Consider the following 72,089-nt stretch of genomic DNA (forward strand, 5'->3'; position numbering starts at 1 on the left):
TACCACTCACGCAGCAGTATCATTACTTATACTCTCTAATTTTGTTAAATTAAGATAATGCAGGTAGTGAAATAAAATGTTTCTGCCAGAAATTTCTGCAGGAAAAAAAATCTGCCAGAAATTTCTGTAGAAATAAAAATTTCCGCCAGAAATTTCTGCAGAAATGCATTTTCAGAGCCATTTTGTGAACTTATTAACACGTGGACACACTGGCACATCAACTTTTTGTGTTCATCTCCTCGAGACCTTTCCAATGATATAAAATATGTCTTTGTAGCTTGCTCCCTTCTGTGTGTCAAGTTGGGACTTGATGACCATTCCTAAGTTGTCCCGCCCGGCCTTCAAAGTATCTCTGAGACACTAGATATAACATCACCATTACACAACGTTTTCCTCATATTGTGCTCTATTGACGTTGATGGTACAGGAAATCTGGATGATTCGTGATTTGGATGTGTCCATGCGGTAATACGAAGGTTAATCTCACAGCCAGCTTAATGTCTATTTTCAGCAGATTAAACGGAGGAACATGATTCATGATTCAGCATTGAAAACATATAAAACGGTAAAAGGTTTTGGGGATACGTTTGAGAAATGCAACATGTCAGTCATCATCTGTTATGCATCACGTGAATGCTGGACCGCGAATCATAAGTAAGATAGCAAACGAAACACGAAAAGACAAGAATGGAAACTATTGACGACGCGACCGTGACCTCGAGGTTGCAGTCACTCCAACATTACAGTGATGGAACTAGACGTTAATCTGCCTTCCAGAATGGATAAACATTATGTGCCAACTGCTCCCGCTATATGGGAGTGCAGTCAACCTGTGGGAGTGCCAGAACCGTCGAGCCTTTGCTGGCATACGGATGGTCGCGGTCGGTCATGACACATGAGTTGTTTGAACGGTACTGGCCTTGTTTAATGTTATCCTGGTAGTTGATGACGTATACTGACCTCGCAGAATAAACACGATTCGAATCATGCATCTTGCTGTTTTTTCCCGTATGTATTTTGTTATGGTCAAAAGTTTTACCATGACAAAAGGTGTAAGAAAACCCTGTGAACCAGCAAAACAGAACAAAGACAAGTCTAAAACATTCAAACACAAACAGAGAGACAGTTATGCAGAATGTAACAGCGAGAATCTGAGTTACGACCATAGCTAACATGTACACCGTAGAATGCTCTAGCATTCTCCCGGAGAGTAACAAATAAACAAACCAAACTCAAGAGGAGGTAACACTAAAACACTTCCGGAAAGCCTGCTGCCAAAATCTTTAAAATGCTGACCACCTGTTATACGGAATGTGACTCATCATAATTATTATTCAAAACACTAAACGTTGTGACCCAATAATAACACTCGTAACACTCTCCCCCTTGAGGAAAAGAAAGTTTCATAGAAACTTTCTGTTACAATCGTAGCAATAATAACACAATAACATGACATGTAATAATGTGAGAAATATGAGAAAATTCTTGCAGAATTACTATGACAAAATGAAGATACATACATACAGCATCATCAAGTCATCATACATTTACACCCTGGAGCGTGCATCAGCACAAACCTTGTCTATGCCTTTCATGTGTTTGATCACAAGATTGAACCCTTGCAAGGTCCAACTCCATCTCATAAGTCTCTGGTTCTTGTTCTTCATTTTGTGTCAATGGATTGTGATCTGTAAAAAACCAAGGTACACTTCAAAATGCTGTAAAGCTAACAAAAGACCTAATGTCTCTTTCTCAAAGATTGAATAATCTCTTTGATGCTTGTCAAATGTCTGAAAAATAACAAACAGGATGTTCAATTCCTGAATCATCCTCTTGAATCAGGACAGCACCTGCACCAACATCACTTGCATCAATTTGCAACTTAAATGCTTTCTCAAACTTTGGTGCCTGTGATACTGGAGAATTCATGAGTATGGCTTTGACTTTTTCAAATGCAGTCTAACAACTGCTATCCCACTGAACTTTTACCCCAAACGGTTGGTAAGTAGAGATACAACATCTGAGAAGTTTGGGCAAAACTTTGTGTATAGCCAGCCATACCCAAGAATCTCATGAGTTCTCTCTTAGCTTGAGGTACTGGAAAATGTACAATTGCTTTAACGTTATCATGAACTGGTTGTACCTGGCCGTACCCTACAACATGCCCTAAAAATTCAACTTGTGCCTTGCCGAATTCACACCTGGCGAGGTGCACAGTCAACTTCGCCTCAGACAGTCTTTCGAAGAAAGCACAAGTCCTTTTCAGATGGTCATCCCACTGGATGTCGTGACCGATGACATCATCCAAATAAGCTTCGACACGATCAAGGCCTGATGTGACATTGTTGACGAGTCTCTGGAACGTGACTGGAGCGTTCTTCAGACCAAACAGCATCACCTTGTCTTGATACAGACCATCTGGCGTAGCGAATGCCGATATTTTCTTTGCTGAGTCTGTAAGTGGAATCTGCCAGGAGGCTTTCAGTAAGTCAAACTTACTTATATACTTAGCTTGACCAAAGCGATCAATGCAATCGTCCGCTCTCGGAATAGGATATGAATCAGTTCGTGAGAGCGCATTGACAGCTTTCATGTCAGCTCAGCAGGGCAACCACCTCCACTCTTTGGCACAAGAACACACGGTGAACTCCACAGACTGTCACTGGGTTCAATAATGTCATTGTCCAGCATGTATTTCACCTCTTTCCACAGAATTTCACGTTTCACTGGATTCATCCGATATGGGTATTGTGTTACAGGCACAGCATCACCTACATCTATATCATGGCTAACAACATCACTTCCACCTGGCACATCAGGAAATAATTAAGTGAGAGAACTCATAAATCGAATCTGACATTTGAACTTTCTGCTCAGGGGATAAATGTGATAGTTTCTCATCAAGGTGAGCTAACACATCAGAATTTCTCAACTTTCGTGAAACATTATCACTAAGATCATCAAACTTCACATTTTGTACTAACACAATCATCAATGTTGTCAACATTTTCACAATTGTCTTTAGTAAAATCAGTAACCGGGAGAGTGTGGCAATACAATTGACATGTTTGGTTTCTAACGTGTCATGATATTTCTTAATCATGTTGACATGTCACAATCTCTTTTGTTTACGACGACCTGGCATCAGGACGACAGTGTCACTAACCTTTTTGTCAACAACACATGAACCTTGATATCTTGCTCTCAGTGCAGGCCAGGAATGGGAAGCAAAACTAACACTTTCTCACCACAAGTAAAATTTCTCTCTTTTGACGTTCTGTCATAGTTTAGCTTCAGTTTTCAAACTTTCAAGTATTTTTTCTGGCCAACTCTGGCCAGCTTTTGATAGTCAGTCCCTAAATGTAGACATATAGTGTGAGAGATTGATCTCAGGTCTGTCATTGAGCCATTGTTCTTTTAAGTGTTCTAGTGGGCCACGCACACTGTGACCAAATACAAGTTCAAATTGGCTAAACCCTAAACTTTCCTGAACTGACTCTCTGACAGCAAACAGCAACAAATGCACACCCTCATCCCAATCTTTCTCCGTCTCGAAACAATAATGTTTTAATGTTAACACAGCGATATATTCAGTCATAGTTTCAAGAAGTAACAAGTAATGAAACCAAACTCAAGAGGAGGTAACTGTAAAGCACTTCTGGAAAGCCTGCTGCCAAAATCTTAAAATTGCTGACCATCTATTATGCGAAATGTGACCCATCATAATTATTGAAAACGCTAAACGTTGTGACCCAATAATAAGTATTACTTAATTAATAACAAAATATACACTCGTAACAATTGTCCCAGTTAAGTCGCCGCGAGAGTCAAGGGTTTTAGTAGCCATCGCTCGATTTTGCGGATGACACAAGAAAAACGTATTTAGAGTTTTCTCCCTTCCACTGAATTCCACTCGCTAAACATCGTTAATTTCCGTGCATCATGCGTCATGTTAGTAAAGCATGTATGTACAATGCAAGTAAGGTACACAATGATGCATGTCCAATAGCTTCGTTGTTATGTCATCTTATATTGAAAATATTTATAATATGAAATTTGTACATTCAGTTTACTCCTTTGTTTGTGGTGTTATAAGAATTCGAAACAATATCCATTTATACATAATTACTCAATCGCATATTTTTAGTAAATAACCATTGAGCAACGAAAGTGAATTCTCTTCATTTGACTTTTCAACAAAACGTCCCCCTGGTACTCTTCCTTTTTTGTATTTGTTAAGGAGGCAAACCCTCGCAAATGTCTGCTTCAGTATACCAGATTGCCTTCTGCGGAGCCATCAGTGCATTCGATATTTAACAGGGTCATCGAAACTTTAATTCAGGGTATTGAATGTTCAACACAATGCTTAGATATTACAACTTTGGGAAAAGATGTTCCCCAGCATATCAATAACATCATAATCTCTGGGTGGAAGTATGCAAAGACTTCCGGATACAAGTTCGAACTGAAAGATGAGAAATGTGTGTTTTGTAACAAAGTAAGCCAACCTTGAGCAGTGGTAAGGCGGGTGGTGTGTCTGCCGGTGGTCAGGTCCAGGAGGAAATCAACAACTTCCTATCGGTGTTAATTATCACCAGTCATCGACAGTGATGGACAGGATGAAACTAGTTGATATGCAACTGCAAATAACAACTTGTTATCGCATGTTGGCTACCACCTTTCGTCGACAGTGATGTGCAGAATGACGTTAGCTGATATACAACGCCAGTTAACAACTGTTATCACATGTTGCTTACCATCAATCGTCAACGGTGATGGACAGAATGACACTAGTCCTTCTAATGACCACTGGCTGATACGTGATCCGGATGCTGGGGAATGGGTATAAAAGCACCCCAGCCGATGGACAGAGCAGAGAGGGTCTTCGCGGCAGCCGGACCAGCACATGTCCTCGATGTACTGGAAGAACTTGACTTAACGATGTTGTGTGTAGTGTTACAGTTTATAGCTGCAGAAGGTGATTACCTTGTTCACAAGTTAAATAAGAATGGAGTACATCCAGTGCTCAGACGATACTTCAGAACGAATAACATTTGTGCACGTTTTGAGATTTTAAAGAATTGTTAACGATTCATCCCTGATTTGCCTGGTACCACTGCCGCATGATACATCTGAGGAAATCTAAAGCCTTTCTGCAATCAGAGTTGTTTTGACGCTTTGAAACCAATCACACTAGAGTGTGACGCATCGTCATATAGTGTTATGATGGTACTGGTGTGCAAACTTTCTGGTGGAACAGAGTGAATCATTGGGTATGTGCACCGCCAAATCGTACCTGTAAAGGGAAACTACTCGCAACTGGAAGTCCTCAGTGGCATTTATGGCTAAAGGTAATTAAACAAATACCAGTGACGGCGAGGTTTAGGGGAGGTTATTCATGGTAGCGGGCCACTATGCGCGGCTATATGAAGGGCTTGTAAACTCGGGTAGTGCAATGTCAACTCATGTGTCGTCGAAATAGCTTAATTTGATTTTCTTTCCTTGTATGTCAGTATGGATTATGGGCACAATAATTTTCTGTTTCCAAGTATGGCACTTGTGCTGTCAGACGAAACTTTGTTTTAATGACAAGCAAGCATGAATGGATTAGGGTACATACATCTTGTAGTAAGGTGTGTATTTTCATTTTGTGGTGTGGTTCCGAACCATGAAACTTGACCTGATCGACATAAATGAAAAGGTAAATTTGTTGGAGAATAAATGCCTCGGCGTGTGAGTAAAGAGAAATCACGATTTGTCTATGCTGTATACCTGGATTGCGGACGTTTGGTAGAGAACTGTATTTATGGCTTTTGTCGTAGGTTTGACGTCTAGGCATGATGCCACGTATGTTACACTTATGGTAACGTTCATTCTTGTCAAAAACAGGAGTCAATAACGTGATTGTACCACAATCTAGAACAAGGCTGTTAGGTGATTGGAAAACATCATCGTTTACCTTGTCTGGCTCTTCCTCTGTTCTCCGACAGTGGACATGTCTTACCGTGTTTCTAGACGTATAAGTATTCCACTCATTCCGACTCCTTACTAGTCTTGTTGCACATTTGGACGTATAAGTATTCGGCTTATGCCGACAGTGGATACGCCATATTGCACATTTCGACGAGTAAGTATTCGGCTTATTCCGCTGGGGACACGTCATATTGTACACGTGGGCGTTCACATATTTTGTTTATAAAGAATGTAGACACATCATTTTGTACACCTAGGGGTTTTTGTGATTCATGTATAATAAAAGTTGGCTTGTTCCACCCGTGGACACATATGTTTGTGTTTGTGCAACTCAATAACACAGATCGTATTTAGGGACCTTGACTCGTTGCACTGCATTTAATATTGCATTAAAAGTAAATTAGTTTTAAGATCTAAAATTACCATTGATTACGTCCGATTGATTGCGATATTCAATGTCGATGATGTGGTCAAATATACATGAAAAACAAAATATAACAAAACAAATCAAATCCCTAGCGAGGAATTAAGATCAGTCAGTGATAAAAACAAAAAGCTGAGTTTGAGCCTCAGATTCACACACAGCGTAGTATCCTGTTGTGGATGGATCTCGGGGCTGCGCTGGAAGCAACACCTTTCTGACATTACCATCTATGTTGTGTACCATATATTGAGTGAATATCATATAACGCCGCTTGTTAAAAATTTTACGACCCAAAAATATTGCTTACCATTGACTTTTAGGCAACATATGCATCGTTTTCGTTCTTAACCGATGTGAGGTCATTGACAAACCAACCTCACCTCGATCCTACACAAAACGGAACACATAACTTGTGGAAGATAATTGGAACACTCTCACGACTCACACGACAGAAAAGTCGGTAATCTTTTGCAGTCAGAATTTCATCAGCATAATATTTTGTGACGTTAAACCTAAATCAACAGCAACATTTGTTCGTGTTAAGCAGGCAAGGCACGAACATCCACAGGTGTCCACTGGTTTACGTATAGTATGCCAGCCTGGACATCCATCGGTGTACATATAGTGTACCTGCCTTGACATCGATTGGTTCACACATAGTATACCAACCTGGACATCCATCGGTGTACATATAGTGTACCTGCTTTGACATCGATTGGTTCACACATAGTATACCAACCTGGACATCCATCAGTACACGTACAGTATGCTTGTTTAGGCACAAATTGGTTCACACAAAGTGCTAATGTGGACTCCAACCGGGTCACATACGGTATGACAGCCTGGGCATCGATTGGTTCACATATAGTATGCCAGCCTGGGCATCGATTGGTTCACATGTTGTGTACCAGCCTGGACATCGATTGGTTCACATGTTGTGTACCAGGCTGGATATCGATTGGTTCACATGTGACACGCCAATATTAACTGGTTTTCATGTAGTACAAAAACCTGGGGCATCAACTGCTTAACATGTTGTATGTCGGTATGGACATCTATTGGCTTACAGAGTGACAGAATGAGTGAGAATGGAGAGAAATCAATGCTAAACTACTCCTTCGTTAAAATAAATTGATTCGAGCATTATTATTCAAACATAACCTCAAATCCGCAAGTACATTAATTTTGTTGAGAAGGGTTCCCTTTATTTGTATAGTCAATGCTGTCTGAAACAATATCTCTGCATATGTGCTTGACAGTATTATCAATACCAGTGCATATTTAAGAAAGATATATATGGTTCTATAAGTAGAACCATATACATGATATATATTTATCGACCATTCGCAATTTTCTGTTCCCCATAAATATGATCTGCTTTTAATGTAACGACGTCAAAATTATGTATGCAGGATATTGGGATATCTGTCGTTCATCGGAAGACAGGTTAGCGTTCGTATTGTTTTTTCCGAACTGAAATCAAAATGTAGATGATATTAATTCACAAATATTCTCATATTCACATCCGATCAATAGTGCATACATACAAACATCACGATACTCTGCGATAAGAAAAGTTAATACACAATTAATAATTGGTGTAAACTGACGATGAAAGCACCAGATAAAATGCAAATTGCTCTCTTTCATACTATGTATTTAAACCTAGGGTATATTGAATTAAATATGTCTCAAGTATTGACCTGTTATACCTTTCCTGTCGAAGAGTGTAGCATCAATTCTCCCCAATTCACAAGACAATCCCGAATTCGACGAACCATACTTGGTTCATACAATCCCATTCTTACTACAGAGCAGTGCCAAGTTATTTGTGAGTATTTGGTGTTTGTTGACGGCCAAGCCTTGACAGAGTACTGGCCATCTTAAGGTATTTTGCTGCCGAAGGTTTTGTACACAGTAACACTACGGCCCTGCATTGTCATACTGACACACAAAACGACTAGAATGTAGGATGCTGTCTCAGTATTACTGCCCAGTGACATGTCTCGGAGTGAAATTGAAGGTTTTCTGTCAGCCACACTAACCCCAGAGCTCACAGTTGCTGATCCAACCACTCGTTCTATCTAACGCTCCCGGCATGACAACGCGCATTTCGTTACACTTTGGTAATGGAACATTGTCAATCATTTTCTCACATGGATACAACATTTTCACATATATATCCAAATAACTTGGATCCCGGATAATATCAATAAAATGGTATATCTCCTAGTTTGTGTAGTATTATTGAAAGTTTTAAATATCTCGGGTTTCAGAAAGTGATATGTAAACGTTTCGGCTTACATGTATTTCATCACAATAACATTTTTCCTTACATTTTCTAACATATTTCGTCTACGGACAACATTTATAACCTCCGACATACTACAAGTTGGATTAGTCCAACTGATAAGGCCTGGCACCATATACTGTCATGTTGTGAAACAAACCAATACATCTGTCCATGTCAGATCGCCGTAAATACAAGCGGCAAAACCCTTCCTTTATCGCATCCAAACTTTGTACAAACCTGACTGTATGATACGTACGTGTTAGTGAGCGCATCTGTGAGTGATAGTGACACATGAGGAAACTCGTCACAAAAACATGCAAGGTCATGCTTGTTCATAAGTAAACAAAACTAACACCCACGTCAGGTCATATAACTTAAGTTGTTATTGTGCCCAGTTGAAAAAGATAAAACACTACTTAAAATTGCAAAATTACTCTTAACAAGATATTCAGAATTCTCAAGGACAAGAGAGCATTGACAATAAACACTGCATCCTCTACATAATCCACGGTGTTTGTCTTCCAAACTTAAACCGAACATAATTCGGTATTCGTATGATTGTCGATACTCGTGTCATGAGAGCAGCTCATAGTTTTCTTTCACTACAATATGCATATCTTTGATACCGTGCATCGGATCAGAGATCTGAATACAAAAGAAATCAATTATTGCAAGATGCGTCTTAACCCTTGAGCCACTCTGGTCTTGTTTCAAACCCGACAATTATATTTCCTATTTTAGGTCAATCAAGTTAACCTCCCTTGCAACTGCACCTTGAGGCATCTCTTAGTATTACTTAACTTTCACTTCAAATACATAAACATTCTCAGATTATCCTGTCTATTTCTACCTGAGGGCATGTTGAGCGTGTCTTTTGTTGACAAGCGTTATTCGCAAATACGCCGTGTGATACAATACGGCTGCGTTCTGTTCATACAACATATACATTCACTCTTCACATCTCAGGTAGATGGTCTACCTTTGTGATTTTCTTCTGAAGGGATGACGTAAATCCAGGGAAGGCCATTGCAGGAAGCAAATGTACTGTTAGTCCCCATGGTCCCCTTTGCCTCCAGTATGGTGATCTACCTACTGTTGTTGTCTAGTTATAGCCTGTTTATATTGTCATTTATAGTTAAAATAGTTTAATTAAATTACAAGTCTTAAATTTATTCCTTTGACAATCCAGTTTCTTTTTACCGATCTTCGTCGATCGGTGTTGTATAATTTAATTGTTAATTTACAACTTTTTAAGTCACAATGTGGCTAAAATATTACCTGTGTGACTATAAGGTTTAACTCACTCTGGTTTCCTTCGAATGAGACATGTCTGTGAACATATATAGAGGCATACGAAGCAGAAGCAGCGTGTGCCAGACAGTCCCCATCATGTATGAGTAATTGGTATTCTTGCAGCTTATCATAACCTGGAACCAATGACTCCTATATGAAGGGTCATGTAAGGCTGACAGCATATCCACTCACATTATATTGAGTTAGCATATCGCTACGCAGTATGCATTGTAATCATACGCATAAAAGAAACACGCGAACAATATGGGGCGAAATCCTTCATTTCCTACACCAAATAGAGCATATCGTGCGTAAAAATGAAACGTTGCTCACATGTCTGGATATCTCAGCACTAATGACATACTAACGAAAAGCAGGATGTTGAACATTTAATCCTCGATATTAACAGAATTTGACTATGTAATCCAGGGCTGCTTTCACGAAGCAACCTTCACTGACGTTAACCATAATTCAATTTCTTTAGCACTGCATTAAAGTTACTTTAGTGACTTATGAAATGAGGCCCTGGCATATCACGAATATCAGCAGCAGTGTCTGGTGTACACGTGATATCACCTTACTATTATGTTTCATCACTCTGGTGATGGTCACATGATACATATCTGAATATCCTCCTTGTCACAAACTTTGATAATCACAATTTAAGTTCAGTATGTGCCACCCAAGCCGTGAGCGTCCCCTTTAATTAATCAGCACTGGGAGTCCTTCTTAATGAAAACAGCCAGCCTTAAGCTGTTTATTTCCTGATACAATCACAGTCTTATTACACTATCTTTACACTTGTATTATCTAGACTGGTAAACTCTGCCTTGCAGCAGCAACAACACAGCTCCTAAAACTGCTCCACAACCGTTTCGTTCAAGAAAGATTTAATTCACTTATTTGTAGATACCTAAATATTGGAAGATTTGTTCAGCGGGACTGGCCAGAATCCGATATAGTTGTATAGCTGGATGTGCGCATGTGTTGGGCGATGCAACCTATAGGAGGGCGCGTGGTCGTATTGATCGTTCGCTATGATCAGTGAATGACGATATACAGGAGGAAAGCAGTCACTGCCACTTCAGCTAGCCACAACTACCTGATAACGTCGGTGAAGGAGCTAGATAACTTTTGTTTGCGATTCAAGTGCTTCAGAAGAGTTCAGCGGATATGTAGTGTGGGAATGGGCAAGCTCTGAGGAAACCCATGCCGCTATTTCCTTACATGATGGGAGAAAATGTTACATTTGATAAACTTCTCAGAGCATACGGCATGAACGGCACAGATGCGGCAACTGTGGTTAACGATTCCGTCAACGTCGTTCCCTGTACGAACGCCACGGGAAACGTGTCCCAGTTGAAATGTATATCAGTGGATCCGACGTCAGGAACGTTACCTCGAGAAATTACATTCCACGACGACAACTTGGTGTCTGTGATCGCTTACTCATGTCTGTTCCTTGTGGCGGCCTGTGGGAATCTTACTGTTTTTATTACGTTATTTCGTAACAGGAATATTAAATCCCGTGTCAATCTCTTCATCATGCACCTGTCCATAGCGGATTTAATAGTAACTTTCGTCATGCTGCCGTTGGAGACAGCGTGGAACATCACAGTTGCATGGAAGGCGGGTGAAGTTGCCTGCCGCATCCTAATGTTCTTTCGTGCCTTCGGTTTGTACCTTTCCTCCTTCACGCTTGTCACCATCAGCCTGGACCGGTATTTTGCAATCATGCGACCTCTGAGTTTAAACGACGCGGACAAACGAGGGAAGATAATGTTGGTCCTGGCATGGATCTTCAGCTTTGTAGCTAGCATCCCACAGGTAAGACCAAACCTGCATTTCCCAATATTAACACAAGTCACATACACCTTACGTCTCTCACCCGTACAGCACACACACACACAGAAACAATTCAAGTTACTTGTACTGAGTTTTTAACCAAAACTGTGTAATCAGTCTTCAGGATTAGGTGTTTACAGCTTTATCCAACCACGGTTTTGTCCATCGCAATGCAAAAATACGAATTATGAATCAATCATAAAAGTTAACTTATTGTGCTTTGTTCCAAGCGAATCTCTGACCGATTATTGCCGATTACGTCAGGGCCCTTAAGTTTTCACTGATACAAAATAGCAGACGTTGGCACCTTTCGGTGTCGATGTTATGACACAGAATACAAGGTGCCTCCTGTGGGGTGTCGGTGCACTGACACAGAATACATGGTACCTCCTGCGGGGTGTTGATGCACTGACACAGAATACAAGGTGCCTCCTGCGGGTATCGATGTTCTGACACAGAATACAAGGTGCCTCATTTCGTTGTCGATGTACGAACAAGATACAAATATGCGCCCTGAACATTTTGATGTACTAACACAAAATACCATTGCCCTCTTTCGGTACTCACGTACAAACACAGAATACAAGTAAGCCCCTTTCGGTGTTGACATACCCATGCAAAATGCAAGTTTTCTCTAACGATGTCCATGTACAGACAAGATACATTTTTCTTCCTTGAAGGTGTTGATGTACTGACACAAAATACACATTTATGTACAAGAAGTTTGTTCAGTGGTGCGGTGCTATAATTACACAAGATATAAGTTTGTTTCCATGTCAGTGTGAGTGCTGACAAAGAATTCAACCCTGTCGTCTGCCATTCTTGTTTCTGTATTAAATCTAATGAAAGGCATTGCGCCAGCTGACAGAATCGTCAATCTTTCGATTTTGCTAACAATAAACCTCTCTTCTAATAAAGTCTTCAATAAGTTCTTCCACGTAGTTGAGTGGACTTCCACATTGCCTCAGTCAGTGGTAGCAGCTAATGCAGGGGAACTCAGTCACGGTTGTATATTTGAGTCCTACACTCTGTTTGATTAGGAAAGTAACTTCGTCTTCACCATCTATTCCTAATTCGAACACAAACAACCCCAATCCAGTCTCCGGGCACCGGTAACAACCTCAGGAAACAAACATATTAATCACTCTTGTCGCTGTACTCCCTATTTCATTCCATTTCATATCTAAATGCATTTCCCCTATATTCTAAATCAGCTTTATGTTAGACCTATGAACCAGTTTACAGACGGGGTTGCATTTTCGTCTCAATCTTTTTTTCCGTTATTCCACAGTTACGTAGGGTCCGAATCACTCGAAAAATTGGGTTATATTTTTGCTTCATCGGTAGATACCGTAATTCAAGTGGAGCAGCCACCGTCTTTAGGTGACCATATGGTGCTGTCACAAAGTAATGTTGCATTATTCCTTAACCATTATTAAAATGTTTTCTCCCATTTGGATCGAATTCTTGGATCTCTGGTATTGCGGTGAAAGTAAGATCACCCATCAAGAGAATAGTTATCATATATAGTATCATTAAAGAACATATCTGGATACCTTCATACGATATAAACCTTGAACACAACATCATCACCCTCGCCATGACGTCATAGCACAGACGGACTTCATGATGCCAGCAACTTTGGTCGTTGCGTAGGCGATCTCGATTTGTTTCGACAATGGTTCTGACATGTAGATGAATTGAATTCAAAGGTTTTAAATATATAATTTATATTTTTCGATGTGTACGTAGGCGCACAGTCGATATAGACCAAGGGCGTCCTTTAGAGAGGTTCACCGTGAAGACGTTATCTGTAGCATCTCTTGGTACGAACGTCATGGAATCAATTTCTATCGTTTAGTATGATGCCATTCGCATGGAAACTCACTATTTGTAATTGTTTTGTTACAGGCGCATGGTTCACATAGGGACACTTGGGTATTGCCACAAGTATGAAATTAAAGTATAAATGCCTGACAAAAATGATTAAATGATTGGGTAAATCACGACTATTCAGTCATTGACGTACAGCAGAAAACGCAATGGTCGTTATCCCGATATTCTTTAACACTGACGTACAACAACAGCAGCGCAATGGTCATAAGCCCAATATTCTTCAATACTGACGTACAACATCAGTGAGTGAGTGCGTTTAGTTTTACACCGCACTCAGCAATATTCCAACTATATGGCAGCGGTCTATAAATAGTGGAGTCCGGACCAGACAGTCCAGTCCTCAACAACAGGAGCATCGATCTGCGCAATTGGGAAGCGATGACATGTCTCAACCAAGTAAGCGAATCTGGCCACCCGTCCCTGTTAGTCGCCTCTTACGACAAGCATTGTCGCCTATTATGGCAAGCATGAGTTGTCCCGGGCCTTCACGAGTGAGTAACGCAATGGTCTTAACGCCAGCGTTTCTTAACAATAACGTACAACACCGGAAACGCATTGGTCGTAACCCAAGTATTCTTTAATACTGACCTACAATATCAGTAACGCAACGGCCGTCACCCTGATGTTCTTTAACACTGACGTACGGTAGTAGTAGAACAGTAGTCCTAACTCCGATATACCTTAGGAAAGACGTGGAGCAGTACTAGTCCGATGGCCTCGGCCTCCTATACACTTCAACACTGACCAGCAGAAGCAGTAACGCGATTATCGTAACTACTATATACTGCAACACTGACGCACAGCAGCAGTGGCGCAAAGATCTTAACTCCCATTTCGTTGACACTGTCGTACAACAGACAACAGTAACACAGTGGTCGTAAATCCGATATTCGTTGACACTGGCGTACAGCAGCAGTAACACTATGGTCGTAATTCCGATATTTGTTAACACTGACGTACAACATGCCCAACGCAATGGCCGTAATCCCAATATTGTTTAACATTGACCTACAATATAGTAATGCAATGGTCGTCACCCTGATGTTCCTTAACGCTGACGTACGGTAGTAGTAGTAGTGCAATGGCCCTAACTCCGCTATACCTTAGGAAAGACGTGGAGCAGCACCAGCATGATGGCCTCGGCCTCCTATTAGAAGATAAACATCATGGGTTGGCCAATTTCTGGGTGTTATTGAGTATTTGAAGGATGGGAATATATTTGGAACGTCATGTGTTGGCCAATTTCCGGGTGTTATTGAGTATTTGAAGCACGGGAATACATTTGGAACCGACTTAATAACACCCGGAAATTGGCCAACACATGATGTTTATCGGCATTGCAAACAAAAAAATAAACCAAATGGTTTTACTCTCTGCACTCATTTACATCGAGTACGGGTACAGCCGTGAAGTGTTATCAGCTGGCCGTTTCAGCTGGTTCTCGTGGTAGCATCTGGAGCTGCTCATTTGAAACGTCATTCTGACTATACGTCACAATATGATTTGAATGACGTCACCACTCTTGATGACACAAAAAATAAAATAATTGTTTGCGCTGTTTCTACGTGTCAATACGCAGCGAACAGTCTTGCAGTTTCAGGGAATCTAATAACATTTGATCATGTTTTTCAACCAATCCGATTACAGAACACAGTAACTTTTGGTTTACAATACACTTTAACACTGACGCACAGCAGCTGTATTGAGATGGTCGTAACTCCAATATACTTTAACACTGACGTACAGCAGCAGTAGTGAGATTGTCGTAACTCCAATATACTTTAACACTGACGCACAGCAGCTGTATTGAGATGGTCGTAACTCCAATACACTTTAACACTGACGTACAACAGCTGTAGTGAGATGGTCGTAACTCCAATATACTTTAACACTGACGTACAGCAGCAGTAGTGAGATTGTCGTAACTCCAATATACTTTAACACTGACGTACATTGAAGTGTCGTTACTCCCTTACTTTAAGCATTCCATGATCTCTTGAAATCCAGAAACAAAAGCAATTTCGTAGTTACTACGCTTTAGGAAGTCACACCATCAAAATGTGTCCCAAAAATCTTCCCTTAAAGCAACTTCGCCTATCCCTTATACTTGTACCGAATACAGGCCTTTTCGCTGATTTCGGTAGAGACGGAGCAAAAATGAATGTTTTGGTTTAGTTTTACACTTTGAATGAGATTCCATTGTAAGAATTTGATGATAGAGGATGCACCTTATCATATTACCTTTATGGCGTCTACCATTCTGAATGATGAGAGGCCTGAAAACTTCAAGCTCGCATCCAACAAATGTTGTTTAGAAATACGGATAACGTAACCGTCCTTGCCCAAGGACAAAGAATATCATAGCACTGTCCTCTAATTTCCGCTTGCTTACACTGGAATGGAACTATTTACATCTACCTACATATATTAACAAAGACTTTGTCTACAGAAATCGGGGGTTAAGGAGGCCATCATTTAGTGAAATGATCAGGTTCTTTTTTTTCAAAGAACAGTCAACAACAATTATCTCTAAACCTTTTGTAGATAATAATAATAAAGCTCAGTCCATCAGCTCCGGGTACTATTCCATAGCTTGATGTATTTTCTGAGGGAACTTTTCGCGTGGGAGTGTTATTGTAGTTTTCCATTAACATCGAAGAGGAAGCTTAGTTTAATTATGACCCATCTGTGAAGTAGATTGGTAGGTAAGATATACCTTCTAAACTGGCTTGACATTTTGGTGTCCCGATCTCATGCATATTTCATTAGGTATAACGTTCTCCTTTTTATAACCAGCATATTGATTTTATGTGAGGAAGTTAAAGTTTATCACAAGATTATCGAAACAGATAAGTGCTAGTCTAGTTTATGTGCACACTATGTAATTGTTTACATAACGTCCGCCCTGGTGTCACAGCATTGACCAGAAGCTGCAGATTCCCCCCATATATACCTATATGTGTACACGAACATTATAAGTTGTTCACTGGTCACGAGGAGGACATGGGCTCATGTACCCTCGATTATTGTTTATGTTCCCTGTTCTTACCAAACAATTCAATGTTATTTTTGAACGTTTGAAGCATGAATATCGTATCGAACGCTTTACGATTCGAATCTTGCATCTTGCTGTTTTTCCCAGAGGTATTGTCATAGTAAAATCGCCGCGGTGTAAATCCTCCTCTTAGTATTCATGTGGACTACATTTGAACGTTTCGTCCAAATGTATTTATTGTAATGCGAGGCAAACGTTTTCGTAACCATCGTTAAATTTTGCAGACCACACACACACACACACACACACACACACACACACACACACACACAAACAAACACATTTAGAGTTATCTCCCTTCCATCGACTTGCACTCGCAAAACATTGGTAATTTCTGTCAGAAGATCTCACCGACATTGTCAAGGGGTAAACTCGGACACAGAAAATGGAAGCAATGATGGTTGAAGTTCACGACAGGTCTTTATATATGCTAGTACTCAAGGTAACCAGCAAGTGATGCTGGTTCCACTGCGTATTAGGTCTGTAGTTAGGCTGAATGCTGGGAAAATAGTATGGGAGGTCTGCAGGCACAAGCAATTCTGGTCTGGATGCTAGATCTAGAGGCAGAAGCGATGATGCTCTAGGAGCGCAAGTCTACAGACAGGGGCGGGGATGGTCTAGGAGTGCAGGTAAAGAGCAAGGATGACGCCGATGAGCTAGGTAAACAGACAGGAATGCAGGAAAATTTACGGGAGAGAAGCTATGTAGGTCAAGAAGTACATAAAGTCGAGAGGCAGCGCCAATGCTGGTCTAGGAGCTTGATCTTCAAGAATAAGCACATATGTTCGTCAAAGCAGGACAATATAGGTAGAACTGTACTGCAATGTATACTTTGTGGCATTGTGCATTTATAACCTGCTTCCGCTGGACCAATGTCAGATTACGGTGATCAGGTCAAATTATAGGTTAAAGAATTTGCAAGTGCCGCAGCAGAACATGGGTAGGGTGTCGTTCCTGATTTTGATCTTTTAAGGACATAGAAGCGAGTCGATTATTCCAGCTATATCCTATCTATATATAAACAAATGTACGAAAGTTAATCTATAGCGGTGGACCATTTTTTTCTGTTCGTCCTATTGATTCCGCTTATCGTACAGCTGTGATTTACTCAGTGTTTTTGTCTGAACTATCCATGCGATATGTTGGCAACTGGCAGAAGCCTGAGTGCTTTGGCTTCTACATGCAAGGTTTCCTTTCACCGCAGCCGCCGTTTAATCCCATGCTTTCGTTTCCCTTACCTACATGCTTTCAGGTACACCCTTTTCAGTTGCTTCGTGGTGAGTTCTGGTTTACACTACTTTTAGCCATATTCCAGCAGTATCACGGAGGGAGACCCCAAACAAGGGCTTCGCACCATGTGGGGAATCGAACCCGGGTCTTAGGTTTACGTAATAGCCTATCCCACCTCCCCTTGTTACTCTATTGTCCGTCCTTGTGTTAACCACTATCTGGTTGCACTAAATTGTGTAGTCTCTCACCTGACACTTTCACGTATACGAAAGTGCTTCAGGTGTGCAAGCAATAATGACACTTACATAAGACTGAAGTTCCGAGTTTGAACCCTTATTAGATAGGTGCCTTGTGCGTGAAGTCCATCTTTGGTGTTCCTGATATTGCTAAACATTACATGAAACAGAAGAACAACATACTCTGTTACTGGATAAAGAGACGCTTCTGTACCTTCTCACCAATGGTCTGTATTGACTCAGATTAGCAGGTTGAATCATTGAGCCAGTGAATTTATCAATTGTGTAATATGTCCAGTTTGTTGTCGACTTTATGACAAATTCACCAATGGCTATTGATAACATATCTTCACATCATAAACTACCTAACGCTTTTGAATTCTTCACTGACAGCACATGCTAGTTTCTTCCTCAGACGATATGAAAAGCTGAAGCTACTGCAATGTTGCTCGGTAGAATCTGAGAGGTGAAATCAGTTGAACTCTTAGGACGCACACAATCCATAAACAGCATTTGCGTTAAGTTTACTATCGGTAGCACTGGAGGATCATGCTAATGACTAACGAAGGAGTTCAGTGTCTGGGCAACTGATATACAATTTATATCAACCGGAATCTCCCTGAAACTAATTGTCACTTCGTCGATAATTCCAAATGAAGAATCAATAACACCAGGGCACGTATTAATCAGTGTTCCACCGAAAGACCTGTATACACTTTATTTCGTGTTAACTGAAGAGCTAACCTTGATCGCGGTGATCGTACAACAATGTGTGCGAATGACACGAGCAACTCCTCAGCTGAGAGTTCTTCCAGTGGTTCACGTACTGGTCAGATTAACGACGCACAAAGGCTTTAGTTGGTACTTGGGAGGCAACATGTTAGTGAGACCTTCACATACTGAGTAATGGCTGGAAAAAGCATGGGAAATATTAATGTAATGTATCCATAAAAAATCTTTCTGGCTGAGCGATCAAAAAGAATGTCTGTGTTGACAATAATTGCTGAATTACTGCGCGGCTTCTAGTGGTGATCCAGTGGACATGGAACCTGCAAAGGGAAGATACAAATAGTACGAGATAAGGAGCTTTTTTCATTATGACAACAAAAAGCATTACGTCGGGACCGTAAGTTCAGTCGGATTTATACAGCAATCCGAGAAAGACGGAGTCCGAGTTAGATAGGGTGCACTGTATTATGGATGACAACTTCCCTGCCCCTTCGTTAAGTGAATTCACCTGAAGGAGGGGCAAGGAACAGCCCAGAAACAATGTGGCATACAATAAATAAGAAGTTGTCATCCATACTATTTGCCTTTAGATATGGTTGAATACCAAATGCCCCTCAAGAACCTCTTGGAAACTATTGACCACATGTCTCTGTATAAAGGTTGGTATATAAGCATTATATTCCAGGAGCCTTTAATTGCTAGCTGAAAATTCATGGCATTTAACGACGAAGAATCATTCAGCATTCTCTCTGTCATTTAATGTGTGGGGCATTAATGTGAAGGACTGATCGAAGAAAAGAAACCATGCAAGGTTTTGACGAGCAAACCCCTTGAGTGATTACAGCGCATGATTGGGGCAACATTTTCGTCTAATTAGCAATTATCCTTCATAAACCAATATTTATGAGAGATTTACTTTGTCGTTTACAGCCTTGTTTAATTACACGCTGCCCCATTTGTGCGAATCAGGGGAACATTCTCTATATACTGCCTTCCTCTTCACGAGATTTTATAGCGCTCGACGTTTGTAAAATTTTCTTTGGGACTAACGTTAATTAGTCTTCTCGCGTTTCAACAGTTTAACGTAAATTGGTTGCCGATTTAGGAAAATAAACTCACTTGCAACGCTCTTTACTAAACATTGCTTGTAATCGTTTCTTTTCCAGCTCTCTGTTGTGTCCTTAATGACATCCTGGTGTGTCCTTAGTGACACCAATGCCACTAACAGCACTGAATTTGTGCGTCTGGCTTACTCACGTGGACATGGCATAAATTCAGTGTTCCTAATCTTTGAATTTCGTTTCATTCTAAGTCCGGTGCATTAAATTAAACTTCCGCTGAGTGAGAATCCGGCCGAAGGCATCTCTCGAGGGCCAAATCGCGTTGTTGTCGTGGCTGGTGTCACATATTGACCGGGTTAATGCCGCCTCTGTAACGAAAGGTTTGGATCCGACAGTTCGCAATAAACAATGTTGTCATCTACCAAAATATCAGTACTAAAGATCGACGTGTGATGTACATACCTAATATGTCAGAAGCGAAGGGATCCGATCTTCCTTCAGGCGATATTATTGTCACTTCTGTCCAGTACTGGTGAGAGAGAATAATCAATTTCGTTTTGTTTGCGTATCTGCAAACCCCTAAAGCATATGAACTAGCTATCTTTTGAAAGTAAGGTTCAGACACTTTACGCAGGAGACCACAGACTGATCCTATTATAAAGATGCGGACAATATAACGTCAGTTTCAAATGCAATGTATTCCAGAGTTAGCGAACATTGTTGATGACCTGACAATGACATCTGAAATGGGCGTGGCACATACATGGTTATTAACGAGAAGTAAAGATGCCACCGAACGTGCGGAACGAACTCAGTCTGAAATTCCATTAAGTTTCCAGTTTTGTTTTTTGGCCTTCATTGTATGTCTTGTCTATCTGAGATTTGCTTTAAAGGTCACATGCAACGTAAAACACAAGTTTGCAGATTCTGGTACCTCTCGGTATGCACTTACCGAAACAAATCATACAAAATGCCAATTCAACCTGTAAAGTTGAAAAAAACGCGATGAAAAAAAAGCCCGCGAAATCGGAGTTCAAACGTTTCACTAAATTCCCCCCAGCGCTGGGGGGAAAACTGGTTTCAACTCCTGTGTTGCGCTGCGTCCATAACGCATGCGCAGTGAATAGTTTCGCGGAGCATGAAACAGTATGCATGCCCAGCGTCCGAGGTCGTGAGCAGTAGTCTAATCTTGGTTGTGTACACAAACAAGTAATTAATCTACTCGTTACGTAAAACAACTTGCTAATTGTGGTAAGCAGTCTCTGTCACAGAGAAAGCTCAATGTCTGGTTTATTCACACCTATATGTCTGTCTGCTAAAGACAACATGCAATACACAGCTTCAGTCATTGACCACGTGCAATTTGAACTTAACACCTATCAGACTATACGACATAAAGAAAATAAGTTGATTTATGACTCGTGCACCCGAGTCCCGTGTCTGCCACATTATGTAATTAGGCACGTGTGATACACATGACGTTTTTATGTCTGTGGGTTGCAAACAAACTACATTCATTTTTTTCGGATGACTGGATCTGACGGAAACTGGTGCAAACTCTTGTCAGTTTCAAGTCCTGCTTTGTACTTGGACGAATGACAGATTCCAACCACGCAGTAGTTTACTATCTCTACTGACATGATTTTTTATTGGATCGAGTGCAAATTCAGAGAACATGTATTTTCCAAACCCAACATCTCTATATACATTCTTCATGGATAACGGCTTCTTTTCGTGTATATGATTTTGTTTGACAACAGTAAATGAATCCATACTGAAACGACGCATCAAGTACACAAAAAGAAGTTGTTATCCATAAAGAATCTTACTTTCTTGTGACTAAAATGCCCATCAAACAGATCATCTTTCTGTACACACAATGAACCCTCAGCATATCAGCAAATGAAACAGCCAATCGGAAGCCGTCGTTACACTTGAATGCATATCCACCCGCTATGACTGGGTTCGGTCTCCCGAGGGCTTCGTTTCGGGGGAAGTAAGCCAAAGTACAAAATATTGCACTTTTGAACCGCGATTGTACGCTTATAATTGTGTTTATTTGTTTTTTAAAAGCAGCAATGTATATTATATGCCATGAATAAGTGATAAATGTGTTTTAATTATGTTTGATTTTTTGGTTGCATGTGACCTTTAAGTTGTTCATCTTGCGCATAGTCTGGCTGAGTGTTGCTGTAAGGTGTTCTCCTTGTGCCTAATGTTCTGGTTCATAATGTACCGTGACAAAAGGTGTAAGAAATCCCAGTAAACCAGCAAAATATAACACAAATTCTAAAATATCAATAGTATGTATTGATATAAGAGCAAGATACGCTGATGTAACTAGACAAATCTAATGTGTTGAGACAAATATAATATGAACTCCTCAAAGTCTCTGTTTGAGAGTGAGAAACAATTAAACTGAATGTTACACGGCCAGCAGTCAGTCTTGGATGTAGGTCGATGTTGATAATCAGACGCAACGGCAGACACATGTAGGCTGAATGATGACACAATTCCAATATTACCCTGTGTGTAAGTCCGTGTGTGTGTCAACTCAACAACCAGGCTTCATATACACAGTCACTGATTCTTGAGCATTCCAGCGAAGTATGGCGCCTTCTCGATCGCCTCGTGCTTACCAAGAGCCAAAACACACACCAAAGACACTAACCTCTAACGCGATACCTTAAAGGCGTGCCGCTAAAACACTATTTCCGTGATACGAAATAATAACTATCACTCAAAACTCCACACATTGTGACCTAATAATAACTATCACCTAATCAATAGTAATAATACAAAAGAAAATACAGAACATGCACTCTCGTAACACTAGTTTCGAGGAGTGTTGCTTTGGGGTGTTCACCTTCTGCCTAGTTTGGATGAGTATTGTTTTCAAGTGTTCACCTTATACAGAGTTTGGGTGAGTAAGGTGTTCACCTTACGACTAACTTTATCTTACGTGTCATGTCATGTGACATTGCTTCCGTCGGCTGGCGTCATCTGTTACTTTTACGTAATTATGTGATTATGTTTGTTTTGGATAGATCAATTAAAATAAATTTTGCCGCCAGTTGTCAGCAAGCACAGTCGTTCCTATCAGTAGCATCCGTCACGCACATAATTTAAGCCGAGCTGTACGGATAAATTACTGAGAGAAGATTGGAAATATCCATTTTTTCTCTCTTGAAATTATATTATTTCGAGGAAATCCTTTACCAGTTGTCACTTTATGTTTGATGTTGACCCCATGCAGCACTGTGGAACAAGAGAGAGTGAATATTTCTATCATATTCCGCCATATTCCGAATCTGTTGCATTCTAATAGTTCTGTCATTTATGGCTCACATAAAGGGAACAAAGACGATCTCTTTGTTAAAGTCTAAGCAATATCCGGGGAAATGATCGCTGGGCTTTTCAAATGTCTCGAAGCAGAATGTGATATTGACAAGTAAAACTTAATGTGGAAGGCGATGAGCAGGTTGCCATGGTGAAGACGACTAGATCCACGGATTTCACTGATCCCCGTCCAGATGATCAAATGAGTGATTACGGTGGTAGTTGCTTCTGTGTAAAATTGATTACTCACTTCCAAAACAATTACGTCATCGTGAGTGGACGATGTGTTCGCTTACAAACAATTACCTGAACTGCTTGTTTTGTATGTTTGCAAGAAATCAATATTATTTTCAATTAAACTAGTAATGTTGGAATATAATGAACTTTCTATTCACCTACCAGCTCTTGTAACCTTTTTGAGTGGTTCAAGTTGTTTTGCTGTCCTTCCCTGACAGACGTTTAATGAGTCTTATGTATTTATGGTGAATTTAATAGTTGTTTTAGACACGTTGTACCGGAATATGGCCGATATGACTAAATCTTAACTCACTCACTTAGAGTGACTCTTGTAAGAATCTGGCATGATGAACAGGAACCATTTGTTATGGACAGATATCTTCTTTGTTGCAATGGAGATGTTGAAACAGTTGAAACTAGCATCTACACCAAAACGCCACATCCACTGCAACAAAGAAGTTGTCTATCCATAACAATTACGTCATCTTCATCATTCCAGCATCGTAAAACAAACTGTTGAACTCTAGTCAATTCATCAGTTTACATATTTATTGAGATTATCAGAGCCCGTGCTTTTCAGTTGTATTGTAGTTCAGCATAATGAATACAAGTGTGAATTTCTGAAGTGTCTAGAATGTATGTAATGGATTAAATGTATACTACATTGTACACGTCTTGCCAGCATATTTAGCTGCACTGAGGTTAAACGACGAATACGCACTGCAAAACGTCGTTTTCTCACTAACTGCATCACAACACTAACACTTAATCACACGACACTAGAATATTGACAGGGTAGCGGGGATTGTGTAGCCTGCGCACTGGTTGGCTCTGACAGAGACAGATTTGTCCTTTATCAAGTCATGATACTGACACTGCATTTCGTGACGAAATTGTGTTTGGTGAGTAAGTGAGTTTTACGCCCCACACTGCATTCCAGCTTTTTGGCGGCGGTCTGTAAATAATCGAGTCTGGGCCAGACAATCCAGTGATGAGCAGCACGAGCATTGATCTGCGCAATTGGGAACCAATGAGATGTGTCAACCAAATAAGCGAGTCTGATCACCCGAACCTCTTCCGACAAACGGTCACCTGTAAGGGTAAGCATGGGTTGCTGAAGGCCTATTCTACTCCGGACCTTCACGGGTCAGATTGTGTTGGGTGTGCTAATGTATCAACGTTCAATATAGTATAGTGATTTGGTATCGCTAAATGTTTGCTCTAAAATGGTGGCTACACAGGGTCATTATAAATTATACATACAAGCTTTCCTATTTGTCATTTTCTTAAAGACCTAAAGCTCAGAATGGTATCGGATGTTGCTTTACCAGGTATTGCAACGTCCGTTTATGGCATTTGGCATGGCCATGAGCCATATTGAAAGAGAAGCGTCTTGAAATGTTGACACAACAGGTTGCTTTTACTTCACATACTTCAGGAACAGCATTATTCTCACCCAAAGTCAATATATACCTCAAGTAACATTTAAATCATTCCAGTAGCTTTTGACTGGACACATATTTCCCAAGCTATGCCTTTTACATGAAATTCTGTAAGCCATGTAAGCTTCCTGAATGATGGCGTGCCAAACGTTTTTGATAGACATGATTGTATATCCTAATCATGGCAAAGTTGTTTTGTGTGAAGGTTTGACATGCTCAGAAATCCTTCTGTGAACACAACTTTTCACAATAACTTAATTAGGTTTGAAACTCGAACAACTGACATACATAGCCGCTAAATGTGAAACGTGAAATTTGAAATTTTTCCATTGGTTTAATGCATTATTGCAATGCTTATAGTGAATGACACTAATTGTATCGAAAACCCAAGCAGCAAAACTCCTGAATAACGATACTGATGTATGTGTATCATCGTCAGTTTTGGCATGGTGGCCTTATACGAATATACACAGTAGAGCATGTAAAAAGCCAAACTTTAACGCTCATTGAAACAGTGACATCAGTATTCAAAGCTAAAGAATTAGCACTCTCAATGTAGCTGATAATTGTGTAGGAATGCCCTACACGTTTGTGCCAACACGTTTTTACAATTTGAAACAGAAGAATTTTAATTTAACTGCATTTTTAAAATAAGGAACTCAAATTGTCAACTATGTTTGAGTTTAATAATGAGTTAGTACATTCTGGGAAGTGCATTTTCCTTCGTTTTCTCAAAGCTGGGTACAAACACAGACTTATCTTTGTTTCGGGTGATTGGGGCCTGGATTTAAGCATGTGTTGGTGATCCCACAAATGACGTGCATTAGGCATGCATATTTTGGCAACTGCGTGGACCATTCCGAAAATAGTATAGACGCATGATGTACCCTGCTTTAATATATCGACAGTGTGTATTAGCAGCCTGGAAAAAACGGTCATAACCTGTAACCTTGTTATGGTAGTCGGCTTTGGCATTTGGGTCCCTTTTCACCAAGTGATCACCATATTGAGGTACTATTTAGAAAACTGTTAGTCTTATATCATGGGTTTAATGACACAGTTCTACGCCGTAAGACAGCACATGTCTTGTTTTATGCAAAATCTTCACTCTCTTTTCGAGAACACCTTTTATGACATATGTTTATCACCAATGTTTTTGCCTTTAAAGACAGATGAACGTCTTACATAATCGAAAATGGTTACTGTTTTTGATATTTTTCAATTATCTAATGGAGCGCACAGTACATACATATTCAAGCGAGCTATTATGATGAAGGCTCTTTGATCAAAATGAATAGTCTGCATTGTCATGGTAGGACGTGTCGCCATCAGCGACCACTACTAAAACTTCTTTTAAGAAAACACAGTCCTAAAACCCCATAAAGGATCGCTTTTTATTCAATATTTCCAATCACTTTGTCCGCTTTGACTTGCCATTTATCACAGCATAACACTTTATCCACTGACATTTTCAGAGTATGTGAGTCATGCGTTGGCGCCCTTACGTCTCAAAATAAAATGCCTTACATGCTATATATATTTATAAGCTTGTAACATACACCACATTTAATGTTAATGTTTTCTTCCAAATGGAAAGTTTCGTGGAAGAATTCCGCTGTTAACTTATTTCTAATCTTCTTTCCGAGAGTCATGCTCACTTTCAAGCATTTTTTAACACATCCAGACTGTTTGTGTTGCAGACAGCGTGTCAGTGGCTCCATGCTCCATAACAATATGTGCTTGAAAAAAATTGCTGCAAAGCAACTCCGACAAACAGACAGTTTCATATCTATATGAATACTTCCGCTCAACAAGATCTGACCTTGGCAGAGTTAGTGACATTTGTTCTGGTAATTTCAAATTGGAAGAAGGTCCAGTGTTCTTTTTTTTATTTATCTGGTGATACTGAATATGTGAGATGGCTTCTAGTCCTAGTGGGAGATAGAGACTGATGCGCTTAGGCACAAGCTGATGAACGGCAGAAATACCAAACCCTATTAGGTCTGTGACATACATTAAAGAAGTCGTTTGAAGTGTTTTTGTACTTCCTACTCGCGGCAACGCCACCCTCTCATGGACATCCGGTGTCACAGATAACACTAACAGTCCACCGTATCAGGAACAGATAAAGAAGAGGCACAGTCTTTACGACGCGGCAGTACCCGTAGTCCGTTATCATCGACATAGGCGGTTAACATCTCAGGGGACATTAGAAATGGATACCATACAAAATGAACACATTCCATTCGTCGATGTATAGCATCAGTCCCACTACGTAGTCTTGTGAACTGTTAGTTTTCTTTTATAGTGAGTGAGTTAATATTTACCGTCACATCGGCAATATTTCAGCCATATCGTGAAGGGAACACTCAATAAGTATATCCTAAATCAATAGAGCCAGAAATTAACAGCCTGTTGACGAAGAACAATAAAATAACTAGTGTTTTGTTCAATAACATTTGCTTATGCAACAAGTATGAAAATACACCAGTTGCACTGAAACAGAACACCAACATGCGTGAAATGTTTGAAGAGCATTTAAAAGTGAAATGCATATAAAGAAAAAGCAAGATTTCTGGATGTCAGCTTCTTAATAGTGAATAACACGGTTTGATCTGATGATGCAGCAAGCATGCACTCGGAAACGTGTTATTCACGATGTGCTGAATAATGCCTTCTCCATTTAATGGAACAAGTAAATCCGAAAATGTGCGAAAAAGGAGCCGCCAGACTCTTGACAAGTCGTTGTTCTTGAAAAGGGACAAACTGTCCCTTTTGTCGTGGTCTCATCACATTGACCGTGCATCAATTGTTTCAGTGCAGCTGGTGGTATAGTTTGTATATTGGTAACCATTTTATTTTGTACATAAAAGAACTGTTTGGAGGAAAGTAAATATTGATTATTATTGAGTTAATATTGAATTCTTTGCTTGCTGTTATTTCATTTCTATTTGCATCGACTCGAAATTCTCACTGATAATGCAATTTGTCGTAAACATCACGTGAACCTGTGGCCCTGAAAAGCACAAATCTAGAAAACCAATTGCTTGCACAACAACGCACTTTAAATGGCAATGTAAAGGTCAAGCATACTGAAATGCCTCACAATCCCAACAAAATAAGACACACTTAGTCTGATTTAGGAAAACCATGTGAACAGAGTTAGTATACGATACGACGTTTAGTTTTAATGACTGATACGATTTTAACATTTTAGAATAACATCCAACTTAAACGATATTAACCTAAACGTTAATGCGGATGAAATACATCGTCCATTTTCCATGATGAGATCATGTAAAGATAGACTGACTTTATATGATAGGTCTACTTTGCATATTGAAAGCTATTGAATTTTAGAGTAGATCACCTTGTTGATCTGTGTTGTACAATGCTCAGATTTCTTCTCGCTGTCTACGGCGATGGTTCATCTACGGTATATGGGTCAACTATTCTGCTTTGATTAGAGCCAAGCTCTGACAGTGCATTCGTACTTTGGCGCCTTAACTATCAACCTGACGCTCGTTTATACACCAGTATGACGGAAATTGATTTGCGGATGTTGTGCGTTTGGCAACACATGACGATGCCGTCAAGTCGTGATTCTTTACTGTGGTAGACCGTCAACGACGTTTTCTTCTCACCGCTACTTCTACACCACGCGCCATTACTGGGCACTTGTTCCTGTGAGCTGTTGCCATGAATCAATGACTTCAGCTGACCTGGAACAAGATATGTCTCAGGAGGCTAGAAACTGATTGGCCTTGTTCAGGTATTACAACTTTTACACAGTGCTTGCTCGGAGGTAAGGTCACTAGAACATCAGCAACGCGTTTAGCGGTCTAGAGACTGCCAATGCGTCTGAGCAACCATAAATCTATGTTTTGTGAAACATTAAAACTATCCCGTGAAGATCCGGGTTAGAATTGTTTTTGACCAACCTATGCTAACCTCAGCCATAACGTGACTTCAAACAAATTACAATGTTACAATAAAGAGGTGTAAATGATAAAACATGTCAGGAAAGGACAATAACACAACTAGTATATCAGAGATTCCAAATTAAAACTAGTAATTAGCACTAAAATGCGCGAAGTATATAGACGATAATACAATATACAATCAGGCAATATATTGCTAACAACTGAAGTTAGATCACTACAGGTAACTACAAGTGCACATTTGCATAATAATTACGATACATATTGAGCAAAGTTATATTTTGTAAGTGAAACACTTTTGCGAAAAAAACAACAAAACTTTCAGGATACATACACCAAAAACTACGTTTCAGGGTCAAACCAACATCCTTCCTAAATCTGTGAGTATCAATGTCCGTGGGTAGTTAACGTAATACCTTGCTCCAAACAGTATTTGCCATTTGCAAATCTGTAGAGTGACTTCAAACTAATCAATAGTGACCATTCTGTCCTGAAACAACTGTCGCACCTGAGGTCTTTAACGAGCGCTGTGTCCATAACAAGGAATCAGACATGGAGACGGCATTTGCGCCCACCAAGAACTTGTGAATACTGTGATGACAGTTTATCTGTCTGCATCGATACATTGACCATGTTTGCGTTTGTGAAGTGGAAGGTAACGATAAGTACCTCTGTCTGGCAGGAACATACACAGTGCCTCCACACAGCATCTTCGAGAATCAATAATGGCGATATTTCCTGGTTCTCTTTCAACGGACGAGGACTATGCCAAGCATTATGTGGGATTCAGTGCCAGTATTGGATATAGATGTATTCTGTATTCATTTAAAGTCCTGGAAGTCATTTACTCAAATATAGGTGTTCGCCTTAAGCCTACGCTTGGAAGCTGTGTCACCTTAACTAGGGCTAGCTACTGTACTTGCTTAGCTGTCATCCACACAGCACATTCAGCTTGACAAGCGCCTAATACAGAGAGAGGAGACCATTGCCCATAACACAGTCCAGTAGACTCACTGTTAAACCCCAATCTATCGACTTCATTTGGAGACGTTTTGTTGAGTGTGACAGAAGAGATGGGCATGTGGATCAATAATACGGGGGGCTCCCCCCCCCCCCAACCCCCCACGTCTAACAAGACTACACCACGTCTAACAACACGTTGTGGAGCATCTTAATTTCTTTCTGATAATAGGTCGCCGTACAGAATCGTACTGAATTATTAGTAGGTATGTTGTTGCTTTCTATTTCGATTATGACAACACACGTATGAAGCTATCATAACTTTCGCACTTGCACACACACACACACCTCCACTCCCCTCCCCTCCCCCTTCTTCTCCCCCTCCTCCCATCACACACGCGCACGCGAATCTCACAGAATTGAAAATCACTGAACCATACAGGCCGAATGTGTGCCAAATCCCCACCAGTCGATTTGGCAGCATGTGTCTCCTGTGATCTCGCGTATATATAACACAATATCACAAAAGCCTCAGTAAACAGGTGTTGAGGTTATTAAAAACTAATTAATATATATATGTCCGCAAATTTATTTCTCATTCACATACATTCAGGGCAAACCGATACCTGCACATTACCTGTATCACTGTATCACTTATGTACACGTAGACACCGTTTGTCCAGCTCATGTTATTTAAAAAAACACATGACGCATTCTTACTGAGGGCTGAATAAGGGTTCGTGTGTCATAGGTTCGTACATGACAATGAACTGTCGTTGTATAATAAGTAAGTCAGTGTGTTACGCCAAACTGGGTGATGGCTTACAGCTATTTTGGGGGAAATAAATCACAAATCAGGGAACCCGTAGTAACAGAAACTCAAAGACGCTTGCAACTTTCTTGAAACAAACCCAAGAGCATGTGCTTCTCTCTCTCTCTCTCTCTCTCTGTCTCTCTCTCGCTCTCATTAGACGTTGTTGTTTACACAAGTAATACTAGTATTCATTTGATACAGTTGCCCGAGTGGCTACACATATATGTACCCGTTCTATCCACAGAAAACAACCGTTATGTACTACTGGGCATGATGTTGCTGCCCTGTGTCATTACATAAGTGCCAGCACTAGTACTAGTCAAATAGTCAGAGGATAGCTGTACCGATATTACAAACTATCATGCATTTGATAGGACCCGTCCTCACACCACCGGTTGCCACATTTTCCCAACTGATCGTCAACGGACATATCCTGTTTACGGTATGAACATAACCTAAACTGAATGTGTGGAAACATTTAGGAAATTAACATACACCTGCCTTACACTATTTGAGGCGTATTTATGGTCAACGCAGCTGCCACTTGTGTTGACTAAGTACAAACGTGTTTTTTTTTAGAATCCAGATTTTAACAAAAGCTTAACCAGCGCTGTTCCATATCAGTATTAGGCAAGAACACACATGGTACTTATATGATGATTTATGTATGGGTTGGAGACTATATTATATACCTGTAGGAGATGATTGTGCTGTGTCGTAAAGGATTCCTTTGACTATATGCCAAGGAAGACAGAGGAGAGAATTATATTGTGCCATAAGGGATTTCATAGAAAATATGTCATATGAGACAGGGGAGAGAATTGTATGTGTCATAAGGAATTTCATAGACAATATGTCAGATAAGACAGTTTGAGGAGAGAATTGTATTGTGCCATAAGGGATTTCATAGACAATATGTCAGATAAGACAGCTAGAGGAGAGAATTGTATTGTGCCATAATGGATTTCACAGACACTGTGTCAGGTAGGGCCGTTAGAGGAGACAATTGTACTGATAATGATGAGAGCACTTTTAAGTTGGACTTCAATCCGAGTGTATGCCTTTCTGAGTAAGCTGAATGTTGTGACCCTACCCAGTCAAAGAAGTGTTTGGTCAGGGTAAACCAACCGAAGCCTTATTTAAGCGGTACAAATTCTGTTCGACTTGTCATGCATTGTACCGTGTTTTTTAAGGGAACAGCTGAATATGAATGTGTTCATGACGGGTACAATCGGTGGGGCAGGATATATCTGATCAGGATGCATACACACATGCTCACGACGACGACTCTGTGGTGCAACAGACCCGTAATGCTTGTAAACTGTTGAATACTAGACCAGTGTTGTTTCTATTCAACAGTTTACGCAAACCTTATGCCATTGCAGGGGTCCCCACAAGCCCTGATCGAAATGACCTGGTGACAATGGGAGTCGAGTCGATAGTGTGAACCATTAATGAACAGCGCGTGCTTGATTGCAACTACTGGATGTCGGTAAGCGGCACAAATAACAATACATGAGCTTAATATACATTGTTAAGACACGACAGCTTTCAGCCCTGCGCATGCTTGGTTTCATGTTACAAAGGACGTCAGTGACCGTCTGCCAACACCAGCGGCGTGAGCAATAATCACCATGGAGAGATCCTGGATATACATTAAACCTATAGACTAGAAGACGCTGATGACATTTGATGGCCGTTCCAAATTGTTGAAGAAAGCAAATGACGTCACCACAAAGAATTGCACAAAGAAGTCGTAGGCGATCATACGTCCCATGCTTTAATAAGAACCTACCGGCTTTCTGCAACAGATTCTGCAGTCACGTACACTGTTCTGAGGTGGTCTTAGGGAGCGATGATATCATGTGTTGTGTACCATTGATGTTTTTAAGATTACACATTTGATTTACTATTGATTCAACAAATCAGGCATCAGAACCACAACCCTCCACAAACCTCTACAAGCAACACATTTATCCGTACGAAGCAACTTCATCTTAAGACAACATATTACTTTGCCCACGACCATCATCGGGAGTGACTAAAGATTGCCCACACCCGTCAACACCTACACATACACCTCGTATGTTCACACCAACCCTTTACCCCGATCTCAACCCCAATAAGTATCACCCCACATTCAATGACTACGCTCTTGGAAACGGTGGTCAATACATCGTTCATTTGACATCAGCACGGAAATAATCAATTTTAAAATATTGTTATATTTAAACCGACATTTACTATATATCATTTGAATATACATATTAACTGCCCAATATAAGGAACATTGAAGAAGGTGTCTATTCTGTATGAATGAATATTCAAACCTTTTGATTATTTTCTTGATTAAGTTCTGTATAACTGAATAATACGTATTTTACAGGAGGTGATAGATCAAAAAGGTGTTTCTCACAGTGCAATGTTGTTTTCACTTAGAACATACATTTTAGCACCCCGACCACTGGAACCGTACCTTTAACGTCGCAGCCAAAATCTAATGTGTCAGTGAACGTCGAGTCCCTTACCACATTATCGATTCATTCCCAGTTATTTTGGTGCTATTTTAAGGCGTAGTTAATGCATATTTGAATTTCTCCCACAGAAGATGTCTATGAAATTAGTTTAACCGAATCTTCAAGCAATGAAACACAATTGAACTTATCCCGAAACAATGAATGTTTTCTTCCTCCTTAATAAACTTTATCTTTTTTGTCTGTTACATAATTGCGACAGAAACTGTGAAACTATGAAGAGACATGCTCGCTATTTCTGGAAATCTCACCGACCTCGTCAGTAATTCTGGTTGCTCCGCTTGTTGTTTACGTGCAAAATGCACACGTGACGCGGCTTGAATATCTTCGAATCCCATTTTTTTTTCACGGCAAAGGATGCAACAAAACAATTATTCATGTGTACTTACAGAGGCATTCTGCGGCGAGAAAACGACGTGCGCATTGTGTTGTTGAAAAACTCCCTTTACGTGTGTTTGAAAGTCTCTTCATTTAGTCTCTCTGTCGGCGTGGGCCTGACGGGTAATCGATTCTAGCACGCCGCAAGAAATAATTAGTATATTTCGCGGGCAGCTTGGTTAGAAAAAAACTGCCTCAACCCTCAGTGTGTCTTTCGCGATCAAAGTTTTTTCACTGATTGAAAAAAACTACACAAGCCTGTGATAACATATTTCCATTTCGTTGAAATATTTTTGCGTCTTAATCGCATGGTGTCATTAGTCACGTTCTGTCGGAGAAAAAGAAATGATTACACCTGCAGTCTTCAAATAATCCTCAAAGGGCACACGCCTATCCGGTGTAAAGTCCAAAGAAAACGTCTTTCAGATGCCTCTCGTGTTTTGAAACAATGTCTGTGTCATGGATTGAATTCATTTTATCAAACAAGTTGCGTTGATTCTTAGGGGATAAAAGTCACTTATTGTGTCTGCATCTTCTATTTGCATCTGCCCCCTCTTGGCAGTCCTGTTCTAACTTTATCAACCATCATCACATGCAACGCCTCATATGTATGCATTGGGTGTCAAACCGAGGTAATACACTATAGCATCCTATTTAAGAAGCACACATTTGATTTTAGTTTCCATCTTCCAATGTGTATTTTAAAATTTTCTTTCTAAAATCGAAATCATTAAACTATCCGCTTGCTACAATGCAGAAATCTTTCTCGAAATGAGTGAGCAAGTTTGATTTATTACCATTCTCGCAATATCACAGCGGGGAAAGACAGAAATGGGCATCAAACATTGTAGTCGTATGGGTAATCGAACCCGTGCCTTCGGCATGCTGAAAGAACACTTCAGCCACTAGATTACCCTACTACCTCCTACCCCCTACCTCCCCGAAATAAACTGGTCGTTACCCGGGTACATGTAGTTAGTGAGTGGGTTAGTTCATCACACAAACATAAGCCACAATGTGACGGTGGTTTGTAAATAATCGAGTCTAAGCCAGACAATGCAGTGATGAACAGCATGAAGAGTCAACGCAATTGACAAAGTACCTCCTCAATTGTAATATCTCCGGACTCAGAATGATGGTTTTCTACTTTAACATTGTAATGCAGAATGTGATTAGTTGTGATTAGCGGTTTGAAGAATAACCGGCAGAATTTATCGTGTTCCTGTCCCTTACGGGACAGTTGTTAGGTAGAGGCTCACATAGAAAACATTTCTTAAAAGTGGACATATAACTGCTGAGATTAAAGTACGCCTTGAAGGACTATTTCATAAAGAGGACGGATTTACGAAAAGGTACATTTTTGAAAGGTAAATACTCTGATAATGATCAAAATTTGCCAGATCATCGATTTAAGTTTGATAATGTAATATTTATGTTTGCGATAAGGAATTCCAATATTTCAAATATTTGACAGTGTATATGTGTATGACATTTGCTTTATATTGTACCAAATTGTCTTTGACATATGAATATAGACATGTGTCTACACACTTTTTAAATTATGAATGTTTAACCCCCACATTACTAGTGACATTCATATCATTCATATCACTCTCCATTAAGCTGATTACAGGGTTCAGTTAATGTTTCTCCTTACAGCCGATTTGGTTTGTTTAAAACATCACTCACCAATATCCCAGCTATATGGCTGCGGTCTGTTACTAATCACATCTGGACCAGACAGTCCAGTGATCAACAGCAACTGGGATACGATGACATGTGCCAACCAAGTCATCGACCCTGACGATCAGACCCCGACAGTCGCCTCTTATGGCAAACATGAGTTGTGAAGACCAATCTTAACCCGGATCTACACCGGTACAGTAATTTGTAAAATTAGTTTCGTTGTTTATGAGCAATTATTGGGCCTCCTCAACTGACAACTGCTCAAAGGTGGCATGTTATAGTAGCTATTTCAAGAGATGTAGGCTCTGTCACTCATCCAATGGCCATAACCGATTGGCCAGAAAACAGCAAACTAATGATGTCACGGATAGCAAACTTTAATTTCGTGTCGACCACGAATCACAGAATCAGAAGACTCCAGCCGTTCATGTCAAATGAAGTGTTAGAAAGCATTGTTGTTTGTCCAGCAGATAGTTGTGAAATCTAACAATCGGCTGAGTGTAGAACTAAACGTATCAGAAGTCCATTGTCATCACAACTGGATTATGTCAAGACAGAAGTCACTGGAATTGGACGTCTTTTGTTTAAAACTGAACTCAGGAACACTGGATGTGTACAACAGAATTGATTAGAGCATGTTTTAGCGGGCTCATTGATGATGTAGGGATGCTTCCCTCATGACTAACCTTGCCCTTGTCACGACCAGACAAATCTGACTGGACAACGGTACGTCCCTGACGTCATAGACATGGGAGTTGTACCACATTTTGATGACCAAGACCAGACTTATATAGGTGTCAGGCCACATCGATGTTGTATGTCAAGAATCTGTAGCAATTCTATCTTGTCCCACCAGGAGTCCAGATCCCAATCCCACAGAACATGTTTCGGAGGTTATGGGATGCAGTACATACCAGAGAGATACATCAATACAATATCTTGATGCACCTATCAAAAATGGAATGAAGTGCCTCAAAGGCAAATTCACCGCCTGATACTATCAATTAGGAGTGACAGGGTTATTACTGCTGTTGCCGCAGTCTACACATATATGGATAATGTGCTCGGTTATTGCTAATTATGTGAATACTTGAGGGTTGTGTGACAGACCCTTGATTGAAAATGTCCATACTTGATAACGTCATACGACCACAGTGTATGAACACATGAAGAGGAGTCAGTTGTTTCCCATGATTACCTTTCTAAATGCGCCACAGTTGTTCGTTCTCCTTGTGTCAGGGCTTGCCATATAACTATTCCTTGTCAGTTTACAAGATCTTGAAATGAACTTTTCTAAAAGTTCAAATTCTATGTTTTATTTGAACATATTGATAATTTGCAACAGCAGGGTTTTCAGATACTTCTTTCTTAGGAACAACGTTTAATTTGAGGTACGATGTTTGTTGCTAATGTTGCTTCAGTGGATGCTGAAGTACAAACTTGTAAAATCAAATGCTTTGACGGCATTGTGTTTGTCAAAACAGCAAATAAGACAGAGGAAGCATTTCACATCATCACCAGCAAAGAAAGCTAAACACACACACACACACACACACACACACACACACACACACACACACACACACACACACACCCCTTAGAGATAATGGCATTAGAGTGAGTTACGTTTTACGTCGCACTCATGGCATTAGAAGGTGTTAGGGATGACAAAGATGCCATCAAGGCGGTAGTTTATTCCAGAATGGCAGACAAAATGAAGCATCATCATGCGATACTTTTGAGGTAATTACGGGATAAAGTTATGGTCGAGAAAGGCTGAAAAAAAGATGCGGCATGGCTTTACTTTACGAGTGAGATGAGCAGCGCCCGGTGCCCTGTTCTGTATAGAGCACCAGGCTTCCGTCTGATCCCAAACACGAAGAAAGCTCTATCCGAAACCTATGTCGACATGAACGATTACCTTGTAGTTTTGGAGACCCTTTTGCACAGCCAAGGGTAGGTCTTCTACGAAATTCCGATAAAATCCTTTCTCGGCAAACGCATATCATTGTAGAAGGGGATCACGTTGAAACATAATGTGTAAGGTCAAGGCCTTTCATGTGAGACTTCAGAGCTCAGGAGATGTGCTTTATAACCTATTGGTAGCTGAATGTGATACTTGAACCTTATACTACACGTTCATGTATACGACGGGATTGAATGGGTATACGTGGTATACATGGTATACATATGTGTTGTGATGGTGATAATAATGATCAGCTGTTTTGAACCCACCCTTCCCAGCATTCGGACCAGTTACTAAGTTATCCGTCTTCTTTCAGTGCCTGTGAAATACGTCCGGTTAACTGAATCATAGCAATACCAGGTCAACCAAACTGATTCATGCTTCGTGCATCAACGGCTACATTAACGACAATCTCAGAACTTCCAGCAAACCTTTGTAATCATCTCTGTGTCTGGTCTTGTTTTTATTTTCAGTGCGTCGAGCATAACAACTGATTGTTGACTTGACTAGACATTAAGAAACAAATCTAACACAACACTTCAGTGATTTGATTTATAGATTTCTAACTGAATTTGGAGACTGCAAGTCTCCTTTGAAGCCAAATGCATTAGCGCGTTCTTTCAAATCTTGAAACAAATCGCAATAGACAGTGATACGAACATTGTAGCTGTTCGTTGATGGGTCAGCTGAACAAGAACCGAAAGTTTTCTTGTGTTTGGTGGTACCTCAGTATTGATATGAATAAGTAACGACAGTATGACGCTTTTGTTTACGTCGAATCTTTTTGATTATTTTAAATTAATATTCTGAGTTAAGATATGATTTGTGTACATTTATTACCAATCCTTCGTCTCGAAATTGTTTTTGCAAGACATTTGTATTTCTAACCATGTCTCATTATCAGGCATGGATCCATTTTGTGATGACGTTTATTCCAATATTCTGCAAAGGTCAGTCGAGTCCCGAAGGGTCTATACGTTGAATGTTCGACTGATATTGTTTGATTATGGTTTTCTGTAATACATCATCTAACACGACAATAAAACAGATTTCGTATCTTCGTAACCAATACCCAGTCATCGGATGAACGCATGTGGAACACTGGGGTCCGTTTAATCATGTTGAAAACTCGGAACGCAAATAAAATTTGAGGAAATTGCTATGTGAGTGACGTCTCTGAATATGTGGCGACTGATTTCAAAGGCGCTACAGTATATTTTCCAATACACGTTTCCAGGGTGAAATTGTTGTACTGTCATTCAATGCCCATTGGTCTGGTGTACGAATGAAGTCGAGCAGTACACATCACATGCATGCACTACACCTGTTGGAAATAGGAAATGCCTCCTGTTGTCTTGGAAGTGGGGTCTGAAATCTTGAAGAGATAATGTTACAACTACTATTGAGCGTGGTGTGAGAGAATGTATTGAGCTATGTGACAAGAGAAAATTGTATTGAGCGTGGTAGGAGTAAATGTTGTACTGAACGTGGTGATGAGAGAATGTTGTTTTGAGCGTTGTGATGAGAGAATGTTGTATCAAACATGGTGATGAAACAATATTGTGTTGAGAGTGGAGGGAATGCTATATTGAGCATGGTGATGAGAGAATGTTGCATCGACTGTGGTGATGAGAGAACTCTGTATTGAACGTGGTGATGAGAGAATTTTGTGTTCAGCTTTGTAATGAGAGAATGCTGTACTGAAGCGTGGTATGAGAGAATATTGTATTGAGCGTGTTGAGGAGAGAATGTATCAAACTCGGTGGTGAGCTAGTATTGTATTTAGCGCTGTGTGAGAGAGTGCGTTATTGAGCGTGGTGATGAGAGAATGTTGTATCGAAGTCTGGTGACAGGAAAACGCTCTATTTAGCGTGGTGAGAGAGAATGTTGTGTTCAGCGTGGTGAGGGGAGAATGTGATATCGAGCGTGGTGAGAGAATTTGGTAATGACCGTGGCGTGAGAGAGTGCTTTTTTGAGCGTGGAGAGAATGTTTGTTTAGAGCGTTGCGTGAGAACGTTATATTGAGCTTGGTGTGAGAGAGTGCTTTATTGAGCGTGGTGAGGAGAGAATGTTGTATTGAGCATGGGGATGATCGAATGCTCTGTTTAGTGTAGTGAGAGAGGATGTTGTGTTCAGCGTGGTGAGAGTAGAATGTGGTATCGAGCGTGGTGAGGAGAGAATGTTGTATTGAGCTTGGTCACGAGAGAATGTTGTATTGAGCGTGGTGATGAAAGAATGTTGTATTGAGCGTGGTGATGAAAGAATGTTGCATTGAGTGTGTTGCTAAAAATGTGGTATAGTGTGTAGTGCTGACCGTTGTATGGAGTGTCGTGCTTAGAGAATGGTGTATCTGGTGTTGTGCTGATGGAAAGGTGTTCTGAATCGCGTGTGTTTGCTGACTGAATGTTGTTCTGGGCCTGGTGATGAGTAAACGTAGCTAGTTGAGCCTTGAAAGTTGCGGATAGAGCGCGGAGAACTGAACGTTGAGACATGAACTCTTGAAACTCAGCAGTGCAGCAGATGTTTGCGTCAGGAAGAGTTGACACGTAACTAAGGTTTTCCAGAGTGAACATTGAAGTGTCATTATTCGCAGGAAAACCTATAGAACTATGTACACCATTACTATTCCTACTCTTTCTCTTTCACCTTGTAACTTGAACATGGTAACATGTATCATTATTGGCAACTACTCCGTTTCAGAGCGTCATATTCCACGTGGAGAAGCACCCCATCTACCCTTGGTTTACACAGTGTGTCACATTCAACTTCTTCAGAACGCCAATGCACGAGCTGGCCTACAACCTGTTCCATGTGATCGCTGTGTATGGTCTGCCTCTGCTCATTATCACAGTCTCCTACTCGCTCATACTCTGTGAAATCTCAAAAAAATCTAGGCAAAGCAAAGGTATGTCACCTATGATATTTCCTCAAAAAGGTCTTCCGTTGAAGAAATCGATGAAACTGAAATAAAGTAACACGGACTCTTTCCAGAGCTGTTCGAAATATATCTAGCTCAAATTTTAACATACTCTGCTTTGTGACACACTTGTCATTTCAGATGAGCTTCTAGATACATCATCAAGGGCTAAAATTGGGCTGAGACGATCCGCAATGGGGAATATCGAACGGGCGAGGATACGTACATTGAAGATGACGCTTGTCATTGGTGCGTATTTGTTTTACGTGAACGTGTCTGTGTATGTATATCATAATGTACTTAATCTGTACACATAGCATTCTGGCGTAAACGGCATGCCCAATGGCGTTTCGTTATTTCCTGGTATTGGCTTCACACCATTGTCGTCACGTCATTGTCTTCACGAACGGATGCCTGAAGAGACTGTGTTTGTTGTCACATTATTCCGCAACACTTTAATGCGACACCCCCCAGCAAAATTTATTGAGTTTCAGAATATACTGAATGATGTAATTAAACGTGACGCAAGAAATAATTAAATTGAGTTCAGCAGTACGTAAACAGAACACTCTCTTACAGGTGTTACAGTAGCTCAGTATGATAATGATAATGAGTCATAATCAATCAGAACAAAGCATTTTCTCTGTCTGTATACCACCCACCCATACTGTCCAAACTCATGTCATGAATTTTGTATTCTCAAGTGTTTCACTATGGCTAAATGGAGGCACAGAGAATAATCCATGACATTCATTGAAAGGTGAACCTTGTATACAAATGAATTATTAACGTCAGGGATGACTAGAAGGTTAATTGTAACTAATAAGAGAGGCCAGACTCTCAAGCATTTTCAATAGACGATAAATCAACTTAATGACTTTACAAGAGTAAAATAAAGCTGTTCTTTCCTGACTGATGTTTAGTAATGTCCTTTTGGTTTGTTCGTCCATGTAGTTATGCGAGAAATTGAAGTATGTGGGCATTACCTTGTTGTTTTATGTTTGCCATTTCATGCCAACATTTTAATTGCTTAAATGACGTACATGTAAATGCATTTATTCTCCCGGCCCTGTGAATCTCATATGCGCGTCAAAGTGTCTCATTTGGCAGGTTACGGGATCAATATTGGAGCCACTTGTATCCAATTTGTCATTTTGCAAAACTGATTTGATTTTATCTCTGCTTTCAGTGGGTGTATTTGCCATGTGTTGGACACCATATTTTGTCATCTCAGCTTGGTGGTGGTTTGACAAGTAAGTGGAGAACAGCTCAACTCAAGTATACTGTCCTTTCTCGAAATGTAGATTTCAAATTAATTTGCATATGGAAGTAAAACATGATAAGTATCATGATCTACCTTATGCTAGTTCCAATGTCTAGAATGATACTTTGCTATGCTATACATGTACGTGTTCCACTGTTACCTCGGAAGTGAGGTTTATGCATCTAAGTGTATCCAAGTGTAATCCGTGTTTAGATTCTCATACTTAAGAACGTTCTTATTATACCAGAAGCATAAGTATAGATTGCTTTTGGCAGAAGCAACAGAAAAAGCAATATAACGGCAATACGTAATGATAGTTTTGAGTGACATTCAACGGAAACGCATTGCACCACAAGCAAAGAAAAAAAATGGACGTATGTGTAAGATATTATTGCTATGCATAGAACTGTTCAGCATGGAAGTGCTATGACCGTATCTCGAAGAAGTCCTTGATGACACCAGCTGCGGGCGAGAGTGATCTTGTATACAATCATTTCAGGGAGTCAGCAAGTAAAGTGGACCATACGATACACAAAGGCTTCTTCCTGTTTGCTGTTTCTAACTCCTGCATGGATCCTATCGTTTATGGTAGGTGAACTAAACATCCGTATGTCTGATGATGTGTGTACTCTTGTGGCAGGAGAAAGATTAATCCTAATCTGTGGCAAGAAAATTATTTGCACTGGTGTCTGTAGTAAGTCTGTGAGTCAGTGATTGCATTATTTATCACGGAGTTTGCGGTAGTACAATATCGTATTCCGGTAGTTGTGTGTCGTTTTCTGCATAGATCATGGAGCCCTGGTCACAAATCAGTTGCAGTTAAGCAACGTTGGTCACAGAGGGTCCTTAGATGGGTGATGATGCTTGGCAGCTTGACCCCTGAGAGTTTGTAGGGCTTTCCCCTGCCCTCAACGAAACACATGTGGTCTTGACGTAGGCAAATAGGGGTATTCTAAATTACCTCTGTTCACACAGCAGATGGGTACCCGGTTGGATAAGTGTTATGACTATTAACCTGTTAGCTCCTCACAGGCAGCGTGCATTTCCCGTGGTAATCATGTCCATGATGGTATCTGCGCTTAGAGCATGTCCGTGAGGCCTGGGGTTCCGTGCTATTTATATGACCTTATTAATGTCTGCAATAGATGAATGTGTTCTTTGTTCGTTTAATGTGAAATATTTATTTTAAAGCATTGTCGGGAGATTTATCTGTTTTAGAGTTTGCTGAAAAACGACGTATATTAGTGTTCTTGCTTGGAGGTGGTCTTACTCTATTGTTTGTGGTCACAGAATTGTTTCGTTTGTGTCGAATGAAGCCAATACTGATGGAAAGTAATCATTGTAACGCCTATAGAAGGTCAACTATCTGTTTGTCCTAGTCTGTGGTAGATCAAGTATCTGTGGTAGAAGGCTGATGTAGGCGAATTATTCATATCGGTGTATAAAGTAGGAGACGTATTTTAGCGTATGTTGTTCGAGAATAATTCACTTGAGGCAATAGTAAATACTTTATCATCGTACATGTAGAACATGAATGGAGAAACAGTTTCTTAAAACGTCAAGTTTTCTTACTTTAGTGCATCATCTCAACGTCACATGTGTGGCTAATATGTCAGCCAGGGACGGACAAGAGATATTGTATCCATTTTAGTAACGTTGTCCCTTACAAATTTTACGCCTTTTTATCTGGTTCGTGTTCATAATTCAGCTGTTAATGTTGATCTTTGGAGGGCTGACGTACTTTATTCATCCTAATTCCTCTCGTTTTCTTATTCTTCTGTTCAAGTTTATGGTTTGTTGTTATGCCAATATATTCTTGGGTGACAATTAGTACGAGATGGAAATACACGGTGGTACAAAGTGTACGTGAAACACTACAGGAAGCAACTGCTTTCTTTCCTTGGTTATTTCTATTAGGTTAGGTGTGTGCTTGAAGGTTTATAGAGATGTACTACTTGTTCATGTGAAAGAGTGTTTTGTGATGACGACGAAACAAGTTGTAACACATGCCTGCACTGAAATTATTTCATTTGTGTAACTACAGTGTTTTTTTGCAATTAATTGCATGCTCTTTGTAGATTTTTCTTTGACAAAAATCAAATTTCAAAAGTATAAGTCATAGTTAAGCAGGAGAAAAAACGAAAGATCTTTCAAATCAGATTGACACTAGGGTGCCTTTTCGTTGCAGGCATGTTTACCACTGCATTTCGCCGAGAAAGCAAGAAATGGCACAGATGGTTTAAACAACGATTAAACGGAAACCCATTCTCCAGTAAATCTGCCACGGGTCAGCCGTACATGTACTCATGTTCCTTCTGACATAGAAAGACAAACACAGTCTAACTGAAACACGCACACACATGTTTCAGTCACACTGTGTTTGCAATGCGTTGCTAGATACACCGAAGCTGACAATATTACTAGAGGCTGTGACTGTCGACATTGCATACATCCCTGCTATACCGCTCCTTCAACACGCACTGTCTATTACAGGGATGTTCACGATAAATTTCAAAAGAGAATTTAAACGATGTTGCTGCTGTCTGCGGTCCCGATGGCGAAGCAAGAAACTTGGAGAGGTCACCAGCACAAGCAGATCCTTCATCGGCGCGTACCGTCAGGGACGAAGACAGTCTCAGAGCTCCATATCCTCCAAGACAACAGAGAGAGTGTACTTCCGTAGTCCTGAGTCATCGACCGGGTGCATCCGCTACCTGCCCGCCCCTAACTGTTCTCCAACCAAGTCCCGCATGTCCCTCGTTTCTGTCTCCCGAGAGAACAGCGTCTCGAGGGCCAACATTAACAACTTTGTCGGCTTCTGATAATCACTCAGTCATGAACTGAGAGCTGTGGTATTTATTGACTCTGAACAGTCGGTGAATTTGTATGGTTGCTTCATTATGTTTGCCCGGAGGTGCACAGATGAAGCAGTGACCAGGACTGGTATCCTCTCTGCCTTAACGACGCGATAGTTCTTGCCATAGCTCGACAAGTGTACTTAGAAAAAAACATTTGACAGTGTACATGCAAGCAGAGATCCGAAAACACTGTTTGCATTTTTATTCGAATGGTAAACTCCTTAACACATTAGCTTAAATAGATTACCACTACTACTTGAAGTGATGCAGTATCTCCATCACAGCCTGACCAAAAAAGAATGTTGAAATATGACATCGGGGTGGGATGTATCCTTTGTTTCATGGTCAGACTTGCTAACTAGTCCGTTGTCATGGCACGCCCTTTCAGCTCTTTACAGTGAAAGCTGTCAATTTTGAAATTCAAAAGATTATGATTTGTTTTCAGGCATCTACTGACATTTGATACATTTTCGGCTCCTGTTTCCGTGTACTTGAGACTTCCAGTCTATATGCAAACTTGAATAGTAATGTGTGTGGGGAAACAGGTGTGTTTGTGAAGATTTTCAAAATGAGAACATTTACTAAATCATCCTTTCAGAAGAAGGTGTAAATGTCACAGCAGATAACGTATGTAAAATCATGTTTCCAAGCAGTGATCATAAGAACGTTTCTTACTTTAGATTGCAAAGACGTGACTGATGCGCATGCATGTTGACAATATGGTTTAGGTGCGGACGTATGCTAGGCGTGTTTACACATCCTCGGGTAAATGTCACCGGGTACTAAAGATGACCAGTGGCAATGTGTGAACACATTTGAAGTGAAATGTCCGACGTAAAGTAATATTCCTGGATATGTATAACAGTAAAGTATGCATGTGATATGTATGTAATATGTATAAAAGATAAGTTTCCACTAAGTTCAGTTAACAGTGTAACAGCATTAACCCAAACGAATATTTAGCAGGTTTGAAGTAATCGGAGGCATTTTCAAATATGCACGTGTATGTATGTCCGTATTAACGAAAGATGAAACGGGACGCGACGTAAATAAATATATACACTCTGACGGTACCACGTTGAGTGGATTTACGTACGTTTGACAACGATAGCGAAGCTTCATGAGTAAGTGAGTTAAAATGTTTCATCGCATCTGTAACATTACAGTCATACAGCGATGAAAACAAGGTAATTAATTTAAAATAGCTGTCGACAAAGGACAGTAAAACATTTACTAAGCTGTTACAGATAGATATTTAAAACTAGTAACAAATACTTTTACTATATAAGACGATACAATCAATATAGCAACTGAAGGTAGGTCACCATTCTAGAGAACATGGGGACCTACATATATTTCTGCTACCTGCATGGACTCTAGCTGGATTCAAAGCTTCATGACACGCACATCTGTCATTCAGTTCGTGCAATGAAAAGCCGGGGTGCCTACGCGCACGTTTGACAGTGATGACGAAAGTTCCACGACATAACAATGCACAAGCACCTGTAATGCCCACGTGCGGAGGTTTACGTTGATGATTAGGTGACTCTCTTACGGTGAATATAGAAATGTAATGTGAATGAGAGCAATACAGTGATATTGCGAGTTCCTCGGACGCTCCGCAACATAATGCTACACGAGCTGTGGACAATGGTTGCCTTCAGTTATGCTGACCTCTCCACTCAAAAGCACGTGCACAAGATAATATTCTTATTCCAATACAAATAATTTGTGTTATTAAAACAAATTAATATTGTTGGACATGTGTTGCTATACAAGCCATAAGTTTGATTACATATACCTTGCCAAGACGGAACTTATCAATATTATTGGTTTGTATGTAAATATACCGTGACATGTGATATGTTTAATACTATGTGTCTACATTCCCTGCACTTCGTTAATATAACCTGACCTACGAATAAAGGTCATGACCATATTGCTGCAGTATATTTTGTACATAAAAAGAATAAATATTATGTTTGTTTCGATGCATTGTCTTGTCATCGTGGTCGTTGACGTCAAACGTCCATTAGACGCTACGTCCGTCATTATTTTTCGGGAAAAAATGAATGTTCTGTGTCAGGATTGTTAATACAAAATCCTAGTTTGCAGGCGAACACCAGGTTCATATGTTCACATAACGTCACGTGCATTATGTTCTGGGATTGGTGTTATCATCCATATGCTGACGTAGGGAGGGAAACAATATATGATGCAAGGTAGTTCTGGGATTCAAGCTCACATCGTAGGTAGCTGAGACGCCTACGGACCGAACGTTTCACATTAAATTGCCCGCCTGGAACAAATTCAAAAATGAAATTTGCGATCTCAGCAACTCATTTTTACTGAACGAACAGCTTTTACTTCATGCCATTGATTTCAAATGTGAGTAGACAGCTAGCGTTTATCAAATTAAATGCTAAATGTTCATAGTAGTAGACAAGAGGTTTCCCCATATTAGATGTTTATGTAGCTACAGATAACGATGAGCGAGCTGTATTTCCCTGTACTATGAATCATATCGTATTTTACAATGTTAACATGACCATGAGCCAGTAGATGCCACGACCCAAGAAAAGAGATCCAAGATGGAGAAAGCATCGGCATCAGAGAGAAATATGATCAGTTATAGAGCACCATTACAGCACGAACTACTGTGTCAGCTCAGAAGCAGGGAAACGAAGGTATGGAACCATTATATCACTGCGTATTGAGGGGCAGCTGAATACAGACCCTAAAAAACCACATTGCAAACACAGAAATACACGAAATGTGCTTCAAAAGGAGCCTAGTGCAAACAATAAGCAGGCAAAAGAATAGCAAATAAATCAACACTGTTCTTTTTAAGAAGTGAATAGTATTTCAGCACTGTAACCTTTTGTTAAAAAGACTCAGAGTACATAAGCTGTTTCATCATGGTGAAGTGGGTCTCCTTTCAAAAGCATCAATATCATTATGAACATCGTCAGTTAAAGATTTTAATCTCATTGACAATGCCAAAGGAAAGGATTAAAGACAACCATGTGTCACTAGCCCCCTGTTGTTAGAGTGGTAAAAGTGTTTAACATGATTGTCAGCTACCCATGAATGTCGTTAGGCAACCGGATATGTTCAACCCACAATATCCTGGTTGAAATGTTTAGCAACAAAAGGGATCGGGTAGTCAAGCCCGCTCACTGGTAAATGCATATTATAGTATGCTAGTTGTGTAGATGTCCGTGGTGCCTGTAATTGGTGTGGTGAAGACATGATAAGTCACAGGCAGATGACATGTGACTGAGATATTGACGACTGCAGCGATAACATGAATTTAATTATCTAACCCACCCAAAACTAGGCAGGATACGTAGAGTTAAACCTGGGCGCCACATGTCAAGGAACCTTGTCACAGTCCTGGAAGCTCGAACCTTTCGGTTATACGTGTGCACGTCAAAGGTAAAATGTTAATTTAAGAATTGGCCATCTAAATTCACGTCATGCCAAACATTATGTTGTGGAAACTCTTGCTTTTGATGACAATGGGTCCCATTCAGAGCGCAATATTAGTGCTTCGACTATCGTACGTCTTTATTGAATTTGGGTGCTTCGACAGTTAAAGGATTGTCTTGTGGAACTTTGCCTTTGCATCAGACATATGGATAAAACGACACCGTTACGGCTGCATAAATAAACACATAAATGTTTCTCGGGCACATTTTTTTCAAAAGTGACGAGGGCGGTATGTCTTTTTAAAAATAAAAAAATGACAGAAAATAAGTAAAGAGAGAGGAGCACATTTTTTTATCACAGAAATACAGCTTGGAAAGTTTAGCCGCTGAGTGTAGTTGAGTTGTAGTTTCAGTCACACTCGTTCTGTAAGGTAAAGAATTCCACATCACGGTGTAAAGAACTAGAATGATGACCCTATTAATACAGTCACTGAATACAAGCACATTGGAACTTTCATAATAGCAGGTTCAGGGGGAATAGCAACACAGGTGCCCTGTATAGTGAATGTCAACAACGCCTCCATCTAATGCGATCTTTTAAATCTTTCCCGATGATGTTGAAACAAGTTTCATTCAGAGTATACTCACTTTTACTTCTCAGTGCTGGTTCCAGTCTCTTTCATTTAAAAAAAATTAAAACTAAAGAAACTGTAAATACAGCTAGTAAAATAGTCTTGTTCAGTTCGACAATCTTTCACTTCTCTGTGAGTACTTTCAACGTCTAAAAAAAAATCATTAAATCCATGACACATTTTTGAAACCCAGATTATAAGCTTTTACCTTCTGGCCCCCGATACACAGTGGTGTCAGTTCAGATCAGCGAGCCTGAACCAGCTAGAACGTCTTTTGTTCCTCAACGCATGTTGAATGTTTAGTTATCATCTTATTCATTCAATTACTTTCAGGCACATAGGTATCTCTTTTAATGTTTTTAGTAATTTCATTTTTTACGTTGTTTTTTTATTTTTATTGTTGTCAAGCTCTGTCATCCAAAACGAATTCCTCTTATGGTAATAAAGAAGTGTCTGTATGTCTATGTTCCAATGAAGTTCCCAACAAAACCTAACGATGCCACCCAACAATAGGTTACAAAACTGTAAGAGTTCGTATTACGTAATGCTGTTAAAACGATTTTGATATCGTTTATTTGACGGTGCTGCAAACGTGCGCTGGCCTTGCGTGAGAAATGCAAACGAAGCTGCATTACAGTCTTCACATTATGAATTTAGTTTTGATAGCATGTTAGTGTAGGCTATATCATTCTGCATGAAAGGCGTGATTGTGTAATTGCAAGAGATTTTCAAGAGAGCAAATTTGTTTAATGGTATTTACGTGAGTGTATCACGAGAACAGTCAAGTCTTGGTGTTGAGGTACATTTAGTTGCCTGAACAAGATACGTGCAGGAGAGTGCTGTATTACCAATCTGCCACTGGCAAATACACTTCCACCATTTCGGAATAATTATTTAATTCCTTACCCTGTGCCCAGGTAGCGTGACAGAGCTCGTTTGTCCAGAAACCTCCAAGCATCGCAAGAAGCCGGACGATGAGGACCAGTTCGCTTATCAAGAATGCTGTAGATGGTTCTTTTAAAGAAGATGATTAATTATCTTTCCTCGGTTTCCAACCAATCCCTGGACATTATCTTGCATATCATAATAATTCAGACACGATTACTGACATTGATGTTGGAAAATGTCTATTAAAGTAAGCTCTTTGATCACCGCAGTGTGTGACTTCATCTTGGTAATTCTGAATTAAACAAACGTGTGTTTGAATGATGAGTTGGTGGTGCATCATTTCAAGCTGCAGTTCAAGCAGCTATGTATTGATTGGGATATACTATAGATCACAATGACTTCGTTACTGGGAAGATCAGTTTGTACCCACTCGCCCAGCTCTATGCATTGTTATTTGGTTTTATGTTACATTCTGTACATATCACTTGCAATTGTTTGTTGCTTATGTGGAAAACTACATGTAGACTTGTCTGAGAGAAAATATCCTCCAACTTGGCGATCTCTGAAGATTTGCCCTAGTTTTCGAAATACAGGTTGCCTTCCAGTCGATTTCCTTACATCCCGAAGGGTAACGTCGAACGTCGGTGAAATATGCGCTTCTTACATTAGATATGTGCGAGTGTATCATTTGTTAGGTCCATTATGGAAGTTCTTTTATTTTTCATTTATGGAGGTTCAGATAGCAACGCCTACAAACATTGCAAAAACAAAAACATATTTGCAACATAACATAACAATGACCCAAGTGTCTTGAATCGATGCCTTTCAGTGTTCATGGGAGCGGATGAGACAGCGTCATCTGGCAAAGACAACGTCTCTCTTCATTAGCGTGAAGAGATGGCGCCTGTATTTATAGAATCGTTCATTTGTCACTTCAAAGAACAGTAAAACGACATCCACATTGATACTGATTATGTATACTGCACATGCTCATTTGATAGGCGCTGACGTATGTTCACGTATGTACCACCCGTGTGCTCCCATACTGCAGTACATTGGCGCTCCTACACAACCTCTGTCGTTTACCTACTGCATCCGTACGATGACTCCCCTACCTCACCTGAGTGTTTACTTACTGCATTAGTACGTTGAGGTTTGCTTACTGAATTAGTACGTTGACGTTCCTGCACTACCTGTGTGTTTACTTACTGCTTCAGCACGTTGACTCTCCTACACAACCTGTGTGTTTACTTACTGCATTATTATGTTGACTCTCCTACACCACCTATGTGTTTACGTATGGCATTAGTATGTTGACGTCCCTACATAACATGTGTGTTTACTAACTGCATCAATACGCTGACGCTTCTACACCACCCGTGTGTTTACGTATTGCACTAGTATGTTGACGTTCCTGCACAACCTGTGTGTTTACTTACTGCATCAGTACGCTGACGCTCCTACACCACCTGTGTGGTTTACCTACTGCATCAGTATGTTGACGCTCCTACACCAGTGTTTACATAATTCATCAGTACTTGATACTTAAATATCATCTGTGTGTTTATAAGCTGCATCAGTCCGTTGACACTCCGGCTTACACATCCTGTACGTTTCCATACTGCATCGGTCCGTTGTCGCACTTACACCACACTTGTGTTCTCACATACTGGATCAGTGCGCTGTAACCCCTACACCACATGTGTGCTCACATACTGCATCAGAGCGCTGTAACTCCTACACCACATGTGTGCTCACATACTGGATCAGTGCGCTGTAACCCCTACACCACATGTGTGCTCACATACTGCATCAGTGCGCTGTAACCCCTACACCACATGTGTGCTCACATACTGCATCAGTGCGCTGTAACCCCTACACCACATGTGTGCTCACATACTGCATCAGTGCGCTGTAACCCCTACACCACATGTGTGCTCAAATACTGCATCAGTGCGCTGTAACCCCTACACCACATGTGTGCTCACATACTGCATCAGAGCGCTGTAACGTCTACACCATTTATGTGCTCACATATTGCATCAATACGTGAATGCTCCTACACCATATGCGTGCCTCTATACTGCATCAGTACATGGGAACGTGATGTTCCCCTACCACCTGTGTGTCGAAATACTTTAGCAGCAATAAAGTATTGTGAAATTATTGTCCTCCTGAGAGGTTACGTAAGTACGAAAACTTCCAAAGACAATGTAGCGTTGCCAAGCCTTTTAATCGTAGAAGTTTTTTCCTCGTTTTCCTACCATCGCCATCGGCTGAAGGAATGTCTAAAGCAAGCTAGGGTATAAGCAGGAAGCAAATGTACTGTAAGTCCCCATGGACACTAGTATGACGATCTGCCTTCAGTTGTTGGTGATCTATACCCTGTTTTTTACTACATACTGTCCAAAACTTTGCTATTTGTTTTACCTTAACATGCTAGTTGCAATTTTAACCGTGATGATCAAGTTGTTTTACTGTCCTTTACGAACAGGTTTTATTATGTACGCTTATTCTTTATTTACATCATAATTGTTCTCGTTGCGAAATCTCTGAAACATTTCGGATGTGACGTTATACATTAACTCACTCACTCACTCACTATATCAACACGCCGATGCTCACCTGCTACCTGTATGTCTGGATACTATGTCAGTGCGTTAGTACTTCCGTAGCATAAGGCGAGCTTCCATGTGTTTTCATTTGACTTTGTTTGGAACATTTAACATTCTCTTCTAGATCTGCAACATATGATGGCGAAACCGTTGTCCCTTTCCATCTTGTAAAGCACAGTGACTTCATTAAAACTCACCACTATCTTTGTACTAACGCAACAATGATTACATGCTGTTGACGTTTTGCACGGACCTTTATGGACGGAAAAGATTCTACACTGTCGTTAACTGAACGTTATACGATATAACGAAAGCATTTGACATTCCTCAAACAAACCTTAACACGATCAATAGTTTAAACATATTAAAGAGTAAGAACATCTTGGAATCGGATGTGGTATGATCTAAACGTGTTAAGTAAAATGACTTAGTCTGTTACATGGTTAGGTGTCTAATTTGGTAGAGTTAGCAGATGTCTATTTCACTTGCGCACATGCTACGTCATACGACACGTTTACATAAGACACGTGTACACAAGACACGTTTATATGCTTCTAAACAGGTTTAACGCTTAATACGTAGTACAATACTAAGTAACAATGTGTCAAATATACGCATCCTAGCATTGTTGACATTATCGTCATCATGTCACATCTATGTTTACAGTCTCGAATCCGTTTCCAGTTCAGCGAGGGAATGAATTTTGGTAAACTAAGCCCCAGACAGAGTTACTTGCAGCAATGAACCATGAATGATAATCATGGCGAAGCTTGAATTCAACCCCATTGTTGTTTGCCTCATAATGGACACCACTGTGACACACACAACTTTTTAGCAAGGTTGTCCTACAACAAGCCCAGCAACTCATCTCCTTGTGTCATTACGTGGTGCTGACAGTTATCACAAACAATCACACAAACCATCGCTCATAAAAGCAATTACGCAATCTCACAAATTACAAATTGGTTTTTGTGTAGCAGAATCGTGAGATCAGCGTGCCTGATGTTGCAAGAAAAAATATAATTGGGAATAAAATGTCCATGATGCATTAACCGAGAGCACATAAAACATCTCTTGTCAGGCTCAGTTGTCATTACTAAACATGTTTGTTTCATCCAACAACACACCAGAAAGGTTATGAGATAGTGATATTGTCACACTGTACAGAGAACAACAACCTTCATCTCCGTATCCTGATTCTGAAAGCATACCATTATTAATCAAATGGTGTACAATTTTCGGACATTAATTTTACTGTGAACTGAATGCGAACACATCGAGCAGAAGGAACCTGATAACCTGTATACCTTTAGTAGGCGGGCAAACCTAGACATTTGCAGCACTGACCATCGACTATAGCTACCCACATGCACGTGCGCATTTTCCATGCAGTATCACCATGATTCCCAGTATGGTGATCGGCCTTCAGTTTCTTCAGTTAGCTTGTTAGTATTTTGTATATTTTGTCTGAAGTAATAGATTGCCAATACAACATACTAGTTTTAAATCAAATCTGTGATACTCTTGTTTATTTTTACCGGCGACAGGTTTATATGGTATAGATGTAGTTTGGTGTAATTCATGGATTGCTCTATGTGGCTGTAGATAAGATGTTAAATATTAACTCACTCACTCCACTAGTAGCAGTAGTTTCAAGGAGACAGCTGCACTGTTGGGTGGACAGCAGACCAACATACTCGGGAGCTTCCCACGACGAGACGACATTGAGACACGCTCCCGATCGCAGAGCAATGGCGGTTACAACAAATGAAACGGACTGAGAAATGAGGTATTCACCGCCAATGTCACTGGTTACAAATAACAGACCCCTTTGTGACCAGGAACGCGTGTATAGATCACAGAACACATTCAAGGGAAACTACGCCTGAAAATAGGACACTTAATAAAGAGGCGCTAGAGGATAATCTATCCACTCAGTTTCAGGCAAACTGTCCTTCCTTCCTGGAAAAGATCTCTCCCAAAAAATATAAATGTTTAATCCAGCTTAAATACAGATACAGTATCTATAATACTAGTGTGGTTTTTGCAGGCGACTATCTGAATTGGTTCGTTATCAACAGATAGATTTCATTGGTGTTGAGGCTAAAAAGTGCGATTATATTGATGTTTGTAAAACAATGACGCACTTGTATTACATTGTTCCTGTTAAGAGTCAATGCAAGTACCGGTGATGATAGTGCTAGTGCCATGTACATGTTGGGAGACGAGACAATTCCTTGACCTTTACGGACTATTTCCATATACTTTCACCAACCGAGCTGGGGTAAGATACTTTCTGTTACGGTTATCGCAATTCCCCTGTAATGATTAATTTTGTAATCATTTGTATGCACCCTGATGTTAGATTATTTCACTTTTCCTTCTTGTTGATTTCAGCCCGATTTGCTACGGACTGGTTACTGCCATGATGTCTATGTTTCAACCTTCATTAAACGTTTGCAGATTATTTTAAGTGTGCAGAAATCTGTTCAAACAGTACTGTTCGCATACCTCCCTTTTGTTAAACATCACTTAAACGTATTTCATGTGTAATTCAATGTCGTTTACCAAAGAGAAGATTTTACAGGACGTCTATATTGGAAGGTTTTGCAAAACAGTGATGTTTGGTTTACGATGCAGTAAAAGTGGGAAGCTTAAGGTTGAGTGACAGTTACGAGTTCACGTTGCCGTTTAATGTCTTCTGGTATTTATTCTTCATCAGTATAACGCCAGTTGGAGGTTTACGGTATGCAGACAGGAGACATTGTTACATTTTGGCATTTGTGGTAAAGGGACGGGGTTGTTGTAAGGTGATATGTTAACGGCAGCACAGCGACAGCTGATGTTGTTGGCAGGCTCATATTAGGAGTTTTGCGATACAGCAACAGCTGAAGGCAGTTGCGTGGTAGCGATTTATTGGAGGTTTACTGACAGCTCGTGTGAGCAGATACGTCAACCCGATGGACATCATGGTGTTTAAAGTTTCCGAGTGAGTCTGTGTAGAAAAGTATATTGACTCTAACTGGCAACCTCAAAAAATGGCTATCACAAAACGCATTCATAATGTTCGTGTATAAAGTTCGTGCTGATAGTCACCAATTGACTATTAAAGCTGAACATTTCAGGATATCTCAAACATAATTCCCATCACTATCCTACGTAAACTGGAACAGTAATGTGCACATCTCAGCCGTATAATAGAAGCACACAGCGCATCTGTTATCTAGTCACTGAAGCCACAGTTGACTGATTTCTAAACTTTGAGAACTTACGACCACCTGCTATTCAGCAGTCTATCACTGACGATAGGGTAACTAATTTCACAGCAAATAATGTTGTAGCTCAGTACCACTCAGCACTAGTTGCCAGACAGTCCTTCATCTCTGTTCGTATCAACACGTATCCACAGTGGCTTAACTGATCAATTCTTATTACAGAAATGTAGAGTTTTACAGGCGGTGAAACATCACGTCAACTCGGTCAGCAAAGGCAACGCCGAGTACATAGAGGCATGTTTATCTCCTATCAGTCTTCAGAGAGGTTCTCTAGCTGTGATGATCGCCGAGAGATTCATGTCGGTCAACATTAAGGTGTTGCCGAACAGTTTGTGGTAACATGTCAATCAAGGAAGACGTCATCAGAGGCACGTGTAGGACATGTCAGTCAGTGAAGGACCGGAGAGTTAAGCAATCAAGCCAGCCCTGCTTTCAAGGAAGCGAATTACCTGTTTCAACACTCTTGCTTCATGTTGTTCCCTGGTACTGAAACAGGTCGCTGACACAGTTTCATGTAACATCTTCAATGGAGATCATTAGAGAGAGATTTATTACGTTATAGACATTGTAGAAGGTGGTGAGTTACAAATGAAACACACAGCTTTATGGGTGACAATCTCATGTTTTGTTCCACAGAGCAACGTGTCGACGGTTATTCTTATACATTTACCAAGTTCCAGATTGTTGTGGGTCCTTGGCACTGTGCAGGGCTTTAAGTCAGGCGACATCGCTGAAATTAGTTTTTGAAAGTGTTAGTCTATTGGCCGAAAGCAATGGTTTTCGGTTTGGGATAATGCCAGATTCTCTCAAAAAGAACTTCTGTTATGCATCGTCGCTCTATTTGAAAGACTATTAGACTTTCCCATTTGAAGGATGTTATACACATCGTGTGTTAAGGATCCGTAAAGGATCCCCTTCCTGTGTTGTTTGTATCTCCCGCAACGCGTTTTGCGGGGGTATTAAAATGTACCCCGTCCGTCTGTCCGTCCTTCCGTGTACATTTATCTTTTCCGGAGCAGAACTCTAAAACCGTTCAATATTTTGTTACATAGCTTGACACATAGATTGGTCTAGTGGTGTACTGAAGCCTTTTGATAGTTTTGGAATTCTGAATAAAATATATTTGGCGTTCCCATAGCAACAAGTGTGACTTAGACTGACACTGGAGGTAATGCGGGGGATATTGATGACTGTGTCTTCTTGTTTAAATTCAATTTATGAAAGACAGTTCCCAAATAGTTATAATCATTCATAATTTCCAACTATTTTCCAACTAATTTCTAATGGAATATTGTCATATTTTTGTTTCTTCTAAATATAACAGTGTTTGATTTGGACATGTTTACTTTCAGTTTCCACACCTTAGAATAAGTTCCAAAATTAACTAAATACTTTTGCACATCTACAGAAAATTTTGCAAAAACAATTCATCTACGTTAAGAGATACCCCTTCATTAACATATTAGTCGACGGAAGTCTCCATGTCTTTCAAAAATAAACAAATGAGTACTGGCGAAAGGCTCTCACAGCCATCAAAACATAACCTGGCGTTGTTTAAACCAGAACAACCAGACTTGCCCCATGTTGACTAGCTCGTTACTCGGGTCTCTGTCCATTACATTAAGGCCCTATATCTGTTATATAGAGATGCAGTGTATAAAAGTATGATGATAAATTGGCACAAACTGAAAGACGACCCTGGGGACAGCTAATTATTGCCCTCGTGGTCTTTCCGTTGGAGTGGTTGACTATATCCATTGATCTAAAGGGAGAGGCCTCATTTGGTTAAGCTTCCATTATCAATGATTGAGAAAGTTTCATCGCAGTAGAAATCTTTGTTCCAGTCAATATAGCTTGACTTATCCTCTTTGTTCATATAATGCCCTATTGGTGGACGTCCTAGATAGCTAGAATCAGGCAACACGACACGGTATTAAAACCACACACATTCCCGTAAAGATAATACTAATTAGATTGGATTTGAAAATATGATTGATGCCTATTTCTTAACTCTTACAGCCTGCAAAATCAATCTTTTGTGGCGCTAGCGAATTCCTCTACTGGTGTCATATTTCCACTTCTTTTTGTAGCCTTTATGAAACATAGCTTGCAGATGGTCTCAGACAAACGAATCTCGAGTTTTAAGTTGCATTTTTTAATTTTAATTAATTTCTGGAAAATGAAGTTATTTGTGAACATTTCATTGCTTAATATTTTCAACGTATTTAACAAGCATTAATATCCGAAGGTATACGCGACAAGTCGTAGGGTCCTATCCGAGTACTTCGTGTTAGTACTTCTTTGTCCAAAAACATCGAATCGTGCATGATGCACGGACGTTACCGATGTTTTGCGAATGCAACACTATGGAAGGGAGATAACGCTAAAATTGTTTTTCTTATGTCGTCTGCTGAATCTCGCGATGGTTACGAAAACATTTGCCTTTAATTCCAATAAATATATTTTGACAAAACTTTCAAATGTAGCCCCTGTGAATTATATGGAAGGGAATTACTTTACTAAGGCAATACTTTACTAAGGCAATACCCGCAGGAAAACAGCAAGATGCATGATTCGAATCACACATTGATTCACACAGGTTGGCTGAAGTGCCAATCGATGTTTGTTTATGTTCCCTGGGCCCTTCGGGCTCATAAATATTACATAACATAAACAAACATCGAGGGTACACCTTGTTCCGCTCGTGTCCAGTGAACAACTTATGATATGTCACATCCTCAAAAGGCCCCTTCATCTAATGCTCATGTCTACAATGTAAGAGGCTAGTTCTTTTACCGTCCTTTGAATGTGCACATATTCCCTTTCAACGTCACATGTGTTGTAGTCACGATATATATGTAACTGGGGCGTTAACAGTTCATTAAATGAGACAAACACATATGCGTACCTCAGAAATAATGAGTGAGTGAGTGAGTGAGTTTAGTTTTACGCCGCACTCAGCAATATTACAGCTATATGGCGGCGGTCTGTAAATAATCTCAGGAATAATGGAGCTTAGTAGTGATGATGATATATTTCCTGTTGCAACATACAAACGTGAGATAGTCACTAGCTAGGAGTTTAGAATCCTCTCCAGGATGGCGTCATGCAGCAGGAAAGGATCATATGTGAACCTGGTTTTGTGATACGACGGTGTATGTTATATGGGGCTAAGAAGTGGTAAGGATCATTCTTGTATCGCAGTAGAACAGTCCAAGCGAGAGAGAAACATTTTCCTTAACCACTCACGTGTCGGCAGTGACCCTACGTCAATTTCTTGCGTCTTAATATTATATTAAGTCAACGTTGTGGGCATTATGTTTCCTTTATTAGATGCCAGATGAAAGCCAAACGGTATGAACAACAACCCTGGGGTCTAATAGACGCCTTCCGTCCTATATACGTCGTATCATTATTATTTCGAAAAATAAAACTAGCAGAGGAGACAAATGTGCGGCACCCAGGTTGTTTTATTATGTTACCTGATCATTTATGTTTTCAGTATAATTATTCTATAATTATGTACGGAATGTAACGCTGCACAGACACGTCGGGAGTTGAAATATACGGGAGTGAATCTTTGCACGCTACTATCTTTTTATTATCAGACTTTAATCATGGACTACCAGATTTCTCATCTGAGCTTCTATCAGTTAGCAATCATTTGACCCTGGTGTTGTTGAAATACTGCTGTCGGAAGACAAATAGGATTCTTCTATCTTGACTATTCATTTTATTTCGAAAAGAATTTCAATACAATTTTTATTGAACAGTTTTAATGACCTTCGTTTCTTGCTTTTCCGGATTCATGAATCATTCCTGAACAACATGCTTTGCGCGATAGATTGCGTCGAAGTTGATGAACAGCTGCTTGCGTTGCAAAAATGTGCAGTGCACATATGTTAATTGTCAGCGTACATGTTTTGCCCAACTACCTCAGTTGTTATGCCGTCATGTTCATTATCATGCAAAGCATAGCGGTGTCAACATCGCCATCCGTTTAGTCTCAAATGTCTGTTAACATCAACACCCAATTTGCCTATTTCCTGAATAAAAGTTGCGAACGTAGTCATTGTTTCAAAAGAAGGTTCTGTGTGAAGACTGCATTGCAGCTGTCTGATTTACACATTAGACCGAGACTCGTGTAAGTAATATTCTTTTTCAGAACACTTTCACGTCATCGGTGAATACATGTGTTCAATCCAACATGTGGAATATCCTACTGGTGCTGAGAAAATACGTGTAATCATTTCGGTATAAAACAGTTTGTTTTGGCGTCTTGAAGTCATCGAATCGCTTCCAAAGGTATGAAGGTTTACCAACGCTAGTGCTATAGTGCTGAAGACTCGGGTGAAACTTTCTGACAAGGTCTCACGCACAACGTTGGAATATGGTAAACAGTATCTATGTTTTTGGACACCTGCTTCTGTCACACTATTGCCTCGAACTAACATTTCCAATTCAAAGTTTACAGGTAACCCTATACCAGAGAACATTATCTTATCCCCTCATGAGAGTTTTGGGAGGCATGGATAACGGATAACGTTAGGGGCTACGTTTGAAGAGCAGTCATTGTTTGGTTCGGTTGGATGTCTGACAAACGGGTCAAAGGCTACAATCATTGTGCATGTGACAGAGCACCACTAATATAGTCCGGTAGAGACTAATATACTGGGATAATGCGTCTCAGCATGAACACTATGTTAATACAGATATTGATTACTGACATACTGCGAGTTAAACAATGATTCAATAGGGGCTTTATTTCCTGGAATAGCACAGGTAGTAACTCTCATATTTATAGGTTATCGAACTCGAGCAGAGTGTCAAAACTGCAGCCGATCCTATCGATCAGTCATGTGTATGCAAATGCATTGTTATAAAGGAAGTGATTGCTGGAATATTGCTAAAAGCGGCGTAAAAGTATACTTACTCACTCACGCAAGGAAGTGAAGTGTTCTCCTTTGATAATATGTTCCTCGTATTAAACATATATCTCTTCTTTGAACAATTACTTTTGCTTTTATCTCCAGCTTTAAAGAAATATACTAATGTTGATATACACTAATGTTTCCAAAGACTGCGTGAGGTTTGCATTGCTAATGACACGTTTATGATCATCCGCGGTATGATATGAACTTCTTAAAAGGAGATCGCTGAATGTGCTTTGTCAATACAAAGTAGCAGAACATACATATATCGATATAAACACCATATGGAAGTATGGTCATGTCATGTCTAAAACACAATGCCCAAGCAGAAATTAACTTTTACATATGCCGCACACACTCCCTACACAACATGCCCTTGTTGTCATTCCGGTTTTCCGCACTTTGACGGAAGGTCGATTAATCTCTGAAGAGGAAACTTCCTATTACACTGTTGTGATTTACGTCTTCCAAATCAGCGTTTGTGTGCCGTCTGCAACGCGTGGGGGCGTCTTAGGACTATTGACATGCTGCAAATTGGCAAACATCAGGGAGGCAATGGTCAATGCCTTCTTTGGGCCACAGTCGACACCGTTTAAGCTGCCCCTGGTCCACGACAAAAGAACACGATCGATGGACCCTAAACAAGGCTCAAGATAGATCGATCACAAACAGCTAATCAAACTGCTTCGACCACTCATCAGGCCACTGGATTGCCAGTTATGTGTGAGACGATTAGAGTCTGTGTACACACAGTTCATCCCTATGTCTCAACCATGTGTTGTGACTTCCCCTATAAGTTGCCATTTTCACCACAGACGCCAATGGTGCACACTGAAACTTACGTAATCGTCGCTAGTTACGTGTCACGTTTACAGAAGACTGGTTGTTATCCATACTCCTCAAATTCCAGATGCAACTCAAAGGAATGCTCTGTAGAACCGTTTTACGAGTCGGCAGGCTACAGGATGGTAATTGCAAACTCAGTTTTGTGTGGCGTTCTCAGGTAGTCTGGCGCTAAACGTTTCAGATAGGCTTTTCTAATCCCCGTTTTCTTAAATATGCAACAGTTTTGAGATTCCACACAGCGACTCGCACGTTTCCTGATCCCACATCAGGTGATTTGTTTCCGTTTGCATTCACAGTCTTGAGATGTGAGTCTCCTATTAATAACACATCCTGTAAATTCTCATAAAAGAATATATGGCCTATAGCTCATAGCATAACACGTCGTTTCGATAGAAGTTATATCAGCTTTATAACATATTTACGACGTTGTAAAAATCTTTGAATAGCAGGAATTCCGCCCAGCTAATATTTTCCAGGGCCATCATCGCTTCCCTGCTGTTACTGTGGAAAACATAAAGCGACAAGGACAGAAAGCAACACCTCTCGGCTATTCGACGAAGGTGTTTAAGTGCAATGAAGCTTTACGACAAGTTATATGAAAGAATAACTGACAGAATAACTGAAGGTATGCTCTGTCTTACCCGAAAACAAACCTCATTGTAGAAGTAATTAAAGTTTGTATTGTTTTTTGTCCCGGATATTCACAATTTTGATTTTCTGATTTTGAGGACAATTACGCCACCGCGACTTCCACGGGCTAGGCGGCTGACTTTGTGTGCTGGAGATTAGGTACCTGACTCTGAGGGTGCGGGTTCGAATCCCGGATGGGACTCAACAACAAAAAAAAGTACCAGAATTTGTACTTTACTATTAAAGTGAAATCCCAAATATGACATGCTGCATTTGACCACTTTCTGAATAGAAAATACTAGTATTTGTACTTTACTACGAAAGAGAAATCCCAAACATGATATGCTGCATTTGACCACTTTCTACATCGCATCATTCAACCCTTGGTCTTTTATGAAATGTATCAGGAGTGTAACCACTATCAAAATATGTCTTGAGTATTCAACGCATCAACAAACCACGTATTGGTAAGTGTTATCTGAGCTGCATGTCTGTGCAAACAGACAAAACGTGCATATTGATGTTATTTGCTCACTTTCGGTTGACATTTCATGGTGACGTCCACCGAATGCGGTACTTCATCAATTTTCTATTTTCATCAATATTCGTTGAATATGTGACACTTACACCCATACAAGTTGAATATATGAATGATGTTTATTGCATGAAAGCCAATGAATCCAGACGGGATTGAAATTACATTTGATGTTGATAAATGATATATGTGCCAGAATTACAGTACATGAACAGTATGTAATCTAACATAGACGTTTCTGTGATTAGCATTTTATTTGTATAAGGCCAGGCGTGTAAGATTAACGTGGGGAAAATCTCAAAGTTACATAGGCATCTCAAATGTTTGAGAATGTCGTGAAACCCAGGAACATGGTCAGAGCGTTGTAAAACATGATAACACACTTCGTACGCAAAAATCCTAGAATTCTTTTGCAACCAAGGGACGGAATCAAAGCGAAGTATAAAGCCTTCGCTCACTGGGCCACCTCAGCTCTCTATGAAATTGACATTTCGGATTGACGTACATATTGTCATTTGGGTACAGTCATCTCTAATAATCATCTACGGGCATTGTTTATTCATAATTATCAGCGTGTCATAAAGAGACTATTCTGACGAAAGGCGCGATATTTACAGTGTCTACATAATTGATTGGCCAGTCCAACGAATACTGATAGTTCACTTGACGTCTCTATTACCCTGCGGTAGATATATTTCCTTGCGAGAAAGCCGTTATCGAACCCAATAACTCATTATTTGTGTTTAGTATCGTAACTGCGACAATTTATGATACTGCTTCGAAAACGTTGCTCTGTTGTGTTATCCAGACGAATTACTGATGGGGAAAACGTTCTTCCGTGGTATTATAAGGATAGTCGTCCTCAAAAAAACACCTTCTCAGACGGTATTGAACATTCTGAACATGAAAGGTGGTCGTCCGCGACAACATTTTCAGACAGGCTACAGAAGTGCAGTGGCACTCGGAATGATAAAATGTCCCAAAGACCGGACACGAGCAGACCGACGAAATCTAATAGAAATGTGTCATCCCTCATATTTAAAGAAAAAGTAATCATAGTGTGTTTTGTAATTATTAAATAAGTCTTTATGAAACTATTACGTTTTGAATATTCAAACATTATTACGTGTTCACAATGTTCACACTTGAAACTCAAAAGATCAACATTGTCATCAAAGTCTGAATGGTGACAGATAGATCTATGGGTAGGGGCGCACACAACATGATGTATACAGCTCCTCATCTCAGTACCTGTTTGCAGTGCTGCCGTGAAAGACTAAAGATGTTAATGTTTTATGATGTTGAGGGAATCTAGCAATGCAATGTCTGGATCTCTCCTACTGACCGACATGACGCTGGTTTAGAGAAAACACTCAAACAACATGGGACATGGTGATTTGGTCGACGAACTGATTTTATTGGAGAACTCTCACCACACGATGCCAGTCTTGGCAAACACTCCAGATAACAATGAGTCCAACCCGCTGCTCCACACCACACACTTGCTAGATCATGATACTCGACCACTCTAATAATGGCTCTATAACACATGTATAGACGTTACCAGTCTGATCAAAATGATCACTCTAAAAGTTACATGGCAGAAGGAGGGTTTGAAGTATGTATGTTCTTGTCAGTGGCAGAAACTGTCCGAACTGCTTGTAAATGTCAATGCTGGAGGTGACTGAAAGTGGATTGTAGAGTTAGTGTGAATCTTGGGTAATACACAAACCCCTCACGAGTGTTAGAGCTTGTTTCAAATGATTGACTTTACCCGTGTTCGAAGACTTTGACCTGTGACGGTTACCTGCTTGACGTGAAAGAAAGGCTACCAATGTGAAAATACCGAATTCCTGCCACTTGAACAATACTTTTCCGGTTTCAAGAAAGACAAACGTATTGTGTCGAAAGCCATCGTCGGTAAAAACCCCGATACTTCGTAACTGCATTGGCATAATTCATAATTATGTACGGTTGTTAAAACCGCATATAGTAACATTCCGGCTATATGATGACGGTCTGTGAATAATGGAGTCTGGTCCAGACAATCTAGTGAGTTATCATTTACTTCCATCTAAACATAACAGATGCCTAGACTGCATTAAGCCATCACCATGCCTGGCCACCATTGCCTGGTTGCCTTTTACGACAGGAATGGGTTACCGAAGATCATTTGTATCATTCGTCATCAAGGCTACTTAAAATAATAGAAACTGTTATTGACTCATGTTATTGCCTACTGTGATTGTCAAACAAACACTGCATGTACCATGTATTGATTGGTCACTCATTTCACTCGTCTGTGGATTTAGTAATCAGTTATTTAGGTGCTATAATCAATTTCCGAACTAACCTTTACATTTCAGCTCGGAAATTACCTCGTAACACCTTGTCCACCATTGCCTCTACGGACAACGGCAAATTCTGAGGGCAACAGCTGCAGCTTGTCGTCGGTAACAGATGCACTGACTACGTTACCGCTGATCATACACCTGGGAAGGTCTTGCAGACAGATTTGACTTTATTCTGTGACCATGCTTGTGAGATCCATCAAACACGAAAGCGCACATATAAAAAAGTATCTACCTCTCCGTCATGGTAAGAAAACACTATGTTTGCAGGTCTTGTTTGTGAGAGAGAGATGCCTCTTGCACAAACCCGTGAAGGCCCCGGGGTAGAATAGGCCTTCAGCAACCCATGCTCGCCATAAAAGGCGACTATGCTTGTCGTAAGAGGCGACTATAGGCGACTATGCTTGTCGTAAGATGTCGAGTAGTCAGACTCGATGACTTAGTTGACACATATCATTGGTTCCCATTTGCGCAGATCTGTGCTCATGATGTTGATCACCGGATAGTCTGGTCTAGACTCGACTATTTACAGACCGCCGCCATATAGCTGGAATATTGCTGTGTGCGGCGTGAAACTAAACTCACCCATTCTTTTACAAATCAAAACTCTTCGAACAAATGAAACCAACAAATCCGGCTTCTTTCCTTCGGATGCAAGCCAGAGTAAAATGTTAAATGACGAATCCTCACTAATAGAGACAAAACCCATATTAGTAGGTAAAAGCTGATGAACGTCCAGATGGATTACGTTCTGTTAACATGAAGTCTGACGTCAATCCGTCAGTAAATAACTATTAACTCGGCATTAAACGCGGCCTCTCGCATATTTCGTTTGGTGGGAGTTGTCACGGCTGTCCTAATTGATTCTACATCGTAACTGATCGTACAAACCTGCGGAGCAACTGCAATCCACAGGATGTAAAGTGATGGTATGATAACGGAAACAGGGCGACACATGAGACCGACCCGAAGTATCATGGCCGATACTTCTATCCTTATGAGGTACTATTTTGGAATCACGTTCGTTCCCGCAAAGCTCCCAGAACCTGTAAGTGAATGAGAAGTTTTATGTTTACGTCACACAGCAGTAATCCAGCTTGATACTGGCTGGCTGTAAATAATCGAGTCTGGAGCAGACCGGCCAGTGATGAACAGCATGAGCATCCATCTCCGCAACTGGCAACCGATAACATGTGTCTACCAAGTCAGTGAGTCTGACTATCTGATCCCGTTAGTCGCCCCTTACAAGCATGGGTTACTAGAGGTTAATGTTCACATCCGGATCCCCATGAGTGCAGAGGGACCCGTGGCGAGCCACCTTGTGGGTGCTGGGTAACGCTAAGTGCTCGCCAACCCCCCGTTGTGGACCCGGGGGAATATTTAGTCTACCGACCCATTTGCTGTGGGTTGCAGGCCTGTGCCGGGTGGAGGAAGGGATCCTTGTGGTAGAGGGCAATAGGAGCCTGTAACCATGTTCCTCTTGCTCAACACACCACTTTCACCTGACTGCACCTGGACGATGGTTGAATGGACCCGGTTCAACCAATTGGCTGGTCATACCAAGTCCTGTGTATGAAATGTTATGTATCTGCACAAAATGTGGTTTGTGGAATTGTTGAAATTATGGCCTTGGCACCCTTGTTGATAGAACAACATTTGTCTCACGCCCTGAAGGCTATGGCTCTTGGACCAATCTGGCAGACTGATTATTTGTTTAATCCTTCTGCTGGAGTATATCATCCAAGTATCCTTGGCACTGCAAGTAGGAAGTCAACTTGTATATAGCATTGTTTTGTGATACTCCGTGGTTGTTGGGGATCTGGGGTGATGAATCTTTAATACCTCATTATAGCTCTTGAAATCCCCGAGAAATAAAAGCGTGAATTTGACAATGATCGTGATGCTAATGAGGCTGTATACCGCTTAAAGAAGTTGAGTACTGGCCTAGATTTTTTGTTTTTGTCGGAGGCGACTAACGGGATCGGGTGGTCAGACTCGCTCACTTGGTTGACACACGTCATCGGTCATAGCTGGAGTATTGCTGAGTGCGGCGTAAAATTAAACTCACTCACGCAATCTCCGTCACCAAAACGTATCAAAACAAGTTTTTGTAGCTTGAAGTTGAACAGTACATCCCCAATCCACTGAGGTGTTTTAAATTCCAAAAGTTCGTCATTGGGTAAATTCATGCATAAATACTCTTACATATGCTCACTTTGGTGAGACAACACATGTTATTGAAGACTGTGATAGCAACTGTACGAAATTCTCATCAACATTCGCATCGCCCTCGACAAAAGATTGTCTCATATGGAAGAGAGAAATGTAAATAAATAAAATCAAAACTACTCAGAGCATTAGTTACAATGAAGCTAAGGATCTTGTACCATCTTGTGACCCAACTAGAACCAGAACACCAGCTGTGATGACATCTTCTACTGGCTGTCAAACACATTTGACATAGATCATTCTATCAATCCTGAACTCTCGTGCACGTCGGATTCCTGCACACAAACTACTGCTAGGCCTTCATCATCTAAACAGAGTCCCGTATCATTTCTTGTCTTTTTTGTAACTCCAAATGAACGAACAGGGACACAGAATGATTCAGACTAAATTCACAATCCAAAACGAGAAAATTTGCGTTATCCAGATATAAAATTGACTCCTCTCGAAACAATGAAACGGGTAGAGTATCAAATGTTTATGATGATCCCATCAAGCTTTATAATAACTTTGGATCACTTGAAGGGATGGATGTTTCAGATAATGGGCGAGCGAGAACTCCAGTTAATCAGCTTAAGAGATGAATAGTTCTCAGCCCTTGATTCAGTGGAATCGCACTTCAGTGAAAAACAGTAACTCATGCAAGATCTTAAACCGTCAGCATTATGTCTCCAAGACACAGGCCTAAAAATACAGATAATTTTAATCTGAGACAGTATACAGTGAATATCATTCTTTTTCTCTTGCAGGAGATAAAGCTACTGGCGGCGCTTCTATTTTGGGTTCATCAGAGTATCACACACAACCCTGTTGCTATAAATACAGATCTGCAAACTGTTGCTGTTCGTCTGATTCTGTACATAAATGGTGTCTTGAAAACGGCTTTAAATCCAAAACTAATTAGATACATTTAGACTCCCATTTGACCACCGGGTCCACACCGGGGTTGACAAGCTCTTAGCGTTACCCAGCACCCTCTACGAGGAGGTGGCCTGTCACGGGTGCCTTCAAGATTTTCACAGCTGAAGCAACCTTATTGACGGTTCTTAAATATATTCAAAGAAACCCCATACATAAACAATATATAATTCATTCAGGCCATCTTTCTTACCTTAAGACGATTAAAAACTTACAGTGTAAACATCCATTTTTAATAAAAAATTATTGAATTGTATAATGAGCTTGCTACCGGCCAATACGACATCGTCTTTTGTTGGTTACCCAGTCACGTAGGCATGTCTGGTAATGCAATGGCCGATCTTGCTGCCAAGGCAGCACTCGACAAATCTGTGACACCTCTTCATATTCCATACTCAGGTTATAAAGCCAGCACTAGAAGTTACATCCGTGGTCTGATGCAGAAGAAGTGGAACACCCAAGTAGGTATCAATACATTACATGAAATAAAACCTTATATCGGTTACACTTACGACGATGTCGTATTGGCCACACCAGAAATACTCACGCATGCCTGTTGAAAAGTGGGGGATCCTCCGTCTCGTATCCGTTGTGATGAGAGAATCATGGAAAAAAATGTACCGCTTGACTGTGTTGAATTCTCCGTCACAAGGGATAAACATTTCAATATCAAAACAATGAAGGACGTTCTAGTATTGTTAATCATCATTTAATCAACGATTCTTCAAAGGAGATACATTTGTGGGGTGGCGCCACCTGTAATGGTACTGGGTGGACGTGTGTCTCATCATGGGAGTGAGCATTGAGCTATGAGGGTTGGCTGAAAAGCTCTAAGCCTCACTGTGAAAAAAGTCCACGTTTGTAATTTATTTTTCTATATAGTCCCCTTCCAAGTTCACACACTTTTGCCAGCGATGCTGCAAGGCCCGAATCCCGGTCAGGAAGAAATCTTCTTCAGCTACCCTAAAAAAATCAGTCACAGCGGAAATGACGTCATCATTACTTGCAAAATGGCGACCGGCGAGTTCCTTTTTCATTTTGGGGAACAGGTGGAAGTCAGAAGGAGCCAAATCAGGTGAATAAGGAGGATGGTCAATGAGTTCAAAGCCACAATCGCGGATTGTTGACATGGCCACCACCGATTTGTGAACAGGCGCATTGTCTTGGTGGAAGAGGACACCTTTAGCGATCATCCCTCGTCGTTTGGCTTTGATTGCTTCTCGCAACTGGTTCAGTAGATCAGCATAGTATCTGCCGTTGATAGTTTGACCTTTTTCAAGATAATCAATGAGCAGAATACCCCTGGAATCCCAAAAGACTCATGCCATCACCTTTCCAGCTGAAGCAACAGACTTGGCTTTCTTCGGAGCTGGTGAATCAGGATGCTTCCACTGTTTTGACTGTAGTTTTGTTTCTGGTTGAAAGCGATGTATCCAGGTCTCATCCATGGTTACAAATCGTGCCACAAAATCATCGGGATCTGCTTCAAAACGACGCAAATTGTCAAGGGACGTCTGGAACCTGGCACGTTTCTGTTCTGCTGTCAAGAGCTTTGGCACCCATCTTGCAGAAACTTCCTAATTCATTGGTGATAATATGCTCAACCCTCTCATGAGAGATGCCCACTACACTAGCAATATGTCGAGTAGTCAATCGTCGATCAAGCATCAACATATCGAGCACTCGCGTGATGTTTTCTGGAGTGGTTGCTGTTGAAGGCCTTCCCGAGCGTGGGTCATCATCAAGGCTTTGTCTGCCACGCTTAAATTCTGCAGCCCACTTCTTTACTGTGGAAAATGAAGGAGCATCATCCCCTAGAGTGGAGACCATGTCAGCATGTATCTGTGTTGGGGACATCCCTTTATTTTGCAAGTACTTGATGACTGCCCTGTATTCAGTTTTGTCCATTTCTGATGATTTCAGAGGGTAGGTTTACCAAAAGAGCTGTAGTTGAGATAAAACTATTAGTACGTTTGTAGTTCTTGTGTCTACGATTCACTAAATGATTGTCTTCATTGGTGGCAAACACATGTCTCTACCTGGTGGGGAAAAACCACTCAGGCTGAGAACTTTTCAGTCAACCCTCGTATGGAGGGCACGTATCGGCCTAAATTGTCAACCTAATAACCAGAAGGGTCGCCCGATACATGGAACTTTCCAGTGGATTTTGTGCACGACAGCTACAGGTGTTGTTGTTTGGAGGTGTTCTACTCCCCATGAGCGGAAATGTAGAGAGCAGCCCGGGACCACGTTGGACACGTCAGAGTCGGCTAACCCAGTCCTCCACAGGACTCTTCAGAGTCGGCTAACCCAGTCCTCCACGGGACACGTCACAGTCGGCTAACCCAGTCATCCAAGGGACACGTAGCGACAGAAGATAACCACGATATCAACGCTATCCTTAACGACATTTGGGGCGAACTACAATCCCTAAGCAGTAAGTTCGATAAATTTGTGAAATCATTCGAGGTTATTCAATATGATCAGAATGAAATGTGGCAGGTGATAGATAAACTTGAGGGGGAGAATGCAACTATGTCACGAAAGCCCGAAACCCTAGAATTTCTCTCGCGACGAGATAATCTCTTATTCTTTGGAATTGGGGAAAGGAAAAGGAAAACTGGAATGACAGCGAAGAGAAACTTAAAAATTTATGCATGACAAGCTGAAATTCACCAGTAGTGAAATAGCACACATGGGTATAGTACGATCACACAGGCTCAACACTCGTCCTATTAACGTTAAATTCTCTTCAGAGAGAGCATCCTTCAGTCAACGAGGGTTAACCTGAAGGGTAACAGAAAATACCGAGTATCACCAGACTTTACCCAGTTTGTGAGACAGATAAGGAAAATTCTTGGTAAATATGTTAAGGACTATAGGCAGAAAGGGGATGAGTGCTATATGTTTCCTATGATAAACTGATACTAAACGGCACTGTCTACAGATATGATTTTGTCCAAAGAACATTGGTTGAAATCGGGAGCTCTGTCCCGTCCACTCGACAGGATCAGTCTACCAGTTCTGAGCAGCGAGGCCAAACCCACAGCACAGGCACGAGCAGGCGATGTGACAGCTCGCCCGACCTCCCTGAGACGGGCCGTATTAGACGGCACAGCAGAGATGGGAGCCAGCTCCGTGCAGACGACACGAGGCCTGATAGTGCAATAGAACCCACGGGGTGCAGTAGTACCCCCAGGCTGACACGAGCAGACGATGTGACAGCTCACCCGACCTTTCCGACACGGGGCGCACTAGACTGCATAACAGAGGTGGGAGCCAGCTCCGTGCAGACGACATAAGACCGAGCCCACAGGCAGACCGGGAGAGATAGGAGGGTGGTCGAGGCCATGTACAACCTAAAGTTACGTATTTTAACGATCAAGCTAACAAATCCGCAATACATCCATCACAACTACATTCGCAAATATCAGTTCTGTCCTGGAATATTAATGGTTTGTATTCAAAACCCCCAAATCTAAATTTTCTTAATAACTGTCACTAGTGCGTCCGGCAGAAGACACGCCCACGGGGTAGATACAGTGGAGGTATTACAGTCTACATCAGGAAGTCACTATCGTCTTTCTTCAATCGTCTCCATAGTGAATGGTTCGACTGTTTTTCTCCAGACAAATCTACCCTCGCAACAGAACATTCAGGGGTTTGTGTATGTACTGGATGCCACCACCACGACAGCAGACTTACAGGACTCTACTAGCATTGAATTGTTAGAGTTAATATTGATGACACTGAATATAGACTTTCCCATGGCTGCATTTACTATTTTAGGGGATCTTAATGCACATATTGGTCAGGAACAATGTTTTGTTCAAAACGGCGATGAAAACTATCTTCCTATTGAAGAGATAGAATACGACAGCGACACATTTGATATATTCAGAAGTTCTAAGGATGATGTCGTCAACACACTGGGGACCCAGTTGTTACGCATGTGCAGAAACTTGAAAATTCATGTTCCTAATGGGAGATCGGTGTGGAACCAAAAAGGGGAGTTTACCTTCATAGGTTGCCAAGGGAATAGTGTAGTGGATACTGCATAGTGTCAACCCATATCTATAATAAATGTAAGAACTTTAAAATACTAACACTCTGATCATCTCCCACTAACAGTTGGCATGATAACATCACGTGACGAGCCAGTGGCACGTGAAACTTGCACTGAGCCTCACACGCAGCACATTGAGCGTCACACCTGGAGAGCTGAATACACCGATAAGTTCTCTGGTATTATGAAGCATGATCTTGATACATTGACAGTTTGACATTGACATTGACGGTTTGACAGGTGTTTCAATGGTGATGTCCATTCTTCTTAGAAATGCTTTCTAGACTTATTCAATGAATGTTTCTCCCTCGTCGACACTCGTCCCAGAAACACTGCACATGCCACAAACACAATGTAAACACCAAGCTAAATGG

The 72,089-nt window shown here is 40.6% G+C and overlaps 1 protein-coding gene across 2 annotated transcripts; it reads left to right on the top strand.

Annotated features, from left to right (window-relative positions):
- The first annotated feature begins 11,069 nt into the window (after positions 1–11,069).
- Positions 11,070–46,362, top strand: LOC137279211 (adipokinetic hormone/corazonin-related peptide receptor variant I-like). 2 transcript variants are annotated; one of them, XM_067811712.1, is made up of 6 exons: positions 11,070–11,810; positions 40,033–40,237; positions 40,391–40,498; positions 41,439–41,502; positions 42,013–42,101; positions 43,702–46,362. In XM_067811712.1, the coding sequence occupies exons 1-6, from the start codon at positions 11,193–11,195 to the stop codon at positions 43,830–43,832; spliced, it is 1,215 nt and encodes a 404-aa protein (XP_067667813.1). In that variant the 5' UTR covers positions 11,070–11,192; the 3' UTR covers positions 43,833–46,362. The 2 variants fall into 2 exon arrangements, with proteins under 2 accessions (XP_067667813.1, XP_067667812.1); XM_067811711.1 differs by having other exon boundaries at positions 11,123–11,810; positions 44,007–46,362.
- Positions 46,363–72,089: the final 25,727 nt, after the last annotated feature.

The sequence above is a fragment of the Haliotis asinina genome, chromosome 3 (assembly GCF_037392515.1).
Source record: "Haliotis asinina isolate JCU_RB_2024 chromosome 3, JCU_Hal_asi_v2, whole genome shotgun sequence".
NCBI lineage: Eukaryota > Metazoa > Mollusca > Gastropoda > Lepetellida > Haliotidae > Haliotis > Haliotis asinina.

Coding starts and splice junctions, on each gene's coding strand:
- LOC137279211 (XM_067811711.1), top strand. CDS start 11,193: ATGCCGCTATTTCCTTACATGATGGGAGAAAATGTTACATTTGATAAA. Junction 41,503..42,012: donor GCTTGGTGGTGGTTTGACAA/GTAAGTGGAGAA, acceptor CAATCATTTCAG/GGAGTCAGCAAGTAAAGTGG. Junction 42,102..44,006: donor CATGGATCCTATCGTTTATG/GTAGGTGAACTA, acceptor TGTCTATTACAG/GGATGTTCACGATAAATTTC.